Here is a 72,089-nt window from a genome sequence, read left to right on the forward strand (position 1 = left end):
AGTTGTGAGATTTTGACAGTCTATCTCAGACGGCCAGTGAATGAGATAAGGCCAGGCATAGAATTGGGGGACGTTCCCTTGGTGGAAGCCACAGAATATGAGAGACCAGTTTGTTAGTTGCCTCCAACTGCATCCAAATAGTAGGGGAGTGGGTAGAGTGAAACTTTGTCAATTAGGCCAATTGTGCAGCGTAGTAATATTTAAACAGATCTGGTACTCCCAGGCCGCCCCATCTTCTAGGTGCATACAGCGTACATCTATTCACCCTAGGCCTCTTTTTCCCCAAATAAAAAATAACATTTTACCTTGAAACATCTTTACTTCAGATCTACACAGTGCTATTGGTAGTGTGCGAAACAAATACAACACTTGGGAGAATATTCAGTGCAGTCTGCCAAACCACGAGGGAGGATGAAGCAACCATCTATCCATGTCAGCCAGTAGAAGAGTAAAAAGGGGCGGGTAGTTTCTGGAATATAGCGTGTGTAATGACGGTGTCAAGTGTATGCCTAAGTAAGGTAATGCCTCTGTTTGCCAAATGAAATTGTAGGATTGTTTCAGAGTAGAGACCGTTGCCTCCTCAAGAGATATATTCATAGCTTGTGACTTAGTTTGGTTCATTTTCAAGCCGATAACTTTGCAAACTTTTCAAGTAGTGCAAAAAGATTAGGGAGGGTCGTGATCGGCGAGGAGACCAGTGCCAAAATATCATCCGCAAATTGGACGCACTTATGCTCCCTCTCCCCACAGACCACGCCCTGGACATCAATGGATGCACGGATTTTGATCGCCAAGGGCTCTAATGCTAGGACAAAAAGAAGGGGAGACAAGGGGCAGCCCTGACGGGTGCCTCTGCGCATGGGTATGGGGCCTGAGGTGTATATTTTCAGTATAAGTGTGGCCATAGGGGAGCTATACAGAGCCCTAAGTAGGGTGAGAAACTGGGGGCCGAATCCATATCTCGTTAATACATCAAATAAATAATCCCACGATAAGGAATCATAGGCCTTATGTATATTTAAGTACAGGAGCATACCCCTATGGTGGCCCCCACCATCCCAGTCAGAGTGGATCGCTGAAAAAACATCTATCACCCTTCTAGTTTTATCCGAAGTCTGGCGCCCGCCTGATCAGGGTGAATATAGCGCACCAAAAATGAGCTCAATCTGGCTGCCATAATCTTGGCCAAAATCTTAAGATCAGAGTTGATCAGAGAGATCGGGCGATAATTATCGCAACTGCTGTGATCTTTACCAGGCTTCGGGAGGACATGTATAAATGCCGCATTTTCCTGAATTGGGAGATCTCCACCCTGGCGGATCGCATTAAAAAAAGCGCAAAGGTTAGGGGATAAAACTTCCTGAAATTTTCTATAGTATAGGCCCGTAAATCCATCAGGTTCAGGTGCTTTGGAGGGGTGTATATTTTAAATTGCCTGTTTAATCTCTAATTCAGTCATTTCATCATTCATAAGATCTACGTGGGGTTTCGCCAACGTGGGTAAAGAAATATCTTCAAAAAATTTGTCGGTCAAGTCCTTATCGTACTGGGTTGGGGCACGGTAAAGTTTAGTATAGAAGTCAGTGAATTCTGCCTTGATCAATTCTGGATTGTGGGACAAGTAACTATTACGCAAGCGTAGTTTGGGCAGCGCCGGGGTGTAGGGACGATGGGTCAGCTTCCTGGCCAATAACGTGGTAGGTTTATCCCCCATAGTGTAGTACCTATGCCGTGACCAAAGTATACGTTTTTCTGCTTGTGTCGTAAGACTCAAATTTAAGCTTAGTCTGGCCGCGTCAATCCTAGCCTGATATCCATTTGAGGTCAAGTCTGTTGTTCGGCCAGCAGATCCTTCAACTCCTTCTCCTGTTGTTTTATCGTGCTGTCTCTGCTAAGTTTAGGCCTAGCAGCTACCTGCATAGGCTTGCCACGAATTGTGGCTTTATGGGCCTCTCAATTTATAATTGGGGATGTATCGGCCAAACGATTTTCTTGAAAAAATGTTTTGATTTCCATTTCCAGCTCCTAAAGGATCACTGGGTCATTCAAAAGAGTAGCATTAAGCCGCCACCGGGACGGGCGCGGTTTTGTCCACAGAGCCGAGAGATTAACTTGGACCAGGGAATAGTCAGACCACGGGGTCACTAGAATTTTTGCCTAGGACACGTAGGGGGAAAGCGCTGAGCTCGCAAAAACGTTATCTATGCGAGAATATGTGCCGTGGGCATGAGAAAAGTAGGTATAATCCCTTTGAGAAGGGTTAACTTCCCTCCAAATATTCAATAAATCCCATTCATGTAGGAGACGGGCCAGTTTAAGGTCCTTCTTGGGTATATGTTTAAACCTGGGTTTATCCGTGATGGATTTATTCAGCATCTGTTCTAAGGGAAGGTTGCTATCTCCACCCAGTATCAACCATCCCTGTGTCTTAGGGAGCAACGTGGACAGCATATTATAGAAACATTTTAATTGTCCCGAATTAAGGGTATAATACGATATAAGTCAAATCAACTTATCATTAATGAGGCCTGCCACCATGAGATATCGGCCCTCCCTATCCTTGACTATTGTGACCGGCGTAAAAGGCACCTTGTGGGAGAAGCATATGGCCACGCCCTGTTTCTTCTCACCACCCGAAGACAAATAGAACTGAGGATAACAAGCCGAGAGATACCGACGTTTTGGAAAAATGGGTTTCCTGTAACATTAAGATATATGCTTTTTGTTTGTTAAAATAAAGAAGGATCTTAGTCCTTTTAGAGGGGGAGTTGAAGCCCTGCACATCATGTGAAATGATAGAATAGTTAGTAGAGCCAACTGTTAAAATGGGGGTTTGGCAGAGTACGCTCACCTGAATATTTACAACAATGTCTCAGCAGCCTGAGACGAGGAATCCAGCCATACGCAGGATCCAGGAACAACAAGGTGGGGCCAGAGCGCAGGGCCAGGGTCCAAGAGAAGAAAAGAGAGAAGAAAAAGTTGGACAGAAATTGTACAGAAGCAAGAGAATGGATACCTCTCGTAATTATGACATCAAGTAACATTAAGTAACAACAGAGCAGGGATTTGGTTTTCTCCAGTTCCCATATCTGGGGTCTCCATCATGAGGTTGCCCCCAACTCTGGATAAGGGCAAGGTCACTAGAGTGGTATGCGGTTATACCTGGGCCATCAGCTAGAACTGCATGGACAGGCAGAAGGTCGGGGAACAGACACCCAGTGGAACCGTGTATAACCCAAATCAGCCACCAGTGGGCCCCAGCCAAGCCCACCGCCCAAAACTGCAGACGAAAGAACACGGCCAGGCCCCCCAGGGTACATAAACACTTCTGAAACCCAATAACACTAAAACGTGGAGGTTTAGAAACTTTAGAGAATTATACAGTATGTATATAAAAAAAGAATAATAAATCCACTTTTTCCCTGCAAAAATATAAAAAAGGTGAACTTAACCTTTAAAATATGCAGCTCAGACACTGTATTCACAGAATTTGAAATAACAATAAATTGACGGCAAACACAATATTTTTCAGCCTCCATCCCTGTGCACCTTATTCTAGAATTGACAGTTAACATGCATCATCGGGAACCTCCATTTTAAAAGGAAATATTCTGCTGTTGTTCAAAATAGCATCCCACCAGGTTAGGTATTGGCTGAAACTAGCACATGCAACCAGTATGTGAAAGTGTTAAACTGAAAAGCTAAAAGGAATCCATTTCAGACAATGATGGCAAAAAATGGCTTAAGTTCAAGGAAATAAACCCAGCACCAGACTAAATGTGTTTATACTATGTCAGACCAGCCACAGCAAGGTACATGACGTGCTGAGCTGGTCTTGAGATGACTATATGGACTATTACAGGCACAGTCTTTCATCATTACCCATGAATGTTGATCCAGCAGAAAGGCTGAACTCTGAGAAAGAAGGAAAGAAGATTAAAAAAAAAAAAAAAAAACACATTTGGAACCTTTTGAGTCTATGATGTCAGAAAGCCAAGCTGTCCATGAGAAGTCTAGGCAATAATTACCCTGAGTTTAATGGGCCACTAGCATACAGCTTGCAGCAATAATCTTTCCAACAGAAGATGTTCGTGCTTTGTTTATTGTACAATGTAAAGCAAACTGCTGCAAGAAGTAAATAAACTGAGCGGTTACTAATATTCTGCTTTCTATCCAATAAACAACAAAGTCCCAAAGATACGATGGTTCATAGTAACTGCTTCACAGGGATTTATAGAGACACTGCACAGGAATGGTTCTCAAATTTTGTCATTAGTCTATGTGCAACCTTTTCTTTTGTATTATTACAGCAGGGATAGGTAAAACCTCAGACTTTTATTGCTTTCTTTTCTCCTTTTAGGGACAATTTTCTTTGCCTTCCTTTCCTTCTTTTCTGTGATAACAGGTCAGAGCACACATTTAAGGCCCATTTTATTTGTCACCCCAAAAGCAGGATAGCACCTACAGGGGACATGGGAGGGCTAGCATGAACACTAAGAAGGATATTGGGCGCCCGCCACTTTTGTTTTTTCAAGGTTTTATTACAGAACAGTTAAAGCGGAGTTCTGACCTCGGAAACGTTTTTTCAATAAAAATACCCCCGGGACAGTCAGGGCTAGTACATTTCATAATGGATAGCCTCTGAACTGTCCCAGGTCACACTTACCTTTTAGAAGAAATACTTACCTTGAAAATTTCTTGTCCAGCGCTGCCATCTCAGGTGTGGGCAGCTGAAGCCAGGGTGTCCTCTTCGGTTTCCTCTTCAGTGTTCTCTTCGTCCCAGAATGCCCTGCACCGGCCCCGCTCGTCACTTCCGGGGCATGCCCAGAAGCTGTTTAGCAGGGAATGACGCGCCTGCACCGGAACTGACGAGCGGGCCGGTGCAGGTGCATTGACTCCTGGGAGCGATGACGTTCAGCTCCCAGGAGTCAATGCAAGCAGGAAGTGACGGCGCGGGCCGCGGCAGCAGAGGGAGGTAGTAGAAGTAGAAGGAAGTTAAGTATACGTTCTTCAAAAACAAGGTAAGTAAAGAAAAAAAAATCCGGACTATCCATTTCTTTTGCAGGTGAATGTCAGCAAGCAGATGGCCCAAAGCCGTTTTTGAGGCCGGAACTCCACTTTAAAGAGGTAAGGGTCATGGGTCTCAGAGACCGTAACAGAACACTTTTAGATCTTCTAGATTGTAAGCTCTAATGAGCAGGGCCCTCTAATTCCTCCTGTGTTGAATTGTATTGTAAATGTATTGTCTTCCCTCATATTGTAAAACGCTGCGCAAATTGTTGGCGCTATACAAATCCGGCATAATAATAATAATAATCACTTACAAACTCTCCAGATTCAGATCAATGTCCAGCTTCACAGTGTCAGAACCTTTAAACCGACCCAGCAACACTGTAAGAACATTCCCTAAATTTCAGTGCTTCCTCCAAGTGAGTCACCAGGCCCTTCTGAGAGCCCATTCTGTGCGCTCTCCAGCAAGGGGCCTCCCCTGGGTCTTCTCCTTGGCACAGTTTCCTCCAGACCAAGCAGGACAGCTTCAGGACCACTTCAGCACACATTAGGCCCCAAAGCAGGATATTGGGCCTAACAGCGGAGCTCCATCCAGCAGCATTTCCCTAGGCCTCAGCTCAGGGGAAGAGAGCGCACACGGCCACCAGTTGCATAAACCTCCTACTTGATTGGCTGAAGGAAATATAGGTATTCTTTTGCAGCCCTACTCTCTCAAGGGCTGCTGACAACTGTCTCCTGTATTACTGCACAGCCAGGCAACAAGCATTTTTCAGTCTCGTTTTTTTTTTTTTTTAAATTAGGGGTAATAACTTGGGGTAGAGGAATTATGGAATACCCAACTTGAGAGAAACACTGAAAAGGACAACTTCCTTCCTCTGCACAAAGTAAGAATCCTAGATTGCTCTTCCTCCTAGACACCTTCAGTCCTTCAGGATCAGTGGAAAAAAATCCCTTGAGGACTAGGAGCTCCCTAGTGGTAAACGTACATTTCGTGGTCAATTGGAGTTCACCCTTGCTCTTTTTTGGTGGCTCGGATTTTGACCTTTCTTCAATAAGTTGTTGAGCAGAAATTGGCCTTGAGTACCTTAAAGGGCCAGGTGTCAGCCTTGGCGGTCTTCTTTCAGCGGTCTCTGGCCACGCATTCCCTGGTGTGTCCCCTTATTCAAGGAGTTTGACACCTGACTCCTTTACCGCTGTCAAGGTCTTACCTTGCTCCTCTGTTGGCAGTCATCTTGGACATGTGCAGATTGATGCCTCTTATAAACTCTGATTGTATCATTACTATTCTGCTGCTTGGATGTCGCACAGTAATGATGCTGCACGCCTGACTATATCAATCACCTGATGGGTTGCAGTCCTTGCCCTTGCGTTTGTGCTCCAAGGTGCATTACTGCTAGCAGTCTTCTGTACTCCACGTTCCTCTGTGTCTGACCAGGCTTGGCCGACGACTCTCCTGGCTCTCGACCCCGCATCGGCAGACTACCTGCTTCTGGACTCGACCCCGGCTTGGATGACTACCCATTTCTGGACTTGACCCCGACTTGGATGACTACTCACTTCTGGACTTGACTTCGGCTTGGATGACCCCCAGCTTCTGGACTTGACCCCGGCTGTTCCTGTCCCTCATTTCCCAGGTTACTCAGGGGCTGGTAGACTCCAGTGCTGGCAGTTATTTTATTGACAGTACGTTTGCTGCTGCGAATTCCATACCCTTTCAGTTTTGTGTTTCTCCACTGGTTATCGAGGCGATTGATGGCAGACCGGTTGATATGGTGATAGGGGCTGTTCACTGGGAGTCAACCTGTTTCCAGGTTATTTCGTCCCAGCACTACTCCGTTGTTTTGGGGAACCCTTGGCTTCAGAAACACAATCAGACCTTTGATTGGCAGTCAGGCAAGATCCTCTCTTGGTGTCCACGGTGTGGCTCTGTTTGTATCCGTGGGCCTGTTAAGGTGCTTTGTACCTCCTCGGATTCAGCCTACTGAATATCGTGAGTATCAAGATGTATTTGACACAGTGCACGCTGGTACTCTTCCTCCTCACCGTCCGTACAATTGTACAATAGACTTGCAAACTGGTGCAATTCCCCCTCGTGGCAGGGTTTATCCTCTTTCGGTTGCAGAGAACAAGGCCATAGAGGAGTACGTTGCGTATGCACTTGCCTGGGGGCACATTCGCAAGACCTCTTCTCCAGCAGGTGCTGATTTTTTCTTCATAAAGAAAAAGGGGGTGGGTTGAGACCTTGCATTGATTGAAAGGCCCTTAATCGCATTACGGTCAAGAATGCATACTCTATTCCATTGATTATTGAGTTGTTTAACTGCCTCAAGGGAGCCACGGTCTTTACCAAGCTTGACCTAAGGTCTGCATATAAGCTTGTAAAGATCAAGGAGGGCGACGAGTGGAAGACCATCTTATCTAATACCAGAACTGGTCATAAAAAATCTCTGGTTTTGCCCTTTGGCTTGTGCAATGCACCCGCTGTCTTCCCGGAGTTCATCAATGATGTCTTTTGTGATATTTTGCAGCAATGCATGATAGTCTATTTGGACGACATCTTGATTTACTCAGACTCCATTGAATCTCACTACCTAGATGTCAGACGGGTGCTGCAACGGTTACGTGAGAATGGACTTTTTTGTAAGCTTGAGAAATGTGAATGCCACCTGTCTCAGGTTGCCTTCTTTGCCTACATAATTTCTGCTGAAGGGTTCTCCATGGACCCTCAGAAGGTTTCAGCTGTTCTACAATGGCCTCGCCCAGTGGTCTCCATTCCATTCAGCGTTTCCCTGGGTTTTCTAACTACTATCAGAATCATATCAGGACCTTTTCCTCTTTGGCCAAACCTATTTCTGATCTGACCAAGATGGGCAGCGATTCCCACAATTGGACGCCTACTGCCTTCCAAGCTTTCAAGGTCCTCAAGTCTGCTTTCGCTTTGGCTCCTATTCTTTCTCATCCCAATCCTGGTTTGCCTTTTGTCCTAGAGGTGGATGCATCTGAGACGGGAGTAGGCACCCTCCTGTCTCAGCATCGGATACCTGATGGACCCTTACTTCCTTGTGGGATCTACTCCAAGAAGCTGTCTCCAGCTGAATGAAATTATGAGAATTGAGACAGAGAGCTCTTGGCCATTATCCTGGCTCTCTAAGAGTGGAGACACTTGCTTGAAGGTTCGGTGGTTCCAGTTCTCCTTCTCACTGATCATAAGAATCTGACGTATCTTTTGGAGGCCAAAAGGCTCACCCAGATGGCCCTTATTCTTGTCTCGTTTTAACTATGTGGTCTCCTATTTGCCCTGCTCCAAGAATGTTATGGCTGATGCCTTATCTCGCCAGTATTCTGAGTTTTCCAGGGAGGACTCCGCACCGACACCAGTTATACCTTCAGATCATATCCTGGCTGCCATCAGCACCGACTTATCCTCTCATCTTGGGGAGCAGATCTTGGCCGCTCAACCTGATACTCCAACAGAGAGACCTGCTGGCAAATGTTTTGTATCTGAGGGGTTGTGCCTCAGACTGCTGTGCACGTACCACAATTCCAAGACTACAGGTCATCCTGGTAAGAACCAAATGTCCTGAGCCATTTCCCGTCGGTTCTAGTGGCCATCTCTCCGCACTGATGTTGCTACATATGTGTCTGCTTGTTCAGTCTGTGCCCAGAACAAATCTCCTCGGCACCTTCCCCTGGGCCTACTGCATCCCATTCCCAATGGGGAGTGACCCTGATCTCACCTGGCCATGGATTTTATTGTGGAACTTCCCGGGCTTCAAGGTTACATGGTTATCCTCATGATGGTCGACGGTGTCACTGTGTTCCGTTTTAGGGCTCTTTCACACGGGCGGTCCGATCAGATCTGCCTGTCAGTTTTTTAGGCGGATCTGATCGGATCCCCCATGCAGCTCTATGGGGCAGCGGATGTCAGCGGAGACACCTCCGCTGACACCCGCTGCCATCCGCATCCGATCCTGTGCTTGAAATCTGGACGGATGGAAACCCTATTTTTCCATCCGTTCAGTAATCGGATCGGATCGGATCTGATGAGAGCGGACAAGCGAGCAGCAGGTGCTGAGACCTGCGGATCGATCCCCGCTGAGCAACACGGATCCGCCTACGGAGCGGACCGTGTGAAAGAGCCCTTAGAGGCTGCCTACCGCTCAGGAGCTTGCCTTGGTGTTTGCCAGGGAAGTCTTCCATTTACACGGGTTGCCTAAGGAGATTGTCTCAGATCGTGGGAACCAGTTTGTCTCTAGGTTCTTGCACGCCTTTTGCTCCCAGTTGGGTATTCCACTCTCCTTCTTCTCGGCCTACCATCTGCAGTCCAATGGTGCAGCTGAGCATTCCAACCAACCCCGGAGCAATTTCTCTGCTGCTATATCTCCGACCATCAGGACAATTGGGTTGATCCGCTACCCTGGACGGAGTTTGCCAGGAACTCTGCCATCAACTCCTCTTCTGGAATGTCTCCATTCATTGCTAATTATGGGTTCCAAGCTGCTGTGTTGCCCGAGTCGTTCTCGCCACAGGACATCTCGGCTGTGGAGGATCATCTTCATGCCCTCTGTTCTTCTCGAAAGCAGATTGAAGAGTCTTTACGGGTCCCAGACAGACTGGACACATTTATTTGCTCCTTTGTACCAGGTCGGGAAGAGGGTGTGGTTGTAGACCCGTAATCTCAACCGCAGGGTGCCCACTCCAAAACTGGCACCCCGTTTTGTTGGGCCTTTTCACATCCTCTGTAAGGTGAACCCGTGCCCTATGCCCTTGGTCTTCCCCCTGGCATGCGTATCTCCAATGTCTTTCACGTGTCACTTATGAAGCCACTGGTTTGCAATCGCTATACTTCCTCGCTTCCTCGCTCTCGTCCCATTCCTGAGGGCAATCATGAGGAGTATGAGGTTAGCAGTATCTTGGATTCTTGTCTGTTCCGAGGTCAGGTTCAATACCTGGTGCACTGGAAGGGTCCTGAGAGCGCTCCTGGGCTCCCTCCACTGATGTTCATGCTCCCGCCCTTCTCCATGCTTTCTAAGCTTGCTTTCCTCAGTTTTTTGCTCCACAGAGGAGGGGCCATTGAGGGGAGTGTACTGTCAAGGTCTTACCTTGCCCTTTCTTTGGCAGCCATCCTGGACATGTCAGACTGCCGCCTCTTATAAACTCTGATTGAATCATTACTTGTCTGCTGCTTGGGCGTCGCACAGTGATGATGCTGCACGCCTGACTATATCTATCGCCTGATGGATTGCAGCCTTTGCCCTTGCTTTTGTGCTCCAAGGTGTATTACTGGTAGCAGTCTTCTGTTCACAGTGTTCCTCTGTGTCTGACCAGGCTTGGCTGATGACTCTCCTGGCTCTCGACCCCGCATCAGCAGACAACCTGTTTCTGGACTTGAACCTGGCTTAGATGACTACCCGCTTCTGGACTGGAACCCTGACTTGGGTGACTACCCGCTTCTGGACTCGACCCCGACTTGGATGACCACCCGCTTCTGGGCTTGACCCCGGCTGTTCCTGATCTCTTTCCTTTCTCGTGCTGTGCGTTTATTGTTGTTTGCTCCAATGAACTGCCTTATTTTACCTGCATCTCCCTGTGGTCTGGTTTCCTGGCACCCTAACAACTGCCTTGGGATCTGAACTTGGTGCTTTCAGTTTTCCAGAAAATATTCTGGAGATTCCCCTGCTTACGCTATCTCAGAAGGTAGCCTTTTTGTTGACACTGATCACTTCTGCTTGCAGGGTGTCGTAGCTGGTGGTGTTATCTTGTTGTACCCCCTATGGTGGTCCACAAAGAAGTAAGTTGGTAAGTTGGTTCTTCGTCCTTGTCCATTGTTCCTTCCTAAGGTAGTCTCTGATTTTCATTTGAATGAAGACATTATGTTGCCTTCCTTGTGTCCCAGGCCCAAACATCCTGAGGACTTGCATGCCTTGGATGTGGTTCAGGCAATTAGGGTGTATTTGGCAGCCACGGAGTCTTTCTGAGGTCAGACTCACTGTTTGTGATCATGGGCGGGCCAAGAAAGGGGTTGTCCGCATCTTCTGCGACCATTTCCAGATGGATCAGACAGACAGTGACTCAGGCCTAATCTATCAAGGGTCAGGTTCTTCCTTTCCCTGTAACGGCGCACTCTACTCAGGCCTTAGAGTTTTTTGGGCCTTTTGTCATCAGGTGTCAGTGGCACAGGTTTGCAAGGCAGCCATTTGGTTGTTGGTGCACACTTTCACTAAATTCTACTAAGTGTGTTGGCATCTGCAGATGCTTCCTTTGGCCGCAAAGTTTTGCAGGCTGCTGTTTAAAGGTCTGTTCCCTCTTTAGGGGTGTATTGTTCAGATTGGGCTCCTTTATATCTGGTTGGCTAATGTGTTCAACATTGGGATATTTTTTTTTTTGTCCCACCCCTCATGTTTGGCACTGATTGGGGATGTCCCTATGGTTCTGAATAATGAAGAGCTGTGTCCATCAATGAACGAAAGAGAAAATGGGATTTTTGTATTTACCGTAAACTCCATTTCTCTGAGTTCTTTGACGGACACCGCCACCCACCCCTCTATGAAGTTATAATACTTATGACACTGCTTGTTACTAAACTGGAGACCTATTGCCTAGTGTCATAACCCTGTAGGGGGCAGTATAACCTATGAATCTGAATAATGGAAAGCTGTATCCAGAAAATGGATTTTACGGTAAATACAAAAATCCCATTTTTTTGCTTGCACATGTTTAGATGATGTAAATCAGCTGACATTTACCAAATTTACTAAGCTCTTGTGAAAATGAGTGCAGCTGCACTTGCAAGGTGCCCTGTCTATTTGCCCTTAGTAAATCCACCCTATTGTTTCACTATCAAATGTTCACAGCAGAAATGGAAACCACGTTAATTGGTTGCTTTTGGAAACAAGACATTTTCTAATTAACACAATTTTCATACATAGGACCACCGGGCATTTGCTCAGCAGGTCGGGAAAGCCTGACCACATGTCAGGGGTGGACTAGGCGGGGGCGGGTTGGCCATTGCCCCCCAGGCCACTCTGATGCTACAAAAAAAGGCCATTGCTTCACCCACAGTGCTTGTCCCATCTGAGACCTATTTCCTCTGGTTCCACCGCTGTCTGCCACCACCCACTGTCTGGTTGCTAGCACAGTCTGGTGTCTAGCAATCAGTGACTTCATGTAATGCAGAGAAAGGTCCCAGCATACAGAGGAGAATGTAACTTCCTCCTCCTCCTAGTGCTCAGCTCCACCCACCGCCTCATCGGCAGCTCCCCTCTGCTCAGAAAGGAAAGAGAAGTGGATTTAAAAGTCAGAGGTGAGGCCAGGGATGGAACCTGTTGGGCTGACATGATGGAGTCAGGCTGGATGACAGAGGACACCCTCAGAGGGATAGAAAGGGGAGGAGGAGGTCACATCCCTAGATCTCAGGGGTTCATGCTGGAACTTGTAGTCCTTCACTTCTGAGGGATGTGACCCCCCCCCCAAATGTGAGGGATTATGAGTCCCAGCATGATCCCCTCAGAGTTGAGGATGTGACAGCCCCCCCAACTAGTGATGGACTACATGTCCCAGCATGAACCTCTGAGATTTAAGGGGTCACATCCTTAGATCTTAGGGGTTCATGCCATTACCTATAGTCTTTCACTTTTGGGGAGTCATATCCAGGGGTCAAGTCCTGGGAAAAAAGTGTGGGAACTCACCCAAGATCCCCCACCTCAAAAATAAAAAAGTGGGGCCACTTTAGGGACTTGGTAACCAGTCGTGGGCCACAATGAGCAGAGCGGGCAGATGACTGGTCTGTGTCCACTCAGCATATGCAGAGCAGACACGAACACAGCCCTCTCTACTCCTTGGGCCCTCCGATCTGATCTGCCCAGACAGAAGGGGTCGGATCCCCTTCTGTTTTTTTAAGTGGATCAAATTGAAGATAGGTGGGTGTAAACGAACACAAGTCCATTTACATCTGCCACTCGATAGAGGTGAATGGAGGGTTTGAATGGGTCCACCTGAAAAACAGACAGGCAGACCCAATTGGACCTATCATGTCAAAGGGGCCTAAGGCTGCTTTCACACAGATGCACTGCAGTTTACCTACACCTCCACTGATCTCAATCTTTACTTCTTCCTCAGTATTACTGCAGGTATCATTGGCTGATGCTGTCCTGCAGGCGGGTATGGCTGGTGGCTACTGCTGGCGGTTTTCCAGGGCTGGTACTGCTGGCTGGTACTGCTGGTGGGAGAACTGCTGGCTGGTACTGCTGGATGGTACTGCTGGCTGGCACTGCTGGTGAGTACTGCTGGCTGGTACTGCTGGTGGGTACTACTGACTGGTACTGCTGGTGCTAATTGCTGGTGGGTACTGTTGGCTTGTACTGCTAGTGGGTACTGTTGGTGGGTACTGCTGGCTGGTACTGCTGGTGGGTATTGTTGGTGGGTACTGCTGGTGGGTATTGTTGGCTGGTACTGCTGGTGGGTACTGTTGGCTGCTACTGTTGGAGGGTGGCTGCTGGTGGGTACTGCTGGCGGGTACTGCTGGCAGGTACTGTTGGTGGGTACTGCTGGTGTGAATTGCTGTCGGGTACTGCTGTTGGGAACTGTTGGTGGGTACTGTTGGCTTGTACTGCTAGTGGGTACTGTCGGTGGGTACTGCTGCCTGGTACTGCTGGTAGGTACTGCAAGTGGGTACTGCTGGTGGGTACTGTTGGCTGCTACTGCTGGTGGGTACTGCTGGGTGGTACTGCTGGTGGGTACTGTTGGTGGGTACTGTTGGTGGGTACTGCTGGTGGGAATTGCTGGCTGCTACTGCTGGTGGGTACTGTTGGTGGGTACTGCTGGTGGGTACTATTGATGGGTACTACTGGCTGGTACTGCTGGTGGGTACTGGGAGCTGGTACTGCTGGTGGGTACTGTTGGTGGGTACTACTGGCTGTTACTGCTGGTGGGTTTTGGGGGCTGGTACTGCTGGTGGGTACTGTTGGCTGTTACTGCTGGTGGGTACTGCTGGTGGGTACTGTTGTTGGGTACTACTGGCGGGTACTGCTGGTGGGTACTGTTGGTGGGTACTGCTGGCTGGTAATGCTGGCGGGTACTGCTTGCATGTATTGTTGTATTGCTACTGCTGGCTGGTACTGCAGGCTTGTATTGCTAGCGGGTACTGCTGGTGGGCATTGCTGGCTGGTTCTGCTGGCTTGTATTGCTGCCGGGCACTGCTGGCTTGTTTTGCTGGTGGGTACTGCTGGTGGGTACTACTGGCTGGTTCCTGACCATCAGTGTGACAGGAGCCACGCTGGAGAAAGCATGCGGCTGCAGTAGAGAGCAGAGCCGCTGCTTCCTGTATCGCTCCTGTGCCCTGTCCCAGGTGGAGTACATTTGGTATCACTCCGTCTGTGACAGGAGCCGGCGCTGTACAGGAAGCATCGGGGCTTACCGACCCACCATCCCAGAGCAGAAGGTGGCGCCGGGATCCTGCTGGGGGGCACCAGGACACGGCTGCTAATGGGGACGATCACAGGCACCCCGCAAAAGATGCAGGGCAATTGCCCCAGGTGCCCAAGCTAGTGCCCTTCTGCCAGGCATGTTAGTGGAGCTAACTTCCAGCACTGGGCTCCAGGACATAGGGCTGGTTCACACCATGTTCAAGGAGGGACAGTAGGCTGGTAGCCTAGGCAACCCATCAGAGGAGGAATAATGATATATCAGTCTACACACATCACTTAAGATACACAACTTCCTTAGGATACACTGTGGAGCTTATTTACTAAAAGCAAATCCACTGTGCACTACAAGTGCACTTGGAAGTGCAGTTGCTGTAGATCTGAGGGGGACATGCAAGGAAAAAAAAAAACAGCATTTTTGCTTGCACATGATTGGATGATAAAAATGAGCAGAGCTTCCCCTCATTTCAGATCTTCCTCCAGCGACAGCACTTCCAAGTGCACAGTGGATTTGCCTTTAGTAAATCAACCCCTATGGGTGTAGCCAGATACTGTCTTTATTAGTCTTGTCTGATGCTGTGCTGGTTTGCCACCCTCCAAAAAGCCTGTAGGGGGTCTTGATCCTCCTCTTGTTGTAAGATTTTAGTTTAAATTAAAAAAAAAGGGCTGCTCAATCTAAATTGCCATGCTATTTTTTGTCCCAGTCTAGGTCTGCATAGGACTCACAGTATCTGAGGTACTTAGCTCATACTGGTCTCCTAAGGTGCAGTTTTGTACCCACATACCGGTATACTGTATTCACTGGAATACATGTCACAGGCACTTACCTAGTTCAAGTAGAAATGGAGGACTGAGTTTGTGCAATAATGGTTCATTATCTCACGTATTTACCATCTGCACTGGTTCTGAACAGGTTGAAATATGGTCCTAATAATATAATAATAATAACAAGCAAATAAAAAGGTTAAAGAAAAAAAAAAGATTCAGGAGGACCTAATATCAATAATAATAACATAATAAAAGGCTTCAAAACTACAGTTTACCTGTGAAGGCTTAGACGGAGACCTTAAGTATGTGCAAGTGTTAAAACAGGGAATATTATACTCTTCGACCTTTGCTCTATGTAGAAGTCTCTTGGCAGTTTAGGCTGGGGTAACATATTACTCAGTAATGACAACGAAACACCCCTGGACTGCTTCAATAAACATAAAAAGAGTAATAAATAAATAAATAAATAAATAAATGTACACTGAGTTTAGGTGAAAAGGATATTTGTAGAAGCCTCAGTTACTGGTGAACCACATATGATAGGATATCTAAAATATGAAATTTAAATGAAACTCCCCTCTCTTACAATTACCTACAATTAAAAGATTTTAATACAGATTGTTAAAGAGTTATACAATATATGCTTCTGATAATTGATATAAACTTTGTCAGTACTTTCGATAATTGACTACTAAGTGGGAGAATCTGACTTCACTATGATCACCTAATTAGGCTCAGAGCTTTAACCACTTTCAGACCGGAGGATTTTGCTGCTCAATAACCAGGCCCTATTTTGCGATACTGCGTGACTTTAACGGACAATTGCGCGGTCGTGCGATATTGTACCCAAATGAAATTGATGTCCTTTTTTCCCCACAAATATAGCTTTCTTTTGGTGGTATTTGATCAACTGTGCCATTTTTATTTTTTTGCGCTATAAACAGAAAAAGAGCGACAATTTTGAAAAAAAAAACAAAAAAAAAAAAACAATATTTTTCACATTCTATATGAAATTCTCCACAATTTTTTAACATTTTAGGCCAATTTGTTTTCTGCTACATATTTTTGGTTAAAAAAATTGCAATAAGCGTATTTTGATTGGTTTGCGCAAAAGCTATTGTGATTACTAACTACGGGAAAGATTTATGTCATTTTTATTGTTTTTTTTTTACTATTAACGGCAGCGATCTGTGATTTTTTGCGGGACTGCGACATTGCGGCGGAGAGATCGGACCCCTAACTGACATTTTTGACACTTTTGAGGGTACCAGTGACATAACTACAGCAATCAGTGCTAAAAATATGCACTCTTACTGTAATAATGACACTGGCAGGGAAGGGGTTAACAGAATTGGTGATCAAGGGGTTAAATGTGACCCTACAGGCGTGATTCTAACTGTAGGGGGGCATAGCTTGTGAAGTCATCACAGAGACATGCAATCCTATATAGCAGGATCACATGACATCTGTGATCACTTCAGGGACAAGTACAGATGGCTGTGTTTACATCAGCCGTCCGTCCTTCTCTGTCAGCGGCAGGAGATCGCAGGTGGCCGGCGGCCATCGGAGCCGCCTGACACCCGCACTGGCTTCCCCGCTGACGAATGGGGGTGGGAGTGCGCCGCCGGCGGCACACGATCGCCCTCTAGCTGCTCCCAGGCGAGCACTGTACATGTACAGGACTTTGCCTAGGAGAGCTAGCCTGCCGCAATACATCTGCAGCGGCTGGACGTAAAGTGGTTAAAGTGGAAAACCGCATGCATGTAAGGAATTCACTGTGCTAAAGGTTTAACCAATCCAATAAGGTAAGCTGCCAGCAATCAAAATTCAGTTACTTGAATTTAGAAATACATTTAAAAATAAAAGTGCAGCGCTAAACCATTAAAGTGGTATTAAACTCTCATTTGTTATTTTTACCTACAGGTTGGCTTATAATAAAGCCTACCTGTGGTTAAACATGCGCTGGTGACGTCACCGGCGCATGCGCTCTGAAGGAACCGCATACCAATGCCATCCCTTCAGAGCTGTGTGCCGTGACCAAATCTTCCGCACACATGCGCATCATCAAGACATCAAGGCAGCTCGGCCATTCAAGCTGCGGCAGCCCGCGGACCTGGAACGAAGACCGGGTGAAGATGGAAGCGCGGCACTCGAGGACCTTGTTATAAGGTAAGTTTCTCATAGTGCACTAGTATGCGGTGCTTACTAGCACATTAAGATATTGATATTTTATATGATATTTTTTCTTTTTTTCACAAGACTTTACTATCTATTGCTTCAACTAATATATATATCAATAAATATAACAAAACAAAAATATATATTATTAAAATTTATAGCATATGTCAATCCAGTTTCCAAAAATGATTGGACAGACAAGCAAAAGAGTACCTTCAAACTCCGTGATAGGAAAACACCTTTGTGAACAGTCCGTGATCCACAGGAACTGTTTGTTGTTACAGTATTTAATACACCAACATAACTAATGGACCACTATAAAATAGATGGCCATAGAGCTCCAAGGAGATTAAGGCCCCCTTTCAAACCACAAGCCTCCTCTACTACAATCACCAAAAGTTGCATCGCCAGGTATCATTCTCAAGTAGAATATGAAAATCACTTCCATAGTGTAAAACTGCATACCAAGCATTTATTAAAATTTAGAAGATGAGCACCGTATTACTCTTGTACTGTGGTCTTCATACCCCAAAGTAGCTCTAAACTGTGGAATGGTGCCCGTTACTTGCATTACACCCCCTAAACTTTAGATCAGGCGGAAACAAGGTTTCTAAAGCTTTACTTGAAAAGTGTAGCATATTACAGAGTCTAACATACGAGAAAATGATTTCTTTCTACATCCCTATCTCAGGCTGTGTGCTGACCTGGCATACCTGCAAAAGGTAAAGCCCATGTATGATATATATGATCGATTAGTGGTATTCCCCAGGACAGGAAGAATATGGAAATACCCCCAAGGGGCACAGAAATAACATTAGCTGATGGGGTTTAACCCTTCCCTATTAATAAAAATATGGTTTGGCTATACATGCGTGTTTATTTTTTATATGGAATAATTAAAGGTTGCAGTCTATTGTAAAATAAATCTAGCACTGATAACTTTTTGTGTTACTGCCTGAAGCAACCCGTAGCTATGTCCTGCTTTATTTTATTTGTATAAAATAAAAAAAAATAAAAAATTTGCGATAATGATACTGAATGAAGTAAACTTTTTTTTTTTTTACTTTCTTTTTTTATTTTGTTCAGCATCAGAGAAATGGTAACAAATAATGAAACAAAAATCATCATCAAGGCCCTTGACCAAATTAGGCTGAATTATAGAATATTTTATAGTAATTCTCACATCTACATAATTTACCCTAAAACTGTGACAGGTAAGTAAATTCAATGTATGTATGAGAAACATCATTTTCTGAATGGTAAATTTGTGGTTAATTTTCAATCTGCTGACACTAAGCCAGTACAGAGAGCCATGCTTAGCACACACGCCTGTATCAATCTTCTTCCAGTTTAAGTTGCTGGCAGTCAGGAGATATTTTAAGCCTTTTTTTTTTGCACAAAAGCTGCATATCTAACATCTCAACTATCTCCTGGAATGAGAAGCAGCTCAGGACAGCTAAGTCTGACCTCCCCCATCCCATTCCCCTGTCTGAACAATAAGGAATAGGGGCTCTTCTTCAGATTCCTCAGCTATTCTAGCGAAACCTCTGTTTATCCAGAGCAAATACAGAAAAACAAAACCTAGATGGGACAGAATGACAGTGTACCAGTGTTACAACCGCCACTCTGGCAGGGTGGCCTGCAATTAAAAAGGGTCAACTTTCATGCCAGCATTCAAAAGGAATTCAATCACAATTTAACCCTTGCTGTACTGGCGCCAAGCGCAAAAATTGCAAGGAATTAGTGACACCTGGCAACTAGTGAATAAATCACTACTGCAAACAAGCTGGCTGTAAAAGATGACCCTTCTTCTACGTGCATGACCTCAGGGATGCTGAGCACGCCTGTTACTGACAACACATTGATTGACAGACAAATCAGTCAACCATAGAAGACAATAGCACCAAAACCAAACTATGTTAGAGCTGAAACTTTTCATAAATATATATACTGATACATATTAACCACTTAAGCCCCGGAGGATTTTCCTGCTAAACGAGCAGGGGGTATTTTGCGATTCGGCACTGCGTGACTTTAACGGACAATTGCGCGGTCGTGCAACGCTGTACCTAAACGAATTTGACGTCCTTATTTTCCCACAAACAGAGCTTTCTTTTGGTGGTATTTGATCACCTGTGCGATTTTTACTTTTTGCGCTATAAACAAAAAAAGAGCGTAAATTTTGCAAAAATAACAATATTTTTCAAATTTTTTTATATGAAATTCCCCCCCCAAAAAAATGTAAAAATCAAAATTTTTTAACATTTTCGGCCAATTTGTTTTATCCTACCTATGTTTGGTAAAAAAAATCGCAAAAAGCGTATTTTTATTGGTTTGCGCAAAAGTTATCGCGTTTACTAACAAAGAGAAAGATTTTTGTCATTTTTGTTGTTTTTTTTTAACACGTAATGGCGGCGATCTGCGATTTTTTTTGCGGTACTGCGACATTGCGGCGGACAGATCAGACCCTTGACTGACATTTTTGACACTTTTGGGGTTACCAGTGACATTTCTACAGTAATCAGTGCTATATATATGCACTGTTACTGTAAAAATACACTGGTAGTGAAGGGGTTAACTTTATTTGGGAGGGAGGGGCTGTGTGTGTCCCTAGGGGCGTGCTTTCTACTGTGATTGGCTGTGGCTTGAGGTGTAAGGACACTGATCAACGGATCTACATAGTAGATCCGTCTGATCAGTGTTTTTACACCGAGGAGAATGACAGGTGGCTTGTTTACACAAGCCGCCTGACTTTCTCCCTCTCCCCCGACGATCGCCGAGTGACCGGCGGACATCGGGTCCGCCAGTCACACGCGTGGGGGGGTCCGTGACCGCGCGGGAGCGCGCCTCCGCGGGCACGCGCTCGCTCCCCAGACCCTCCCAGGCTAGTGACGTTAATTAACGTCACTCTGCCTGGCAGGGGCTGACCGCCGCAGTAAATTTACTTGCGGCGGTCGGCAAGCGGTTAAAGAAAATTTATTTATTTCAGGTACTTATATAGCGCTGTCAATTTACGCAGCGTTTTCATATACATTGTACATTCACATCAGTCCCTACCCTCAAGGAGCTTACAATTTAAGGTCCCTAACTCATATTCACACCTACACATACTGGAGCCAATTTAGACAGGAACCAATTAACCTAACAGCATGTCTTTGGAGTGTGGGAGGAAACCTGAGTACCCGGAGGAAACCCATGCAGGCATAGGGAGAACGTTCAAACTCCAGACAGGTAGTTTCGTGGTTAGGATTCAAACCTGAGAGCCTTTTGCTGCTAGGCGAAAGTGCTGATCACTACACCACTGTGCCGCCCAAAATAACATCTAATGGCACAGCGGATTAGATGCTTAGGTATGTATAGGGATCTGAAAAACTGAGAGTTGTTGTTTCCCTGAAATATAGTTGAAAATCAGATTTTGTCAAAATGTTGAAGAAATTCATTGGAGTCCATAAGGAATGGGAAATTAAGGTGATTTTTAACCACTTCAGCTCTGGAAGATTTTCCCCTATTTATGACCAAGCCCTTTTCTTTTCTATTCGGTACTGCGCTACTTTAGCCGGTGATTGTGCGGTCATGCAAAGCTGTACCCAAACCAAATTTGTATAATTTTTTTTTTACTCAAATAGAGCCTTCTTTTGGTGGTACAGTAAACCCCCCTCCATTGCGGGGGTTACGTTCTGGACCCAGCCGTGAAAAGTGAAATTCCGCGAAATAGAAAAACCCTATTAAAATGCATTGTAGGCATGTTTTTTTACTGTCACTGTACGTGTAAAAGCATTTTAAGGTCTTTAAACACACTTTTAAAACAATAGAAACTCATTTAAACACATAAAAGATACTGAGAGACAGAGCAAGAGCTATGGAAAACTCAAAAATATTTCATTTTTAATGATTTATATAGTAAAATAACATTACAAAAAAAACGCGAATTACCGGGACCGCAAAAACTGAACCGCGATGGAGCGGGGGATTACTGTATTTAATCACCACTGGGGTTTTTGTTTTTTGTTTTTTGCGATGTAAATGAAAAAAAGACTGCAAATTTAGAAAAAACTATATTTTTTACTTTCTGACAAAAAAACATAACCAATTAAAAACAAAAAAAAATCCAATTTCTTCTCAAATTTTGGCCAAAATGTATTCTGTGAATTTTTTTTATACTAGTAATGGCAGAGATTAATAACTTATAATGGGACTGCAAAATTGCGGCGGACAATCTGACACTGACGCTGGGGGAACTAATTGCCACTGATATCACCAGTGCTATTAATACAGTGATCAGTGCTAAAAATATACACTGTCACTGTACTAATGACACTGGCTGGGAAGGGGTTAACATCTAGGGTGCTCAAGGGGTTAAACATTAATGTGCATAACTTTGTGTAATGTGTGTAAAGTGTTTTCCTATTTTTTTACTAATGGTCTCTCAGTGTCTCATCCTTGCTTTGCAGGGATAAAACAATTGACAGATTGCTCCGTGTGTACAGAGCTCTGTGTTGAATGTCAACACAGAGCTCTCTGCTGTAAATGTACACAGCTGATCAGCAGGTCCTGGCCATGAACCATTGGCTCTTGAGGGTTACAGAAGCTCTTTTCCACTATGCGGTACCTGTTCTCGTGCCAAACATCATTATTAGCCTTTTTATGGTTTGCTTCAGAGAAGGAAAAACAGCAAAAAATAGGCAAATTAAAAATTTAGGCAAGATTACATAAGTATCAATTAAAAAAAAAAAACACAAAGCACACTAAAGGAAATAAACTACCTTACATACACCGAGAACAAAAATATACCATTTACAGTAAATAAATAAAAAAGCTAAAGCCACTCAATGAGCTAAATTGAGTTTCAATGTGAGCAATGTTTTCTGAGATACTGAACTACTTGAAGACCCCCTTTCTGCCATGGCCATTTTTCAGATTTCAGCTCTGTCACACACTTAATGACAATTACATCATGAAACACTGCACCCAAATTCATTTTAAATAATTTATTTGGGACAAATATAACCTTTTTGGTGGTATTAAATCACCGCAGTTTTTTTTCCCGCTATATTAAAGGAAAAAAGACCAAAAAATCTTGAAAAAAAAACCTCCTAATTTCTCTTATAAAACTTTGAAAATTAATAATCTCTTTGTTCAGAAATGTGTGCCAAAATGTATACTTCTACATTTATTTGGTGGAAATAAAAACAAATCTGTGTATATTATTTAGTCTGTGTCAAAGTTAGAGTCTACTACCTACAGTATATGTTTTTGAAATCAATAGAACCTGATGTATTGATTGCCTATCTCATTTCTTGAAGCCCCAAAATGCCAGGTCAGTACAAATACCCCCAAACTGACCAATTTTGGGAAAGCAGACAGTCCAAGGTATTTGCTAAGAGTCATAGTGAGTTTTTTTAAATTGTTATGTTTTTTCTCCCAATTTTTTGGAACATGATGAAAGCAAATAATATGTGTTTTTTTTCCCCACAAAGTTGTTATTTTTATTTATCACACACAGCATGGACATAGTTACAATTACACCCAAAAACACAATCCAGTACTCCTCCTGAGAGTAGTCCAAAGTCTGGAGAGCACCTTTAGGCTTTCAGGGGGCATGAATCTCATTCCTAATTTCCTAGCTACCTATCACTTTTCTTGAGGCCCTGAAGGGCCAGGACAGGAAAAACACCCCCCCCCCCAAAAAAAAAAGCAGTTCCTCCAATGTATTTACTGAGAGGCATGGTGAGTTTTTTAAAGATCATTTTTTTTGCCACAAGTTTTTGGAAAATGCAGAAAGAAAATTAAAATGTATTTTTTACACAAAGTTGTCAATTATTAAAATATCTCTCTTTTTCACAGCCTAGCCGCATAATGGGTCCCAAAATCCAAAAAGCACCTTCAGACTTTCAAGGGGCATAAATTAGGCATCTAATTTCATGACTACCTATCACATTTCTTGAGGCCCTAAAATGCCAGGTGAGGAGAAACACCCCAAAAATGACCCCTTTATAGAAAGTAGACAGTCCAAGGTATTTAGGCATAATGAATTTTTTGAAGTTGTAATTTTTTGCCACAATTCTTTGGAAAATGCAAACGGTAAATAAGATGTGTTTTTTTTCACAAAGTCATCATTGAACAAGTTATTTCTCTCACACAGCATAGGCCTACTTGCAGTTACACCCAAAAACACATTAGGCTATTTCTTCTGAGTCTGGGGTTACAAAATCTAGCTGCATAGAGGGGCCCAAAATCCAAGGAGCACCTTCAGGCTTTCTATGGGCATAAATTAGGCATCTAATTTCCTGACTACTGTACCTGTCAAATTTTTTAAGGTCCTTGAGCACCAGGACAGTAGAAACACCCATGTGTGTCAGAAATGGGTTCACCTGCTGGGGGCAATGTGGCTTCCAAACATATAGGTTGTAGTTATAGTGTCCACCAATGGGTGTCTCTCCATTGTGCCTTGGTGTTTTGCCCATATGCCTCTGACCTGCGTATCCTGCATCCTGCTCCTATTCTTGATTCCTCACCCACCTGCCTGTTTCTCCTCCCGTGTACCCTCTCCCTGTTCTGGCTTGTTCCCTGCTCCTTCTGCCTAATCTTTTGTTCATGACCCTAGCTCTGAAACTGACTACACTTCTCAGCCATATGCTTCTGCCTGTACATATTTATTTGGTTGTCTTAGGTAGTTGTAAGCACTGTCACTCATTAGATTCAATGAGGGGTTTTGGTGTACTGAATGTGTGTTTTTATTGTTGTTTTATTTACTTTATCTTTAATAAATTACTTTATTTATACCATACTTGTGCCTGGTGTTCTCTGTGCAAGTCCACACATTTCTGGTCACACCTGTTTTACAGGATACTAGCACTTGACAATCCCTGACAATATAAACAGAACTGCCTGCATGGGAATGCAGAGAATACTTGTATCACCATCTGAGTAAGCATGGTCAAGCATGGGGTACGCATTAATATAACCTCTGTGAATGAGGTCCAATAGTACAGCCAGTCACAACGTCCCCGAATACCTCCACACCAGTTTAAATGTCAACACAAGGCTTCATTCGCACAAGGAGTATCAGTGCATACCCAGTGTGAGGTCCAGCTTTACCGGCACGGGGATGCACAGGTGTTCCGTGCATCCCCATGCAGGCACTTCTACTGATGTCTATTGGGATGCAGCAGCTACATGGATAGAGCTACTGCTCCCAATTTGATGTGTGGGTGCAGGTGTATGGCCCAGAACGCAGACAATGTGAGTTTGGGGACATGCATGGATTTCAGATTGGGAGCAGCGACTATGTCCATGCAGCCACAGCGTCCCAATAGACATGGGATTTAGAGTGAGATTTGGGGATGCCATCACTATTTTGCTTGCTGGAGAGAAATCGCTACCTAAGTGTTACGGAACCGCGACCCACACTGGGTTTGTGGGCTTCCATCAATATACAGCTTCCTTCAGTCTTGAATATAGATATCAAATATTCCAGCCGCCCCCATACAAAGCTAGCCAACAACTTAGCTTGTACTGGAAGATTCTCTTTTATTGAACAGTCACACAGTTTATATACAGCATGGACATTCCCCTCCTGATCAGATTACCACACACAGGTCAGGGGTTGCCTGATTACATGATCATATACAGATGAAATTGTATACAGAAATAGAATTAACCTGAACCAATTATCTAGCCATCTGGACAGAAACAATATGTGAGTTCATTAACAATTAACAATGGGACAGACAGGCTTAGCAGAATACACATCACACCTCAATACACAGACAATAGGAAGCGACCACCAGTGATAGATTGTCTGTCTCTGACATTGAAGTACAATACACATAATCATAAGTGTAAACACAGAACCCATTTGAAGCAATCCAAACCATATTCTCAGTGTCCAATAAGTATCTGTCTTTCACTCCCAGTGACGGTGAGTGGTGGCTGGCTGGTGACCAGTGCCAACACTTTGGCAGGTGATTTATCATTCATATCATTCTCCGATAAAAAGTAAATTAAATCTGTGTTCCGTGGTTGGGGAATGAAGATGGCTGCTCCCATACCTTTATCCAGCGGCTGAACAGACGCATTCCTCTATCCAAGCTTATCCTCTGCAGAAACAGGTTTGTCAAGTTGAGTCAGCACTTGCTGCATCTGCCATAAGACCTCCACATCCAAAACCGTGGGTGCAGGTGAGCAAAGCCCACTATTACTGTGCCACATTGTCGATTCTTTAGTCAGGATTTCTGGGCTGTCAGCTGGTACTTCTTGATATTCCCAGGCAAGGGGAGCCCAGGCCCGGCATTGAGCTTAGTCTAGCAGCCATCTGTATGCGATCTGAAGCTCCCATTCCTGGTTGGCTAGAAATTCTAAATCTTGCAGTGCCCAGAACACTTCCAAGATGTTCAGGATCTCTTCTCTGTAATCCTAAATTTCCTCTAACCGCCACTCCAAATTGCTCCCAAAGTTGGAGTCCTTGGACAGCCTCTCTAATAACAGCCCCGGGCTGCTGTAGCAAAAGCCTTCCGTTGGGCTGTTGTCTGATGTCCATGGGCACGCTTGGGTTACATACCAGCGGAGGGCTCTGTAGCTCTCATCCAACCGCATCTCCACGTGGACCAGCCTGCTTAACTCAGCTTTCCATTCCTTGTGTGGTTGTCTCCCCAAAAACACAATTCGAACTTAGTACTGCGACCAGTAACTTTCCTGGAAGGAGGAGAGGATTTTTCCCTGGTGTCGCTGCTCACGGGCTAGCGCTTCCTCCCAGAGTTCCAAGCGGACTGAATCATACAATCTTAGCAGGACCTTCTCTGACAACGATCCCCTGTGCTGTATCTACATTTCTCGCAACCTCCCTTCGAATTCCTCTTCCATGGTGGCTGATATCTGTACCTCTCCTCTTCTGCTATCCGGACCTTGGATCCCGGTGGAGGTTTGGATGTCGCAGACTGCAGGAAGCATCCCACCGCTTGCCACCAAGGTTACGGAACCGCGACCCACACTGTGTTTGTGGACTTCCATCAGTGTACGGCTTCCTTCAGTCTTGATTTAAACATAGATATCAAATATTCCAGCCACCCCCCATACAAAGCTAGCCAACAACTTAGCTTGTACTGGAACCTTCTCCTTTATTGAACAGTCACACAGTTTATAAACAGCATGGACTTCCCCCTCCTGATCAGATTACCACACACAGGTCAGGGGTTGCCTGATTACATTATCATATGCAGATGAAATTGTATACAGAAATAGAATTAACCTGAACCAATTATCTAGCCATCTGGACAGAAAAATTATGTGAGTTCATTAACAATTAACAATGGGACAGACAGTCTTAACAGAATACACATCACACCTTAATACACAGACAATAGGAAGCGACCGCCAGTGACAGATTGTCTCTGACATTGAAGTACAATACTCATTATCATAAGTGTAAACACAGAACCCATTTGAAGCAATCCAAACCATATTCTCTGTGTCCATGAAGTATCTGTCTTTCACTTCCAGTGAGGGTGAGTACTAAGCTCCTCCAGCGCGAGAATCTCCCTGCTTCAGTCATTTGATGGTTTGGTGCTTTCTCCACCTCTTCTACTGATTCTTGATCATAAGCCCACCAGTCATGAGTGTAGAACAAGGCATGGTAAGTCAGTACTGGGGAAAAGATCATATAAACATGTAATGCATTCAAATACAACTAGTATAAATACCTATTTTAAATTAATTTCAGCAGGAAAAATCCCAAAAATTTCCCCATCAGACTGGTTGTGCTCCGTCTGTTTAGTCACAGACTGGGGGCAGGAAGGCAATCTTTGCTACATAGCATTGAGAACATTTGGGATGGCTCCACTGGCTATGCTGTCTATCAAAACTGTGTAAATCTCAGGACTGGATGGACAGAAGTACAAGTCATTTTGCAGATAAAACAGTTTCCACTTATGTATACTTCCACTGTGTATTTAGCTGTTTTCCTGGAGTACAACTTTAAAGCGGAACTAAACTCTCCTAACCTTTACAGACATGGAAGCTGCCTCTGTTTGATCTGAGGTGCCATGTTTCTGCACATTTTATCAGCTATGACACCAGTGGCAGTAGTTGCTCTATGGGCCAGGGGGGGCGGCAGATGCACCATACTACCCCCCCTCGGACCACCCCTCGGACCACACCAGGCCGCACACCATACCTAACCGGCTCACTCACCTTGCCTGTATATGTGGAGGGAGGGCAGGCAGCAGGCGGCTTCATCTTCGGCTTCTTCCCCCTGTCTTCTGCGTCTCCTCCCTCCTCCTCCATGGCCAATGGCATGGCTTCTCCTTTTGGCCAATCAGGAAACGAGTCCCAGACCTGCTTCCTGATTGGCCAGGAGGAGGATCCACGTGACAGTAGCGAATATTAATTCACTATTGTCACACAAATGGGTGGGCACGGGGAGCAGTGCTCTGTGCCCCAAGCCCACCCTTTTTTTAACCTATTAGAGCTTCTGGCTCGAATCACATGCAAAAAAAAAAAAGCCCCATTGAACTCCATGCGTCTGGCGCCCTGCATGTAGATAAGGGGGCCGGGCGCATGGATGGGGGGGGTGGCGCCCCCAATGCACCAGCCGCCACTGTATGACACAAGCCATTTGATGGCTTTGCAGTTTGGCTGAGAGCACAGGCACCAGTGACAGTTATCATTCATGGCATGCCTTGATTGTAAAGGTTGTGAGAAACAGTTAAATCGCTGGATTTAGGCCAAATGAGTCTCTGCATTGGTCAAGCTCTGCTTTGTACCAAAGTTTAGTCCAACCTGAGTTGCAAGCTTTTAATCAACATTCACATTAGGTTAGTGAGCAGAAACTACAGATGCTTCCTCTATATGGCCAACATTCCCCTGGCTAGAGAATTCGAACCTGTACAAAAGACATTCCCATGAGAGATACTGGTCAGAGGTTTCTACTCAGGTCTGAAATTGTGGAAAGATCACAAAGGTCATTTTTTTAGTTGTGTCTGACTTTTAAAGACTTATAGGCTCTCTCCTTCCATTCTTTTTAGAGTTTTACAAAATGTGTTTAATCCTTCCAAGTTTTTCTTGAAGATATCAATCAAATATACTCGTTGCTGGTCTCATTTTCGAGTTCCCCCCACCATTCCTAACAAAACTGACTTTTCTAGCGAGTTTGGCATGACCATAATAAATAATTTTGATAATCTTAGCTTCCAGTAATGTTTCTGGCTTTAACATGATCCAGAATCTCTTATTTTTCACTGTCCATGGTATGCACAGCAGCTGTTTCAAAACCCATAATTAAAAAGAATCTAGTCCACATCTATCACCTTTCTTTGCAACTACTTTTCACACGTTTATGGGGAAAAAAAAGAATGGCATTGACTGTAATGCAGTTCTATGACTGATGTTCTTATTTTCAGATATTTTCTACATGCCATTTATTACAATAACACCAAGTGATATTCCATGTTTCATTTTGGATCCAAAATTTCTGTTCCATCCATTTTTTATTAACAAGAAAATTACACTTCTGGACTGATTCAGTTTCCTGACGATTTTTATCGCAATGTTACTGTTCCAAGCTGTTTTCACGACTTTAGCTGCAGATTCCCTTTTTTGCTTTCTGCCTTGACGTTTATAGAAAGCTTTATTATATTTTCTTCAGTGTTGGCCAACAGAGTAGCATTGGTTCTAGGGATGCTTAATGCTACGAGTCAGCAGATGGTCCATTTTGTCTTTATTTTACCACGTTTCTGTCTTTTGTAAGTCTTCAGAGAAAAATAACAGGAAATATTTTACTATAGGCATAAAACATATGAAAAGCTTCCATTTAAAAAAAAAAAAAAAAAAAACTGCACACATAATGATGTGGTCATAAGTGTAGCTTATTAAAAGCAGCCTAGAGGAAATAATTAAAATGAAGCCCTTCTGCTGAGGTTTATAAGAACCCACAGTTGTTCTTGTTGTTGCCTGACCCTGCTTAAATATCTATGGGTAATTGTAGGCCAGCTTTGGACCAGGCAGCTTTCTCAGTTGTAGGAGGCACGACAATATGGCTCAGACCACTCCATAGCTACTCTCAAGACTGGATTAAACTATATGGACAAAGAATACATACATAAGCAGAAGTGAAGTGCACTTAAACTCCCTGTTGGGGCTCCTTTTCCTGGTTTCAGCTCAAATGGCCTTGAAGAGAAATTCCTGTCAAAATACAGACAGCTATTTTCAAGCAGTTAATCTGTTCTGTGAACTCCTTTCTGGTCCTGTCAAACCCTTCATGCAATACAGCTGCTTTTATCCCAAAGTGTGAACTAATTCTCCAAACCCTAAAATTATGCCTATGTCTGAATCCGGTTCCATGTATGATTGCTAGTGAAATGATGTTTCTCCTGTACCCATGTCTCAGTCAATACAGGTTCTTTTTTTTAAATGTAATTTATTACCAAGGAAATAGTGAGAGTTTCATACAAAGAGGACTTACAGGTAATTACTATCTTTTTAATGAATAGTAAAGAGTACAGCAGTTTCTTAAAATATCCATTATCCAATATCATATCCATTCGATTTATCATGACCTGGTGTTGAGAAGCATAACTGAGATCTTAATAGAGGAGTCTTCAGATGTCCTGTAATCAAGGCTTCTATTTTATATTACATTGGTTACTTGAATAAATATAAAACTACTTGGCATTTCACAGCTTAAATCTTTTAAATCAGAAATCAAACCACTGGTACACTGATGCTGTTTAAGGTACCTGTTGTAAGGTAGAGTCCCAGTGGAGATTAGGCTGAGGGTTAAGGCGTAAGTGTAGTCAGGCAGACCGGGTCAGCAACAAATCTGGCGGAAAGGCACAAAATCAGGATCCAGAAGAATAGTCAGGGGTAGGCAGAGGTCATACACAGTCTGGCAGAAGAGTGCACAGTCAAGAAATCAGGCAGAGTGGAAGCATAGTCAAGAAGCCAGGCAGAAGACCAAAAATGATAGTCCAGCAGTTCACACGGGACCGCAGACACCCAGGGAATAAATCAACACAAACAGGCACAGAGTTGAGGAAGTTTTGATATTTAAAAGCTGGGCTGATTACAGAGTATCTGCAGCTGGACAAAGAGTCCAAGGGGCAAAGCCTCAGATCTTCCTGTGGCAGAGTGAATAGGGCTGCAGGAACAGAACCAGAAGGATCCAGGTTTAAAATCACCCGGATACATGGCCTGCTGAATGATGGTTGTCTCCTTCTGCAAATTATACTTTCCTGGTTGTCATGTTGATCCACTAGCAATCATTTCTGAATAGATCAGGAAAGTTGCCAATGATCTATTGGTCGACTCCTCTTGAATGGGGCTGCTGGTATATTTCCATTTGATCAGCGCTTGGAGCCAATCAGCTGCAATGCTGATCAGTGTATTCTGACAGCAGAGTCCCAGCACAGAGGGGAGGATTCTTCTATCCACCTCGCTTGTGTGGATAGGGAAATCTGTTCATTTTTTTTTTTTTTCGATCAACCAGATATTTAGTGCCAGCTTTATATTAGTGGTCAGTGGGTGTAACGCTCCTGCGTTTTATGTATGATGTGGATTTTCAGCTGCAGAAATATTCCACTTCAGTAGTCATGTAGAGAAATGCTGAGACACCAATCCCAACTCCCAATGACTCATTATGTGTGGATGATCTCAATTCAGCAAGTAAATACACACACTCAATAAGATATTTCCTAGAGTGACTTATGTATATAGTAACACAGTGATGAAAGGCTGAAGAGATAGGTTGGGTAGAGATGGTAGATGACAGACACTTGAAAGGAAATGTTCTTGAAAGTAAGATAGTAGCAGATGGGATGCAGATAGGTTTAGCAATCATGTATGGTAGCAGATGACAGAGTAGCAGGTGGACATACAGGAGAGATCAACCCAGTGCAAGAACAGGTGGTAGTAGGCTCAAGAGCTAGCAATCTTAGATAATGCAGATGTAGTAATAGTCCTTAGTATGCAGAGCTAGATAGTGTAAGCTTTAGTATGAAGATTATAGAGGTTTCCCCTGTGGGGTACTTATCACTAATAGCAATGTAGCAGAGGAGAGGTTCGGCAAGAGCGGATGATCCGGTAGCGGGATACAGGGATCAGCGCAGCGTGGTTCCGACAGCGAGGTATGCTTGCAAGCACGAGAGCTTCAAGACAGGTTAGCATCAAGGCACAAAGCAGTTTGAACTAACACATGTGAGTGAGAGCCGGCGATCTAAATAGCCATCCAGTCCGGCGCTCAGTGATGACAGCATCAGTCTTAAAGGTGTATGCGCACCTTACCAAAAGAGAATGGTGGGGCGCATACACTTATGAAAGAGTAATTAGGGTACCCAAAGGTACCAAAACATTACAGTACCCCCCCCCTTAAGGCCGGCTCCTGAAGCTGGTTTGTCTGGGTACTTCGCATGAAAATTGCGGATTAATCTAGAGGCATGTATGTCAGAGCTGTTTAGCCAGGTGTCGTCTTGGGGCCCATAGTTCTTCCATCGTACCAAGTACTGAAGTCTTCCTCTGTGGATACGAGAATCCAGAATCTCTTTTATCTCATATTCTTCTCCACCTTCAACTTGTACAGGAGGAGGAGGTGGGATAGTAGGCCTTATTCCTTGGTCAGGAACATGGGGCTTCAGTAGCGACACATGGAAAATGGGATGTATTTTGAGGTCTATTGGCAATGTAAGCTGTACTGCAGCTTTTCCAATAAGTTTCTTGATTGGGAAAGGTCCCAAGAACAGAGGTCCAAGCTTTTTGCTAGGGATTTTCAGTCTTAAATTTTTTGTTGAGAGCCAAACGAGGTCCCCGATAGCGTACTGAGGAGAAGGTCTTCTGCGAAGATCATAGTACTTCTTTTGTTGACTATGAGCGTGTGCAATGGTAGTATTAAGCAAACCCAGAGAGTCCTTTATTTGGGTAAGATAGTCTGAAGCTACTGGGTTATTTGAAGGAAGGATGCGTGGTGGAAGAATAGAGGGATGAAACCCATAGTTCAAGTAGAACGGACTCTGCTTGGTCGTACTGTGGGTTGCGTTGTTGTAGGCAAATTCTGCCAGAGGGAGAAGATCCACCCAATCATCCTGTTGGTAAGAAGTGTAACAACGTAAATATTGCTCGATGCATTGGTCGACTCTTTCAGTCTGTCCGTTGGTCTGCGGATGGTAAGGAGAAGTGAGCTTCCGCTCGATCTGTAGTATGTGACATAGTTCTTGCCAGAACTTGGAAATAAATTGTGATCCATGGTCGGACAGAAGAGTTTTTGGGATACCATGTAACTTAAAGACATGTTTCATCAGGAGTTCTGCCGTTTGTTTGGACGAAGGTAGTCTGCGAAGAGCAATGAAATGTGCCAGTTTTGTCAGATGGTCCACTGACACTAAGATGGTATTAAATCCTTTGGAAGGAGGCAATTCCACTATAAAGTCCAAGGACACAACTTCCCATGGAGTTTGGGGTATTGGTAGACTGCATAGTAGACCAGATGGTCTCGTAGTGTCAATTTTGGACCTGGCACAGACATTGCATGAAGAGACGAATTTTTGTATAGATGTTTTCATGTCAGGCCACCAGAATTGCCTGGTAATCAGATTAAGAGTCTTTGTCATACCCATATGTCCTGCCATAGGCACATCATGCGATAATTCCAAGATCTTGGTGCGTATGGTAGGTGGTATGTAAAGTTTGTCGTTGTAGTAGAGGAAGCCTTCTGCATCAGTATTTAGTTGTGGTGGGGGTGAATCCAAACTTATACCATGCAAAACCTCTTCCTTCAAGGAACGGACAACTCCAATAATGCGTTTGTGAGGTATTATAGGAACGGAAGGGATTTCGAAGTAGTTTTCTTCAGTTAGTCGTGATAGTGCATCCGCCTTTTTGTTCTTATCTGCAGGTGTGTAGGTCACTAGGAAGTTAAACCTTAGAAAGAATAGTGACCATCGTACCTGTCGGTGAGAGAGAGTTTTGTTAGTCTGAAGATATTGGAGATTTTTATGGTCCGTGTATATAAGTATTGGTAATTGGGTGCCTTCGAGTAGATGTCGCCAATTCTCCAGAGCCAATTTTATAGCAAGCAGTTCCTTTTCACCCACGGGGTAATTTATCTCTGGACTGCTTAGGGATTTAGAAAAAAAGGCGACTGGATGAAGTGGTGAAGTGTGAGTTGGTCGTTGGGAGAGTATTGCTCCTACTGCCATGTTTGACGCATCTACTTCCAGAATATATTGGAGGGATGGGTCTGGATGGCGTAGTATGGGAGCAGAAGTAAACCTTGTCTTTAACAGGTGAAAAGCTTTATTTGCTTCATCTGACCATTTGAATGTTTTTTTAATGCTAGTGAGCTGTGTGAGGGGTCTCACAATGGCAGAGAAGTTTCTAATGAACTTCCTGTAGAAATTCGAAAATCCAAGGAATCGCTGTAGCGCCTTGCGTGTGGTTGGTGTAGGCCAATCCTGAATGCAGGATATCTTACTCATGTCCATCTCGATTCCTGTTTTGGATATGATGTAGCCTAGAAACAGTACCTCTTCTTTATGAAACAAGCATTTTTTCAGTTTCACATAAAGGTTGTGTGCAAGCAATCTCGATAATACTAGTCTTACATGTCTTATGTGTTCAGATAGGGATCGTGAATATATAAGTATATCGTCCAGATATACCACAACACAGACATCTAGTAAGTCTCTGAAAATATCGTTTATAAATCGTTGAAAAACTGCAGGGGCGTTGCATAGCCCGAATGGCATTACAAGATATTCGAACAATCCGTATCTGGTTCTGAATGCAGTCTTCCACTCGTGTCCATCACGGATTCGAATGAGATTGTATGCTCCTTTCAGGTCCAATTTTGAAAAATAGGTAGCTCCACGCACCTGCTCAATGAGCTCAGGGATAAGCGGTAGAGGATAGCGATCTTTTATTGTAATAGCATTCAATTGCCTATAGTCGATGATAGGCCTGAGACTTGAGTCCTTATTGAGGACAAAAAAGAGTCCTGCTGCTGTGGAAGAAGTGGAAGGTCTAATAAAACCTTTTTCCAAATTCTCATCCAAATAGTCTTTGAGATGGGAAAGTTCATCCTGTGAAAGAGGATAAACATGACCGAACGGCAATTTGCTATTTGGGAGTAGATCAATGCTACAATCATAGTCTCGATGGGGAGGTAGTGCTTGAGCATTTTTCTCAAGAAAAACTTCAGAGAGATCCTGATAACATAGTGGTGCAATCTCATCTGTCACCACAGACAGGATCTTCCCGAAAGACGGGAGGTTACACGTACCCTCGCAATAGCAAGAGAGGAAGGTCAGGGTCCGTTCCTTCCAATCTATGGTTGGTTGATGTGTGTGCAACCAGGGAAGTCCCAAAACAATGGGAAAGTGGGGTGAAGGTATTAGATCGAAGGTAGTGGTCTCCATATGAGACCCGTTAGTAGTGACTAGGAGTGCCTGTGTCTGATCAGTGATCGGACCAGAGGGTAAAGGAACACCGTTAATAAGACTCACTGAGACAGGTTTAAGTTTAGAAATAATAGGAACTTTATTTAAAGCAGCAAAACGTATGTCAATATAATTTCCACAAGATCCTGTGTCAATCATGGCCTTAGTAGTAATCCTGTTCTGGTCCCACTGTAATGTTAAGCAAACAGAAAGGTAAGGGTTAGTGATTGAAGTTGTCAATCCCCCTAGGAGGACATGTGAACACTCACCCTTCTTTTTGTAGACTAGGGGACAGACGTTTATCTTGTGATCCGGGGATGCACAGTACAAGCAGAGATTACCAGATCGTCTTCTGGCTCTTTCCATAGTTGATAGAGGTGGGCGTATGGTTCCTACCTCCATAGGAACGGGGTCAACGGCCGAAATCCGAGAAGAACTGGATAATGGCATTCCCATTTTCTCAGCCTTTCTTTCTCGTAGTCTTCTATCTATGGTGATACTGAGTTGTATCAATGCATCCAGGGTTTTTGGCAGATCCGCTCGGGCGAGCTCGTCTTTAACGGCCTCTGATAGGCCAAGCCTAAATTGGGTTTTCAGAGATGCATCATTCCATTCTGAATCAAGGGTCCATCTCTTGAATTCTGCGACAAAGTCTTCTACAGGTCTCCCACCTTGTTTCAAGGATCTTAATTGAAGATCGGCAGTACTCTGCCTATTGGGATCATCATATAGGCTAGTGAGTTCTGCTAGGAACAAGGCATAGGAGTTGAGAAGCTGATCGCTTTTCTCAAAAAGAGAGTCTGCCCAGGCCCGAGGATTGCCTGTTAGGTAAGAAATAATAGTACAAACCTTAATGTGATCAGTAAGGTAGGTACGGGGTTTTAACAAGAAAAGTAACTCACATGCGTTTTTAAATTCGCGAAATTTTTTGCGATCGCCTGTAAATACCAAAGGAGGATTTATTTTGGGTTCAGGGCACTGAGCAGTGGTAAGTTGTGTCAGTCTAATTACCTGCTGCGACAGAGCCTGATTGTCTTCTTTTAATTCAGCAAGTGCGTGTATTAACGCAGTTACTTGCTGTTTTAATTGTGTCATCTGAGTGGTTATTTCTGCTGAATCCATTTGTGGTTCGTTCAATCTGTAACGCTCCTGCGTTTTATGTATGATGTGGATTTTCAGCTGCAGAAATATTCCACTTCAGTAGTCATGTAGAGAAACGCTGAGACACCAATCCCAACTCCCAATGACTCATCATGTGTGGATGATCTCAATTCAGCAAGTAAATACACACACTCAATAAGATGTTTCCTAGAGTGACTTATGTATATAGTAACACAGTGATGAAAGGCTGAAGAGATAGGTTGGGTAGAGATGGTAGATGACAGACACTTGAAAGGAAATGTTCTTGAAAGTAAGATAGTAGCAGATGGGATGCAGATAGGTTTAGCAATCATGTATGGTAGCAGATGACAGAGTAGCAGGTGGACATACAGGAGAGATCAACCCAGTGCAAGAACAGGTGGTAGTAGGCTCAAGAGCTAGCAATCTTAGATAATGCAGATGTAGTAATAGTCCTTAGTATGCAGAGCTAGATAGTGTAAGCTTTAGTATGAAGGTTATAGAGGTTTCCCCTGTGGGGTACTTATCACTAATAGCAATGTAGCAGAGGAGAGGTTCGGCAAGAGCGGATGATCCGGTAGCGGGATACAGGGATCAGCTCAGCGTGGTTCCGACAGCGAGGTATGCTTGCAAGCATGAGAGCTTCAAGACAGGTTAGCATCAAGGCACAAAGCAGTTTGAACGAACACATGTGAGTGAGAGCCGGCGATCTAAATAGCCATCCAGTCCGGCGCTCAGTGATGACAGCATCAGTCTTAAAGGTGTATGCGCACCTTACCAAAAGAGAATGGTGGGGCGCATACACTTATGAAAGAGTAATTAGGGTACCCAAAGTTACCAGAACATTACAGTGGGACAGGTTCCCTATTTGCATTGGTGCTCACTAAAAGAGGAGAAACTTGAACTGGTGAAGGGTGGAAAGAATGCTCTGGTAAAAATATGAGTAAAAATGTAAGTGGGCACTTCCGTGGGATGGAGGCCTGGATCTGGTCTGATGAGAAGATGTCGGGACTCTGCTTCCTGTGCGGGCGTATACTATGCGGCGTGAGGACTTCTACCAACTGCGCAGAGATGCCATCCACCTGCACTAGTGGATACTAGCCGGTATCCACTAGTGCAGGTGGATGGCAGGTTACATGTTTCGGAGCATGCGCAGCTCCTTCGTCAGACCTCACTATGACAAAGGAGCTGCGCATGCTCTGAAACACGTATCATGGATTCGCCCCAACTCCTCCTTTTATCTGTCATGGCTTACATCTTGTAAGTGATTTTAATCTTCTATCCCTCAATAAAACGTTAGATACTGCACTTAGAGGCGCATTGTTTTTCCTTAAAAAATATATGAGTGCCAGTAGGTACTCACCTGATGGACCTCAGGAGAAGTTCTGATGCTCCCACACCACAATTGGTCCTGGTACTATGCAAGTACCATCAGGCAGAAATGAAATCAACCACTGCTCACAGATACCTCAGCAACCCTAGGGTTCCACGTAAACCTGTTTAAAAAAAGGCTGCACAAAAGCGGATTGTTATAGAGCACGTTAAAATTATACAGAAAAAAACGTTCATACTGTTATGTAACCAGAACAGCTCTCTACACTTTAGAAGGCCTGATCACCACTGTTTGAATACATTTGCCACTAATGCAGCTAAAATGGTGCTCTTAATCCTAAATTACCATTATAATATAAAAAAAAGATTCTGGACCTTGAAAGATTCAGCAGTAACCTTTTTTTAATTTAAAGTGCATCTAAAACCATTTTCCTAATGCCAACATGGCGGCATACCAGTAACAGAACTCCACCTCTAACGCCTCCCTTAGGTCCAGTGATCAGTATAAAAAAAGTCAAGGACCCCTGGCATTCTTCTTTTGTTTCTCAAACCTGGTAAGAGCACACTCCACAAGAGCAGTTATTGCATCCTGGATGGCACATTCCAGATTATCCTTTGAGACAATCTGCAGAATACAGAATGGCTACTTGGTCTTTGTATCATACCTTTCTAGGACATTACAGAATTGATATCGGCACCTTAATGATGGGTGGGATTCCACAGATGGGCCATGCAAGCTTCTACAATAAGGGAAGAAAAAAAAAAAACACCGCACAAACCAGCATAGTGTAGTATTAATGAAATTCCTACAGTTTGTGACATGGCACTCATGGGGATTACCAACGAGGGGATAGAAAGACCATACTCTGTCCACAGGCTCTAGCCAGGGGCATGGATGTAAACTAAGGAAGCAGTTTCCTGGAAGCCTGCACTGAGAGGCTGTGCTTGGCAATGCAGAAACCTTGTTGTAATTGATCTTGTCCCGGAGCCCAGCCCTCTGTGTTTTCGAGGTGGCTATCTCTTCATCAGCTGCATACCTACTGGTCTACCCACATAAAATTAAATACTGATTGGTACTGGGAAGTTCAAAGGGGCTATTGACCTAATTGATCTGCCACAGGTGGGGCAAATACAATGCAGCCCTGCCCCCTGGGGAGTGGCTAAGTGTACACAAATCCTCCTCACTTCGGTTGCCCTGAGTATTGGACAATCCTAGCATATATTGGCATATACTGTACTAGAGGATTATTATCTGGAAAATCTGTAAATACACTCTTTCTCAAGTGTAATGCGAGAGTGACCACAAGCAATACTTACCAGTAATAAAGAGTAGCTCCAACTATGAATAACTTCTCAGTAGATCCAATATCCTAGCACTAAGCTAGCTATCAGAGTGCACCCTGTATCCTAAAGGGGGCCCCCTTTACATTAGATTGCAAGAGTCTCCTGGATGAGCAAGGCCTTGCTAGTCTTCGCCGGCAAAGGTTTCCTCGACCAATCCAGAGAAAGTATTTGTAATCCACAGCAAAGGTGACTAATAACTGGACAGGAATAACCATTAATTGTAATCCAACATAAGGGGAGAAGATACGTTTCTGCACTCCACAGCTGAAAGTCAATCTAGAACTGAAAAGGAGGGGCAAGGTCTTCTGATCCGCCATGCACTATCCAAGACAACAGTGTCCTGTGGCAACCGTTTTAGAACTGATATAGCCTTCCGCTAGAACTGCTCCTCAGACCCACCCTAGCTCAGTCTAGTAGTACAGCAGATACTTTAAATCGGATCTCTCTCACCCAGTGTGATGAGCTCTGTGTTCCGCAGTCCACTCCAGCAATTTCCCTCTCTCCTCAGCGACATTAAAAGGCCTCTGGGGGCGTCCCTCCGCTTGGTCGACTACTGAGATCCTTCAGCACACCGCTCACCCTGTCTCTGGTGTCTATCCACTAGGCCTCTAGCGTAGCCTTTTCTGCGCTCCGCAGCAGCTCCTTCCCTCCTAATAGCGCGCTGTCCTCAAGGCAAGAGCCCGAATCGTCATCCCGCCCCCTTTATAAAGACACTCCCAGCGGGCTCTGCGAATCCCATTGCTCCCTGGGAGAAGAGTTCAACCACACAGGCAGTCCATGATCCTCACTCCTCCCAGAACTACATCTCCCATAATTCAACAAATCAGTACTTTGTAGAAACTTTAATAACAGAACAACAGTCTGAACAACACCTTGCGACCAGGCTACATCCTCCCCCTTACTTGAACATCTTTGGTCCCCAAAGATAATAAAGTCTTAGGGAAAAGAGTTACTCCATGGCAAGAGTTTCAATTAACAATCTAATGTAGCATTTATAGCAACTGAAAACTGGCTAATTAAAGCACTGTCTAATAACTTGTTATACATGTCATCTGACAAACTTGGGTCACTCTCGCAAAAGGCCAACAGAAAATCAGTGGCCAACCTGATAGTGTCAGTGGGTGGAATAGAATTTTCTTCACTAGAGTTTTCAACAAGATAGACAACTGTCGACACCGGTCATTGTGCTGTTGTAATCTGTTCTTCAGAACTCTCTCCTAATGTACTATAAGTCAGTCTTTTAGGAGGATGTACCTCCCGTCGCAGTCTAGAGGATATTCCACTGTCACTCTCAGAGATGTCCTCTGTTATTCGTAAATCCGAACTTATGGGGGATCCTTGAATATTTTCAGAAAGGCTTGCTTCCTCTAAAGAATTGGACGTCTCCAAACTTTGACTTTCAATCTAATCCTCCGTTACTTCAACTGGGGAAGAACTTATTCCTCCAGAGAAGGGGGATCAACAGAGGCATCTCAATTATGTGGCTGACTTTCAGGAATCAAGACTGTCTCCTCTTCTAGGGGTTTCAACCCCACTTCAGTTGTGGGTGTGCTGGGCCCCTGACTGGATTTCCATTCAGGAAGAGGGGCAGAAGGCCAATCGGTGACTGGTGGAGACAGCTCACAAAAATAATCTTTTTCAAAGGATGGCCACCACCAATCAAAGATAGCTCCTTCATCCTCACTATCATCCTCTTCTTCTACCAAACTAGAAGTTCAAGGATCCTGTGAAGGCCGAGGCCGCAACCTAGGGGCTCTAGGAATATCTTCCTCTTCTGTCCACTCTGTAGATTTTCTAACTGCTTCAGTGATAGGCAACAAGTGGTTTCTATGCCACGCTTTAAGAGGTCCCACTTTACCCTCTGGATGAATTTGATAGACCGGTAGTCCATGGAGCTTCTTATGAACAATGAAAGGTTGTGGACGCCAACGATCAGCTAGCTTATGTTTTGAAGGCACCCCCAGATTCCTTATGAGTACTTTATCTCCTGGCTGTAGGTCTTGCGCCTTCACCTTTAAGTCAAAACTTTTTTTATTTCGTTGTTCCTGACTAGCAGAAGCTTCCATAGCTTTCTCATGAGCTAACTTCAAATCCCGCCTAAGTCGATCAACATAACTCTTGTAGGAAGCATGTGAGGTATGATCTATTGAAGTTCCAAAAGCTAAGTATATTTGTAGACGGGCCTCTCTTCCAAACATTAATAAGTAAGGTGAGAATCCCGTGGAATCGTTGACAGTACTATTGAAGGCATGAACCAACACTGGAACATATTCACTCCACTTTTGCTTTTTCAGGAGGCAACGTCCCCAACATGTTTAATAAAGTTTGATTGAACCTCTCTGGCTGAGGGTCTCCCTGAGGATGATAGGGAGTAGTCCTAGACTTTTGTATGTCCAGCAATTTACACAGTCTCTTAATCAAGTTGCTCTCAAAATCTCGACCTTGGTCAGAATGTAGCTGTTGAGGCAGGGCATAATGAACAAAGAACTTCTCGACTAACACCTTGGCTACAGTGCTAGCCTTCTGGTCCTGAGTAGGGAAAGCCTGAGCATATCTGGTAAAATGGTCGGTCACAACTAGGATGTTACTATGCCCATCCAAATCAAGTTCGAGACACAGGAAGTCAATACACACCAGCTCCATGGGACTGTGACTCTGCAGATGACCTATGGCAGCAGCTCTGTGAGGCAATGTCTTCCTTTGGATGCATCGAATACAAGAGTGGCAATAAGCCTCCACTTCTTTCCTCATGAATGGCCAATAGAATCTGTCTATGACTAACTGGAAAGTTCGATCAGGTCCCAAATGACCATGGGAATCATGTAGAGCAGCCAGAGCAGTCAATCTGTACTTTTCTGGCAACAACAACTGGCACACTCCATCCAGATCTTCCACAGAGTTCATCCGATAGACAAACCTATCCTTCAACTTCATCATCTCCCAGTCCCGATGGACCACTTTGGCTGCCACCACAGAACTCTCCATCAGGATCGTGGGATTATTTGCCTTCAAGGCCCTCTGTACTACGGATCCCAGAGGAGCTTCTCCTTGAGGTCTCCTCATGTCCTCTTTTGACAGCTGAGGAAGTTCTTCACTCCTTACTTGAGTTAGATCACAATAGCATCGGGGCACCCCTGAAGGAGAAACCCCTGCTACCTCAGCTCCCATGGCTCCCCTCAGACGATAATCTATCCCTTGACAGGTGGCTTGCACTCCTTCTGAGGTTAGATGCACCCATTCACGTTCTTTTCTGTCAGCAGGATGCGGGCGTCTGGATAATGCATCAGCATCTAGATTTCCCTTCCCAGGCCGGTACTTCAAACTGAATTGAAACTCAGAAAGTGCAGCTAACCATCTATGTCCAGTAGCATCCAACTTGGCCGTGGTTAGTAGATAAGTCCATGGGTTATTGTCAGACTTGACCATGAAGTACGCTCCATAGAGATAGTCTCTCAACTTGTCTATGACAGCCCACTTAAGGGCCAGAAATCCCAGTTTGTGGATGGGGTATTTTTTCTCCGAAGGAGACAGGCTGCGACTAATGTAAGCAATGGGGCGCAGCCTCCCTTCAGCTTGCTGATACAACACTCCCCCCAGTCCATCTCTACTTGCATCCACTTGTAACTCATATGGCTTAGCCGGGTCTGCATAGGCCAAAACAGGAGCTTTGGTAAGGTTCTCCTTCAGCTTCCAGAAGGCCTGTTCACATTTGGTATTCCACTGAGCTTGAATAGACTCTTTGGACCCTTTAGGCCCTTTCTTGGACATCTCAACCTTCTGAGAAGGCAGACCCTCTTCCTCAGTTTCTTTCTTCAACAACTCACTCAAGGGCCTGGCTATTTGTGAGAAATTCTTCACAAACCTTCTGTAATAGGAGCAGAATCCCAAAAAGGGTCTCAATTCAGCCACATTCGTAGGCCTTGGCCAGGTGGTGACAGCTTCCAATTTCTTTGGGTCAGTGGACACTTCTGCTGCAGACACCACATGACCCAGGTAAGTGACTGACGTCTGGTAAAACTGACATTTTTCTAAAGATAACTTCAGCCCTTCTTCATAGAGCCTTTGGAACACCTTCTCCAGACAACCCTCATGTTCTTCTAAAGTATTCCCAAAGACAATAATGTCGTCTAAATATACGAGAACTTCAATCAGATGCATGTCTCCTACAGTGTTCTCCATGAGCCTCTGAAAGGTCGCTGGCGCTCCGGCCAACCTTTGCGGCATGCGGTTAAACTCGAAGAACCCCAGTGGGCTTATGAAGGCAGTCTTCTCTCTATCACCTGGGTGCATTGATAGTACCCACTCTTCAAATCTAGTACACTAAACCATTTAGCTCCAGACAGGCATTGCAGAGCATCTTCTATCCGAGGAGTGGTGTACTGATCAGGAATGGTTCTGCGATTCAGGGTGCGATAATCAATACACATCCTGATAGTCCCATTCTTCTTGCGGACCACCACTATGGGCGAAGCATAAGGGCTGCGAGACTCCCGTATGACACCTGTTCTCTTTAGCTCAGATAACTGTTCTCGAAGATCCTCCAGGTCACTCAGCGATATTCTCTGAGCTCTTTCTCTAAAGGGTTTATCCTCACTGAGGCGGATTCGATGATGGGCACTCCCATCGAGACAGTTGGGTCTTCACCCGCTCCCCCCACTTGAAGGGGACAGCGGCAAGGGGAAGTATCTTCTGACCCCTTCATCTTGTCCTTTTCTTCTTTCAACTTTGATGGAGTTAAGGGGGGAGGCAGCACTTACATGCCCCAACACCATCCTAGGCTTCAGACGGACAGGCTGGGTCGTGATATTCCGGACACTTACAGGAATCTTCCCACCATTCTTCTGGAGGACCTTGGTTGGGACCACTTCAGGGACCAGCTCAATCCCACTGTCTTCTCAAAGCAGATCCCCTTCCACCATCACAAAGGGGCCTGGCTGGTCCCAGGACAGCTTCACCACAGCCTTCATGCAGGCCCTCTCTCCAGGCTGTAACACTCGTTCTCTGGTGTCCAGGCTCCAAAGCTTCACCACTTCTTCAACCGGGGTCTTCTGTTCCTGCAATACACGTTAAAAGGCTTGCCTCAACCTAGCGTGCACCTCTGTCTGTGTTGGTTCCAATAATCAACGAGTTCTGCTTGACACCCGGGGGTTGTGGGCACACCACAGCTAGGGTGTCAAACACTTCCACCTTCGCCCCTACCACCGGCTGGAAAGATATCTTCACAGGAATGTATCCGTCATAAGAGAATTTTTTAGGGCCCAAACCCAAGATTTCTAATTCCTCCAATTTGCACAGAGGGATATGCTTCAGATGCTTCCGATAGAAATCTTGATAGAGTAAGGTTACTTGTGCACCTGTGTCTAGCAAGGCCTTAGTATAGATGCCCTCCACTTGGAGCGGCACCACCGGGGACGGCACCACTAACTTCTTGGACACAGCTTCTTTTGTGGACTGAAATAACTTCGGACGGGTCTTGATGTTGGGGTCTCTCACCCTCCGGGGTTCAGTGTCTTTAGGATTTCTACAGTCTGTACCTTGACCGACATAATTCTCAGGGGTTCTCCATATCTTCTCTTGAACTGGAGTGGAGGTACCAACCCCCTGTGTCTCTCTGCCAAACTCAGGTGGTCCCAACGAGGGTACAGAGGCATGGGGGAGGGATGGGGAAACAATCCCCGCCCTGGAGTGACCGTGACCATTATTGTAACTGCTGAAGCTCAGGCTTCCAAAGGGACTCTTAATTGGCTCCTTCACTGACGTCCCCTGAAGTTTTCTGCCTTCTTGTTGGAAAAGAATTTCTGTATGGCCTTCAATAATTCTTCCATTATCTCAGAGCTGAAACCCCATCCTGGGCACTGGGCCCTGAAATGTCCCTTCTCTCCACAAGCAAAGCATCCTCTATCTTGGGTAGGTAAAAGATTAGACCCTTTGAAAGGTCTCTGTGTCTCAGGGACCTTCCCCTGGGCCTCCATGACTTGCATGAGGGTCTGGCACATCTGGGTCTGTGCTTGAGCTACCTGGAGCATCAAATCTGCAGAGGGTGAACCTTCCTCTGTTTTTTTTCTTCTCCACAGCATTTTCCTGGTGGTTCACCTCCAATTCTGCTTCACTCTCATCTTCTGAGAGGCTGTTTTCCACTCTCACTAGCCGAGCGGTGGCTCTCTCCCTTCTCCCTTCATGGTTTAATGGCTCCTTCACCTCGTGGCTCTTCTCTTCCAGCAAAGCTTCTTCCTCCCTTACCTCCCACATATGTTCAGGGTAGGTGGGGTGTCCTTAACTCCTTTCAGCAGCAGCTTCAGGATAATGGGATGATTGGGTCGAGCCCCTTGTAACACCGGGTCCAATCATACCCGGTCAGCCTCTTTAGGGTCAATGCCTTTCCTCAAAAGAATCTTGTGCAGCATCCTTTCGACCCGGGAGATGTATTATGACAATTTCTCCCCTCTCTGTTGATCGGTATGGTTGAATTTGTACAGCAAATCAGTGGTCTTCTCCACCCGCCCAAACACACCAAAGAGGGCCTCCAAATAGTTGTTGGCCGTGCAGTTCTTATTTCCCATCTGCATATTCCGAATCACTTCACCTGCAGGGCCTCTCAGGCTCTCACTCAGCCTGTCTCTTCACAGATTCAGCAACGCTCCACTCATCCACTGCCTGAGTAGCCTGACTCATCCAACTCTCAAAGTCCTCTTCCCCTGTAGGGGTGGGTGACTGCCCAGAGAAGAAACGCAGCTTGCGGTAATTTTTCCCAGCCCCACTAGCGCCATTTAAAACCCGACTGTCCACCAAGCTACCCATGTCAGCGTAGAATGAGGCAGAGGGCGTGACTACTTTGTCCTCCTCCTTACTCGTGGAGCTTGGTCCGGGGCGAGGGCTGGAGGGGAGGGGGATTCTTCAAGGGAAAGAACACCTTAGCCAGAACCTTCTCATCCAGCATCACTTCTTCAGTCTGGAATACTTCAGGCACATTTTCCCTCCATTCAACAAGTGCTTGGACCGTATCTCGTATCTATGCCATAATCAGCCCGAGCATCCAGGATGTAGACTGCTTGACCTGGGGCTAAGGCCCGCACCCACCGTCTAATTTTGGCTTCTGTGAATTCGTTCCTGGTTACTTCCAGAACCACACTTCAGTCCAAGCTGGCTCCTTGGGATTGTGCCCAGGACCGGGCAAGAGGTAGATCCATGGCTTCTCCCATGACTGGTCCCTTTAGGGCTGAAGTGACACCGAGGATCCCGAACGAGCCCCCAAATGTAGCCCTGCCCCCTGGGGAGCGGCTAAGTGTACACAAATCCTCCTCCCTTTGGTTTCCCTGAGTATTGTCCAACCCACCTGACACTATAGGTTCTGTCATTGCAAATGATAAGAAACTAACAAAATGTGCAGTAAAGAATCAGGTTTACTTGTAATTAACTGGCGTTTGATAAAATGTACAAACAGTTGCAATAAAATGGTCAACACAGGAACATTGATAATAAGTTTGATCCTGAATCCTCAACCTGGAACTAGGTAAGATTCAGCACTCAGGATCAAAAGGACAATCCTAGCATATATTGACATATACTAGAGGATTATTATCTGGAAGATCTGTAAATACACTCTTTCTCAAGTGTAATGCGAGAGTGACCACAAGCAATACTTACCAGTAATAAAGAGTAGCTCCAACTATGAATAACTTCTCAGTAGATCCAATATCCTAGCACTAAGCTAGCTATCAGAGTGGACTCTGTATCCTAAAGGGGGCCCCCTTTGCATTAGATTGCAAGAGTCTCCTGGATGAGCAAGGCCTTGCTAGTCTTCGCCGGCAAAGGTGTCCTCGACCAATCCAGAGTAAGTATTTGTAATCCACAGCAAAGGTGACTAGTAACTGTAATCCAAACAGGAATAACGATTAATTGTAATCCAACAAAAGGGGAGAAGATAAGTTTCTGCATTCCACAGCTGAAAGTAAATCTAGAACTGAAAAGCAGGGGCAAGGACTTCTGATCTGCCACGCACTATCCAAGACAGCAGTGTCCTGTGGTGACCATTTTAGAACTGATATAGTTGCAAAGAAAAACCCACAAATAACTTCCGGTGAAATACAAAACTCTCTGAAAACATGTGGTGTGGCTGTTTCAAGATGCACAATAAGCAGGCACTTGAAGAAAGATGGGCTACATGATCGAGTCGCCAGAAGCCATTACTAGACAAATGCCACAAAGTATCCCGCTTACAATACACTAAACAGCACAGAAACAAGCCTCAAATCTTCTGACACAAAGTTATTTGGAGTGATGAGACCAAAATTGAGTTTTTTAGCCACAACCATAAACGCTACATTTGGAGAGTAGTCAACAAGGCCTATGATGAAAGGTACACCATTCCTACTGTGATACACGGAGGTGGATCGCTGATATTTTTGGGGATGTGTGCGCTACAAAGGCACAGGAAATTTGCTCAGAATTGATGGCAAGATGAATGCAGTATGTTATCAAAAAATACTGGAGGAAAATTTGCATTCATCAGCCCGAAAGCTGCGCATGGGAAGTACTTGGAAATTCCAACATGACAATGATCCTAAACACAAGGCCAAGTCGACCTGCCATTGGCTACAGCAGACTAAAGTGAAGGTTCTGGAGTGGCCATCTCAGTCCCCTGACCTTAATATCATGGAGCCACTCTGGGGAGATTTCAAACGTGCAGTTCATGCAAGACAGCCCAAGAATTTACAGGAACTGGAGGCTTTTTGCCAGGAAGAATGGGCAGCTTTACCATCTGAGAAGATAAAGTGCCTCCTCCACAAATACCACAAAAGAATTCAACCTGTCATTGATGTTAAAGGGTACACGGTATTAGGAATAGTGATGTCGCGAACCTAAAATTCGCCGTTCGCGAGCGGCGAACGCGAACATCGGCAAATGTTCGCGAACCGGCGAACCGGGCGAACCGCCATAGACTTCAATAGGCAGGCGAATTTTAAAACACACAGGGACTCTTTCTGGCCACAATAGTGATGGAAAAGTTGTTTCAAGGGGACTAACACCTGGACTGTGGCATGCCGGAGAGGGATCACGCAAAAAAAAGTTCTTAAAAATTATAATTTTTTGATAGAGAGCCAATTATTGGAAAAATTAAAAAAAGATAAAAATAAAAAATTTCTTTGGATTTAGCATCTGGGGGGTCTAAAAAGTGTACCTGTGAAGTTTCAGCTCTGTAGCATGTCCAGAACCCCTAAAAAACAGCATTTGTCTTATATTTTCAGGAATATGGCTTCTCTGCGGCTGGCTTTTTCTCTTGCAGGCATTTAGCGGGCATTTTTTTAGGCAGGCATGTCATTTTTTGTATTTAGTGTCTGGGGGGTCTAAAAAGTGTACCTGTCAATTTTCAGCTCTGTAGCATGTCCAGAACCCCTAAAAAACAGCATTTTTCTTATATTTTCAGGAATATGGCTTCTCTGCGGCTGGCTTTTTCTCTTGCAGGCATTTAGCGGGCATTTTTTTAGGCAGGCATGTCATTTTTTGTATTTAGTGTCTGGGGGGTCTAAAAAGTGTACCTGTCAAGTTTCAGCTCTGTAGCATGTCCAGAACCCCTAAAAAACAGCATTTTTCTTATATTTTCAGGAATATGGCTTCTCTGCGGCTGGCTTTTTCTCTTGCAGGCATTTAGCGGGCATTTTTTTAGGCAGGCATGTCATTTTTTGTATTTAGTGTCTGGGGGGTCTAAAAAGTGTACCTGTCAATTTTCAGCTCTGTAGCATGTCCAGAACCCCTAAAAAACAGCATTTTTCTTATATTTTCAGTAATACGGCTTCTCTGCGGCTGGCTTTTTCTCTTGCAGGCATTTATCGGGCATTTTTTTAGGCAGGCATGTCATTTTTTGTATTTAGTGTCTGGGGGGTCTAAAAAGTGTACCTGTCAAGTTTCAGCTCTGTAGCATGTCCAGAACCCCTAAAAAACAGCATTTTTCTTATATTTTCAGGAATATGGCTTCTCTGCGGCTGGCTTTTTCTCTTGCAGGCATTTAGCGGGCATTTTTTTAGGCAGGCATGTCATTTTTTGTATTTAGTGTCTGGGGGGTCTAAAAAGTGTACCTGTCAAGTTTCAGCTCTGTAGCATGTCCAGAACCCCTAAAAAACAGCATTTTTCTTATATTTTCAGGAATATGGCTTCTCTGCGGCTGGCTTTTTCTCTTGCAGGCATTTAGCGGGCATTTTTTTAGGCAGGCATGTCATTTTTTGTATTTAGTGTCTGGGGGGTCTAAAAAGTGTACCTGTCAATTTTCAGCTCTGTAGCATGTCCAGAACCCCTAAAAAACAGCATTTTTCTTATATTTTCAGGAATATGGCTTCTCTGCGGCTGGCTTTTTCTCTTGCAGGCATTTAGCGGGCATTTTTTTAGGCAGGCATGTCATATTTTTTATTTCGTGTCTGGGGGTCTAAAAAGTGTACCTGTCAAGTTTCAGCTCTGTAGCATGTCCAGAACCCCTAAAAAACAGCATTTTTCTTATATTTTCAGTAATACGGCTTCTCTGCGGCTGGCTTTTTCTCTTGCAGGCATTTATCGGGCATTTTTTTAGGCAGGCATGTCATTTTTTGTATTTAGTGTCTGGGGGGTCTAAAAAGTGTACCTGTCAAGTTTCAGCTCTGTAGCATGTCCAGAACCCCTAAAAAACAGCATTTTTCTTATATTTTCAGGAATACGGCTTCTCTGCGGCTGGCTTTTTCTCTTGCAGGCATTTATCGGGCATTTTTTTAGGCAGGCATGTCATTTTTTGTATTTAGTGTCTGGGGGGTCTAAAAAGTGTACCTGTCAAGTTTCAGCTCTGTAGTATGTCAACAACCCAAAAAAAACAGCATTTTTCTTATGATTTTTAGTAGAAAACTAATGCAGTGTCTTTCCAGCTGTCTTTTTTTCTTTCTGGCAAGCTGAAATATGATATGCCAAGGCAAACATGCCTATCAGTTGAGCTATGACACAGACAACACTGCACACATGGGGAAATATGTAAAACAAAAAACAGGAAAAGGAAATTAGGTGACGGTCACAAAACATGATATTGTGATTGGCCAAATAAAAAGTCACCTCGCGATGAGGTCGCGCCAAAGTCGCGCTAAGTCGCGCCAAAGTCGCACGGGAAGCGACGCTACTTTAGTGGTAGCGGCAGTGTAAACCAGCACTAAAACATCCAGTGTGTGAATACGATCAGGTATGATGTTTTATCGGTCAAGTAGTGTAAGGGTTACGCCCGTCGCCCGCTTCACAGTGACAGACCAAACTCTGACAGACCAAACTCCCCGTTTAACAGTCAGTCAGTCCATTTGCACAACCGCAAACTCCCAATTTGCACAAGGTTGGATACCAAGCTAGCCATGTCCCGTTCCTTGTCCTCACTGACATCATTGAAGGTCTCTTCCTCCACCCAGCCACATACAACACCAAGGGTCCCCGAAAGGTGAGAACAAGCCCCCTGGGACGCCTGCTGTGGCTGGTATTCCACCTCCTCAAAGCCACCTTCCTCCTCTGACTTCTCTTCTTCAGACTCCTCTCTCTGCGTTGCCACAGGTCCAGCAATTGACAACGGCAAGGCTGCTTCTGGTGGTGATGAGGACCACAACTCTTCCTCTTCATGCTCATCTACAGCCTGATCCAGTACTCTTCGCAGGGCACGCTCCAGAAAAAACGCATATGGGATGAGGTCGATGATGTTGCCTTGGGTTCGACTGACCACCAGGGTTGTCATCTCCGCAAAAGGACGCATGAGCCTACAGCCATTGTTCATGAGCATTCAGTAACGCGGCCAAAAAATACCCAGCTCCGCAGAAAGAATGAAAGAAAATGAATGTTTTTTTTTATGAAAAATTATCCTGCGGATCGCTTTTGGTCTGTACACAATGAAGCAACGACCTTATCATCTGGGGTGTGCCAACACAATCCTAGAGGTGATCGCTTCATTGTGATACGCAAGCCCCTTCACCACGACAAGGTAACGATCACGAAGGGGAATTGACACATGTATGTGCCTTTTTTTTGTTTTTTGTTTTTTTGCAGCCACAGTGTAGCACCAGAGGCCAGAAAAATTAGGCATGTACACATGCATGAAAAAGTAGGTATTGTTGCAGCCGCTGCTGTAGCAGCGGCCTGAAAAATTGAGGTTTTAAGGCAGAAAGTGCACTAAAACATTGCGGCTTGAACCGTAGTTGGTGGCGGAGACGTCACGTAAGTCATCCGGCATGCAGAGAATGATTATATACAGCAGCGTGTGGACCATTTTTAGGCCAAGGCATCTCAGCCATCACCAGGCCTTTTTTAGTCAAATGCATCCCCCACTGTCAGTCCCTTCGGGATCCATGCCTCATTCATCTTAATAAACGTGAGGTAATCAAGACTTTTTTGACCTAGGCGACTTCTCTTCTCAGTGACAATACCTCCTGCTGCGCTGAAGGTCCTTTCTGACAGCACACTTGAAGCGGGGCAGGCCAGAAGTTCAATGGCAAACTGGGATAGCTCAGGCCACAGGTCAAGCCTGCACACCCAGTAGTCAAGGGGTTCATCGCTCCTCAGAGTGTCGATATCTGCAGTTAAGGCAAGGTAGTCTGCTACCTGTCGGTCGAGTCGTTCTCTGAGGGTGGACCCCGAAGGGCTGTGGCGATGCATAGGACTAAAGAAGCTCCGCATGTCCTCCATCAACAAGACGTCTGTAAAGCGTCCTGTCCTTGCCGGCGTGGTTGTGGTGGTAGGAGGAGGATTACTTTCACCTCTTCCCCTGTTGGATTCCCGTTGTGCTGTGACATCACCCTTATACGCTGTGTAGAGCATAGTTTTTAACTTATTTTGTAGCTGCTGCATCCTTTGCGACTGCCGGTAATTGGGTAACATATCACAGACTTTCTGCTTATACCGGGGGTCTAGTAGCGTGGCCACCCAGTACAGGTCGTTCTCCTTCAGCCTTTTTATACGAGGGTCTCTCAACAGGCATGACAGCATGAAAGACCCCATTTGCACAAGGTTGGATGCCGAGCTACTCATGTCCAATTCCTCGTCCTCACTGATGTCATTGAAGGTGTGTTCTTCCCCCCAGCCACGTACAACACCACGGGTACCAGATAGGTGACAACGAGCACCCTGGGATGCCTGCTGTGGTTGGTGTTCCTCCTCCTCAAAGCCACATTCCTCCTCTGACTCCTCTTCCTCACACTCCTCTTCCAGTGTTGCCGCAGGTCCAGCAATCGATGGTAAGGCTGTTTCTGGTGGTGGTGATGGTGACCACAACTCTTCCTCTTCCTCTTCACGCTCATCTACGGCCTGATCCAGCACTCTTCGCAGGGCACGCTCCAGGAAAAAAACATATGGGATTATGTCGCTGATGGTGCCTTCAGTGCGACTCACTAGGTTTGTCACCTCCTCAAAAGGACGCATGAGCCTACAGGCATTGCGCATGAGCGTCCAGTAGCGTGGCAAAAAAATACCCAGCTCCGCAGAGGCTGTCCTAGCACCCCGGTCATACAAATACTCGTTGACCGCTTTTTCTTGTTGGAGCAGGCGGTCGAACATTAGCAGTGTTGAATTCCAACGTGTCGGGCTGTCGCAAATCAAGCGCCTCACTGGCATGTTGTTTCGCCGCTGAATATCTGCAAAGTGCGCCATGGCCGTGTAGGAACGCCTGAAATGGCCACACACCTTCCTGGCCTGCTTGAGGACGTCCTGTAAGCCTGGGTACTTCTGCACAAAACGTTGCACAATCAGATTCAACACATGTGCCATGCACGGCACATGTGTCAACTTGCCCAAATTCAATGCCGCCAACAAATTGCTCCCGTTGTCACACACCACTTTGCCGATCTCCAGTTGGTGCGGGGTCAGCCACTGATCCACCTGTGCATTCAGGGCGGACAGTAGTGCTGGTCCGGTGTGACTCTCTGCTTTCAGGCAAGTCAACCCCAAGACAGCGTGACACTGTCGTATCCGGGATGTGGAATAGCCCCTGGGGAGCTGGGGGGGTGCAGTTGGTGTGGAGCAAGACGCAACAGCAGAAGAGGACTCAGCCGAGGAGGTTAGCAAAGAGGATGGAGTAGGAGGAGTAGAGGAGGTGGCAGCAGGCCTGCCTGCAAGTCGTGGCGGTGTCACCAACTCCTCTGCAGCAGAGCCACGCATTCCATGCTTGGCAGCCGCCAGCAGGTTTACCCAATGCGCAGTGTACGTTATATACCTGCCCTGACCGTGCTTTGCAGACCAGCTATCAGTGGTCAGATGGACCCTTGCCCCAACACTGTGTGCCAGACGTGACATGATTTCCTTTTCCACAATAGAGTACAGGTTGGGGATTGCCTTTTGTGAAAAATAATTTTGGCCGGGTACCTTCCACTGCGGTGTCCCAATAGCGACAAATTTTTTGAAGGCCTCAGACTCCACCAGCTTGTATGGTAAAAGCTGGCGGGCTAAGAGTTCCGACAAGCCAGCTGTCAGACGCCGGGCAAGGGGGTGACTCTGCGAGATTGGCTTTTTACGCTCAAACATTTCCTTCACAGACACCTGACTGTGGGCAGGTGACGAGCAGGAACTGCTGAAGGTGAGAGGCGGAGGGGCGGGTTGTTGACAGGGGGCATGGAGGACAGCAGTGGTTGACGTGGCTGAAGATGCTGGACCAGGAGGAGGATGGTGGCTTTCAGTTTGTGTGCTGCTTTTACTCATGTGTTGATCCCATAGGCGTTTGTGATGTGAGATCATGTGCCTTCGCAAAGCAGTTGTACCTAGGTGGGTGTTGGACTTCCCACGACTCAGTTTCTTTTGGCACAGGTTACAAATGGCATCGCTGATATCAGAGGCAGACACACAAAAAAAATGCCACACTGCTGAGCTTTGCAAGGACGGCATTCTGGTGGTGGCAACAGCTTGCGTTGATTGGCGTGCTGTCTGGCTGACCCCGGGTGCCGAATCTACATGCTGTCTGACTGCGCCACTAGCTCCTTGCGATGACCTCCTCCCCCTGCTTCCAACTCGTCTCCTCCTCCTCTCTGTCTCCCCATCTGAACTTTCCCCCTCTTCTTCTGCTCTTCGAGCAGGCACCCAGGTGACATCCACAGACACATCGTCATCATCAGCCGCTTCACTTGACAACTCAGCAAAGGCAGCAGCAGCAGGTACAACATCATCATCATCACAATGTACGTCCATGTGTATAATGCTGCCTGACTGAGACATATCCCCGTTATCTACATCCTCTGGCACTAATAGTTGCGCATCACTTATTTCTTCAAACTGATGTGAAAATAACTCCTCTGACGGATCAAGTGAAGCGGCTGTGGTGCTAGTGTTGGTGGTGGTGCCGGCGGGCTGGCGAGTGGTAAATTGAGAGGTGCCCGAAGCTGAGCTGGAGGAGGATGGTGCATTAGGGTTCCGAGCGGAAGCTGTAGACGATTGGGTGTCTTGTGTAAGCCAGTCAACTATGGCCTCAGAATTTTTTGAGTTCAGGGTCTGTGGTGGCCTCTGAACACTGGGCATTATTCTAGGGCCTAAGGAAATCACAGCACCACGACCACGACGGCCCTTGCGGGGTGGCCTGCCTCTGCCTGTCATTTTCTTTTTTAATGTGTTGTGTACTATGAGTGCAAGGTGCTGTGCCACCCTATAGGAGTGTTGGGCAGTGGGTACAGTACACTCTGTGGACCTGACAGTCACTGGCACTCAGGCAACTGCAATTAAAAAATATATATATTTTTTTTACTTGGCAAGCTGCTGTGCCACCTTATATATCAGTGGTGGGTGGGCAGTGGCACAGTACACTCTCTGTGGACCTGACAGCAGTCACTGGCACCCAGGCAACTGCAATTTTAAAAAATATATATTTTATTTTACTTTGCAAGCTGCTGTGCCACCTTATATATCAGTGGTGGGTGGGCAGTGGCACAGTACACTCTCTGTGGACCTGACAGCAGTCACTGGCACCCAGGCAACTGCAATTTTAAAAAAATATATTTTATTTTACTTTGCAAGCTGCTGTGCCACCTTATATATCAGTGGTGGGTGGGCAGTGGCACAGTACACTCTCTGTGGACCTGACAGCAGTCACTGGCACCCAGGCAACTGCAATTTTAAAAAATATATATTTTATTTTACTTTGCAAGCTGCTGTGCCACCTTATATATCAGTGGTGGGTGGGCAGTGGCACAGTACACTCTCTGTGGACCTGACAGCAGTCACTGGCACCCAGGCAACTGCAATTTTAAAAAATATATATTTTATTTTACTTTGCAAGCTGCTGTGCCACCTTATATATCAGTGGTGGGTGGGCAGTGGCACAGTACACTCTCTGTGGACCTGACAGCAGTCACTGGCACCCAGGCAACTGCAATTTTAAAAAAATATATTTTATTTTACTTTGCAAGCTGCTGTGCCACCTTATATATCAGTGGTGGGTGGGCAGTGGCACAGTACACTCTCTGTGGACCTGACAGCAGTCACTGGCACCCAGGCAACTGCAATTAAAAAAAATATATTTTTTTTTTTACTTTGCAAGCTGCTGTGCCACCTTATATATCAGTGGTGGGTGGGCACACAGTGGCACTGCAGTGGGCACAGTACACTCTGTGGACCTGACAGTAACTGGCAGCCCAGGCAACTGCAATAATAAAAAATATTTTTTTTTTCAATTTATTGCAACAAGATGCTGTGCCACCGTATATATATCAGTGGTGGGCAGTGCACTGCAGTGGGTACAGTGCACTCTGTGGACCTGACACAGCACTCACTGCAATTATGACAGAGGAAAAAAAAAATATTTTTTAAAATGCCAGGTACTGTGCCTGTGCCACCCGAAATGAGTGTGGTGTGCACACAGTACAGTCTGTGGTGGGTCTGTGGCCTCTCACACACAGCGGGCAGGCAACTGCAGTGTACAATAGATATATATAGATATATATATAAAGAAAAAAAATCTATTACCTTACCAGCCCTTAAAAGGGCTTTTGGGGACACTATATATATATATATGTATATATATATATATATATGTATATATATAAATAAAAAAAATCCTCAATTACCAGCCCTTAAAAGGGCTTTTGGGGACACTAGATAGATATAGATATATATATATATATATGAAGAAACAACTCAGTTACCAGCCCTTAAAAGGGCTTTTGGGGACGCTAGGTATATATATATATATATATATATATATATATATATAAAAAAAAAAAAAACACAAATACCAGCCCTTAGAAGGGCTTTTTGGGGTGCTGATATTACAGCAGTAGTGGACCAAGAACACTGCAAGACCAGGAACACTGACTAACTGTCCCTAGCTTAACAGCAGCAGCAGCAGCAGCAGCAGCAGCAGCAGCTCTCTCCCTACTCTCACTACACACACTGCTTCAGAATGATCTAAGATGGATGCTGCCCTTGCTTATTTATAGGAGGTGGGAGGGTGTGGGAGGGAGGTACGCTGATTGGCTGGAAATGTGTCTGCTGACTGTAAAGTTCAGGGTCAAAGTTTGCCTCAATGATGTCTTATGGGGGGCGGACCGAACATCGCATATGTTCGCCGGCAGCGGCGAACGCGAACATGCTAAGTTCGCCGGGAACTGTTCGCCGGCGAACAGTTCTATACATCTCTAATTAGGAACTGGGGTATGTAAACTTTTGATCAAGGTCATTTGGGTAGTTTCTGTTGTCATTATGATTTAAAAAGAGTAAACACAATTGATTGGTCATAAATGGCTTCAGCCAAACACTAACCATGAGTGAAAGAAAAGTTTTTGTATTATCATTCATATTCTTGAAAAAATGGCCAAGAAATCATAAATTCTGCCAGGGTATGTAAACTTATGATCACAACTGTAAATATACAGTATATTATAATATATAATTTATGTATTATCACTTGGAGGAAATAAAAAGAGAAATAAATACCCAAGACCAGAAACAGGGCTCTGTCACTGTGAAGCCAACAAAAAATATAAAGAAAAATATTAATAAATAAAAAAAATGTACTTGGTTCATTTACCCACTTGCTGACCACCTAACTGGGTAAACTACGCCATTACTTTGACATTAAATACCAGGGTTATGGCTGCAGCTAGATGCCATATCCCCGGTATTATTTTTTCCCTCAGGCACCTATCTTTCACATAAAAGTGCAGAGGGGCAGATTCCCCACTGGGTCACTTTTAGAAGCGGCTGGAGGGGTCTTCTCCTCCCCCCCTCCTCTGCTTTCCGGTGGTTTTTGGGCTTACCTGGTGGATCGTGAAGCCCTAAAACTCTTCCGACGCTGGCGGTGGCTGGTGGTGGCTGGGTACAGAGATGAGCGGAGGAAAGATGGCCTCTGCTCATCTCTATGCCCTAGGAGGACTGGAGCAATGTCATGATGTCACTTCTAGTTCTGGCCACATGTAAACAAGTCCATTTTATTATTTTTTTTTTTTTTTAATTCTTTTTATTTGGTTTTCAGAAAATAAGAAAGAAAAAAAAACACAAAATACATACAAGTACGAAGTAGCAAAGCATTTGTACATATCACAACTACGCAAACAATAGAGAGGAAAATACAATGTTTTGAACAAACAAGTAAGATATGGTGCCGTCTAATAACCATACGGGTAAAGCCCACAGCCTCCCAATGGATACATTCATCGGCAGTAAATTAGTGAACAAACCTCGTTAGCCAATATCTTAATACATGTTTCTACAATGACCTGATCGGGCGGGGAGTAGGCGGAGGGGCTTATGACCCATTTCTACATTGATTTAGTAAATGGAAATTTTACATTTCTAGGAGGGTGCCCCATCCAGGGAACATGCTGCCACCCCCCAGTTCGGGTCTAGCTACCCTCCGCCCCGGCCCCCCCGAATCCATCACCCACAGATAATTGGGCTCAACTTGAACTATGTTTGGGAAAATAATCATTCCAGATCGACCATTTGGCCTGAAATTGTTTTACCTTAAGTTCAGTTAGGGCTAGGGTTTTTTCGTAGATACAAGATTCTCCTACAAGTTGAATGACCTCCCTCTGAGAGGGAACATCTACACATTTCCACTTGCGTGCTATGGACAATCTAGCAGCAAAAAGAATGTTTTGGACGACAGTCCTAAATTGGGGGGGATACCTGTCTACATTAATACCTAAGATGGCCTGTTCAACCGTCACTCTGTTTAAGATTCCCGTAATGGAAGCAATAAGTTTTGATACAGAGGTCCAGAAACTTCTTAGAGAGATACAGGACCACATCACATGTATTAGGGTGCCCACCTGACCGCACCCTCTCCAACATAAATTAGATGTCTCTGGGGAATACTTGGCAATAGTGTATGGTGTTTTGTACCACCTGAGATGTAGTTTTTGAAGCCCTTCCCTGAAGTTGGAGCATCTGGTATGTGTTCGAGTAAGCTTATAGGAGTTTAGCCATTGCTTAGTGGTGAATTCCTGGTTAAGTTCGCTTTCCCATTTGAGATGATGGGTGTGTTTGATAAATGACCCTTTATCCTGTAGAGCTGTGTAGAATGTGCCTATGCCTTTGAGCTGTTTGCTGGATCCAAAACATAGGGAGTGAACCTGTGCTGGCATGGAGATACTAGTCGCTTCTAGGCTAGATATCAATTGAGTCACCCTACAGAACGTGAGAAACTCCCCGGCAAACGAGGGGAACCTCACACACCTGGTGGCAAAGGAGGAGCTACCCTGATTATTTTTAAAGTCTTGGATTGTATGTATGCCAAAAGATGGCCAGTGGTTTACTTTCAGGTTTGGGGAAAGGAAGGAGAGGGCCGTCAGAGGGACAGGGATATCCACTCTGCGGCCTACCGAGTTATTATGGGTAAAAAAATACTGCCAGGCCTGTATTGTGGCACTTATAGTCGGGTGTACCACAGAAAATGCACGTTTAGATAGAGGGATGCTGAGCATCAAGTCCGCCAAGGACCCCTGTGGCACCACCGACTTTTCTAACCTGGTCCAGCCGGGAGCCTGATCTGGTTTTAACCAATGTAGAGATTGTGTGAGGATAGCTGCCATATGATAGTCCTTCATATCTGGAACCCCCATGCCTCCCACCAGGGGATGTCTGATCAAAAGCTTATGAGAGCAGCGGGGTTTTTTCCCGGCCCACAGGAACCCAGAGACCACGGACTGCACTTTGCGGTAGAATGCTTGGGGAATCTTAATGGGAAGCGCCCTGAAAAGGTACAGGAGCTTCGGGAATGTTAACATTTTAAATGCCGCATTCCTGCCCGACCATGAAAGGAAATGTTTACCATATCTGTCGATGTCACCTGTCAAGGTGTCCATAAATGGGTTGAAGTTATACTTAAATAAATCCTTCGTATTACTTGTCAGCTTGATGCCCAAGTAATCAATAGGACCCTGACTCCACTGGAAGGGTACTAACTGTTCAATCTCAGTGTGTGTGTCGTCATCTATTCCCACCCCTAGCATGTGTGACTTAGTGTCATTGATTTTGTAGTATGAGATGGAGTGAAATTCCTGAAGAACTTCCTGAGCTGCAGCAAGGGAGGCTTTTGGGGCTGTCATGGATAGGATAACATCGTCCGCGAACAATGAAATCTTATTTGGAAAACCGTGGATGTCTAGACCCCTGATACCCGGGTGGTTTCTAATCCTTTCCGCCAGAGGCTCCATCAGGAGAACGAAGACCAATGGGGAAAGTGGACACCCTTGCCTGGTCCCATTTGTGATATCAAATTTCGTAGAGAACATACCCTCTGTGTAGACATAGGCCGAAGGTTGAGTATATAAAGTCATAATCGCGTCCAAAATCTCACCCCCCATGCCGAAACGTTGCAAAACTTTATGTAGATATCCCCAGTGAATCCTGTCAAAGGCCTTTTCGGCGTCAAGGGACAGGAACACTGTGGGCGTATTTGTGGATTCGGCATGGTGGATGAGATTCAGGAGGCGCCTTGTAGCGTCAGTAGCCTGACGGCCCAGTATAAAACCCACCTGGTCCTGGTTAATAAGGTCAGGTAGGAACTTAGCTAGCCGGTTAGCCAAAATTTTGGCGTAGACCTTCAGATCCACGTTCAATAATGATATGGGTCTGAAATTCTTCGCACAGTCCGGGGGTTTCCCCGGTTTAGGAAGCGTTATAACAGTAGCCTCCAACATTTCTGGAGGAAAGGAGGCAGACGAGGCAGCCCTGTGGAACACATCCTGAAGTCTTGGGGCCAAAATCTGTACAAATTGTCTATAGTATTCTGATGAAAATCCATCAGGGCCAGGAGCTTTTTTTAAGGGTAGTGATAGTATTGCGGTGGAGATTTCCGCCGCGGAGATAGGGAGGTTCAAGTCTGACAATGCTGATGGAGTCAGTTTGGGCAGGGAGACTGACGCTAGAAAATTATCTATGTCCTCCGGGGACGGTTGGGGAGTGGACACATCGTCCTTCAAATTATAAAGGGAGCCATAGTATTGACTGAAGGCGTCCGCAATATCTTTGGGGTTGGTCAAGGTCTGTCCAGTCGAATGGTGAGTCAGTTTAGAGATGCGTTGTCGGGTACGTTCGTCTTTTAGATGGTTGGCTAGAAGTTTGCCAGCCTTGTTTCCGTGAGCAAAAAAGTTAGCTTTCATCTTGCGGATTTGAGTTTGATGCTGTCCTAGTAGCAGTAAGCGCAACTCATTTTTGGCCTGCGTCAGCTGGTCAGTGATGTGTGGAAGCGGGTTTAGCTTGTTAAGGGATTCTAATTGTTGGATTTTTTGTAACATGTCCTCCAACTGCTGCCTCCTCTGCCTCCGTTTAGCTGCGCTTTTAGACATAAGGAAACCTCGCATAAATGCCTTATGGGCGTTCCAGACCATAAATGGGCAAGTTTCCCCATTAGCATTGTTGCGGAAGAATTCCTCCAGGGCCACTTGGACCTCGGAGGAAGTCTTTGGGTCACAAAAGATAGTAATGTCGTTTTTCCACCTGTTGGCTCTCGTGGAGCAGACCTGAGGGCCTATAGTCACTGAAACTGGTGCGTGGTCCGACCAAGTGATTTGGCCTATGGTAGATTCAACTACTTTTTGCAACAAAAACTTATCAGAGAGGATCATATCAATCCTGGAATACGAGGAATGAACTTTAGAAAAAAAGGAAAAGTCCCTCTCCGAGGAGTGATGACATCTCCAGATGTCCTGTAGGTCCGAGGCAATCAGAAATTTGGATAAGTCCGCTCTGCGGGGGTGCATTGGCTGGTCCCTGGAGATGTCCTGGCGACAATTGGCCACTAAATTCAAGTCTCCCCCCAGCAGTACAAATCCGGAAAGATCCGGTTTAATGTTTTTCCACATCTTCTTCAAAAAAGAATTTTGGTTAGCATTGGGGGCATAGACGTTGAGGAGGGAGTACTTGACGTTGTTAATTTCACATTTCAACAAGAGGAAGCGGCCCTCAGGGTCAGAGTGGTGCGAAATGTACTTATAATCCACAGAGTCTTTAATGAGGATGGCCACTCCCCCTTTTTTCTTAGGGCCATTGGCATAGTAAACATGGGGGAATTGCTTGAACTTAAGCATGGGGTGCGTTGCGGCACAGAAATGGGTTTCCTGAATGAGCATGACATCACATTTTTGTGTGTTAAGTTCTCTGTACAGCATATGGCGTTTAAACGGACTGTTAAGACCCCGAACGTTCAATGATGTCAGTTTGAAAGACATGGTGGTATGAAGCGGTGTGAGCTCTGCAGGGTACAGGCGTCAAAAAATAGCCAAAAGAAAAAGCAAAACTAAAGTGTGAAAAAGATACAACAGAAGAAAAAAAGAAAAACACATACAACACAAGGCGCTAGGAACAGGTGGCGCCTGTAAGTAAAAATTGACGATATCCGGGTGGAAATCTGGGCCGAATGAAAATCTGCTAACTTGGGGCAATTAGTACAAGATACTATAAGCAGCCGAACAGAACTGCCGGATATCTGAAACTAGGCGATCTAGTGAATGGAGGGTCAACTCCCACATGAAGCAAATAGACACTTGCATGAAGAATTCCTCCGTCAGGTGGACGGGGAACAGTCAGGACCCCTAGATTGGTGCTCCGTGTCTGAGTCATCAGAGTCCAGTATACCCCACTGACGGAGCAGGTTAATGCCATATTCCAGGGTTGTTATTTTAAATTCCTTGTCCCCCTTAGTGACTAGGAGTGTTGCCGGATAGTTCCAGCGATACTGGATATGATGGTTTCTCAGGGGTTTCGTCACTGTCAACAAGTTCCTCCTCCTGTTCATGGTGTGGGCGGATAGGTCCGCATAAAATGACAGGCCTTGCACGCTGACCGGGAGGTCTACGGCCTTCCTCATCCGTGCCATGACCCTCTCTTTCACAGTATAGAAATGGATCCTGACAATAGCATCTCTGGGGTACTTATCAGGAATATGTTTAGGTTTTGGTAGCCTGTGGATCCTATCTATTGCCAGGTCATTGGGAGTCACATTCGGCAACAAGTCCTGCATAATAGAAGTGAAGTAGTCAGACAGGTCTTGAGGTTTAACCGATTCGGGTATGCCTCTTATTTTGATATTGTTCCGTCTGAAACGATCCTCAAGGTCTGCCACCTTAGACTTAAGCCATATTATTTCGTCATCGTGATCGTTATGTGCATCCACCATATCGTTGAATGTATTGGCAAACTCCCCCATCTTGTCTTCAATTTTTGTCACTCTGTCAGTCACAGCGACCACCGCAGTGTTGCACTGAGACATTAATTGCAGCATGTCAGAATGTATAGCAGAGCGTAGTGAAAGCATCATGTCTCTTAACATAGAGGCCATCACAGGCTGGTCCCCTGCAGGTAAAGCTGCCATAGTCTCCTGGAATTCCAGGGTGTCATTGATGGTAATGCCTTGTGATGGGGCTGCGGCGGCATGGTCCGTCTTTTGTTTGGATTTCACCGGGCTATTGGACTGTGGTAGGTAGCCCACCTCGTTGTTCTGCGTGCCCGAGGGGTTCCCACTGTCTTTGGAGTCCGGGGAAGACAAGTGCTGGGGCTGTGAGGAGCGTGGCGGGCCGGCGCCATCTTGGCTGCGCGGCCTAATATTCGGGGTGAAGAAGTTTAACATCTTACCCGGCTTTCCACGATCTTTCCGTTTGTGGGACATGTCCGGTAGGTGCTCGCAGGTGTCCGGAGTGTAGTTGCGGTGCTTTGGAGTGACCCTCTCCGTTGTAGTTTGCTCCGGTCTGTCTGCGTGGCGAGGAGCTGCAGGCTCAAGCTGCCATTCACCTCGCTAGCCGGCTCCGCCCCCAGTCCATTTTATTTTTGAAAGCAAAAAATCAAATCAAAAATATATATTTTTAAATCTTTTGCTTTAATGGGTAGAGAAGAAATTTGGGGTTTAGACCCCAGATCTCTCCCTAAAGAGGACCTATCATGCTGTATTGTTATCGCAAGGGATGTTTACACTCCTTGTGATAGCAATAAGACTGCGTTCACATAGGGGCGACGCTACTTGCTGGGGCGACCTGTGACCTCGGCGCGACATGCACGGACTTCATATCATTGAAGTCTATGCAGGTCGCCTCCAGGTCGCCCCAAAGTAGTACAGGACCCTTTTTCTAAGTCGGAGTGACTTGTGTCGCTCCTATTAGAACGGGCCCTGTGCTAATCTATGGCAGGCGACCCACCGCGACTTGTCAGGCGACCAGGTCGCCTGACAAGTCGCGCTAGTGTGAACCGGGTCTAACAGTGATTAGAAAATGTTTTTTTAAAGGGACAGTGTAAAAAAGTAATAAAATAAATAAAAATGTTTTTTTTAAAGAGCCCTGTCCTCGCGTGCTTGCGCACGCCCACACATGTAAACGGTGTTCGCACCACACATGTGAGATATCGCAACAAACATCCGAGTGAGAGCAAAAATTCTAGCACTGGGCCTCCTCTGTATCTCTAAACTGCTAACCTATAGAAATTTCTAAAATGTCGCTAATGGAGATTTATAAGTACCGTGGTTTGACACCATTCCCCAAGTGCTCGTAATTTTAAAGCATGACATGTTAGGTATCTATTTACTTGGTGTAACATCATCTTTCATATTACACAAATAAATTGAGGTATATATTATGTTTTCTTTAATTCATTAAAGTGTATTTTTTCCCCCAAAAAAATTAAGTTTGAAAAATCACTGCGCAAAAACATAACATAGGCATAAAAAATTGCAATGACCACCACTTTATTCTCTAGGGTCTCTGCAAAAAAAAAAATATATATATATATATATTGTATATATATAATGTTTGGGGGTTTTAAGTAATTTTCTGGCAAAAAATACTGATTTTTATTTGTAAACAACAAGTGTCAGAAAGAGGCCTGGTCAGCAAGTGATTAAAGTCCAACCCTATTCATGTGACAAGTAGCATAACTTGCCTTATAATTCACCTGGTGTGTTTCACCCGGCTGGAAGTATGGCATCAAGAATGAACTGCAAGATGCAAGTTACTTAACCTGTGTCCTGCAGTCCATTCCTGATGCCATCTTTCCAGCTGGGTGGAATGCACAAGGTGAAATATGACCAGTTATGTGACTTCTCACAGGACCAAGGTTAGACTTTAGATATATATTTTAAAAGAATCAAGCAAATATACAGTATATTTATTATATATTAGTATTTTTCTTGATGATATTGCTTTTCCAGAGCCTTGTTTCTGGTCTTGAGTATTTCCCATTCATGTATCAGATATCTCTTTCATTTCCTTCTCAATCCTATTAAATTTCGCCTGATACTGCTTAATAATCTAAATGTTAAAACATAATAAATGACATAACAAATCAGGTACTAATTTTGATTGAATTACTTTATTAAAATAGGATGCATATAGAAAATTTCCTTAACCCAAAAAGCAATTTTAAAAAGGTTACATAATCTGAAAATGATATATTATAAGGCAGGTATTTAAATATTTATTTTAATTAAATGCTCTACCCATATTAGCAATGTGAGATTTCTTAAGCCGAAGCTTAAAAAAAAAAAAAAAATGAACCAAAAACCTATAATGTTCTTAGAATCCAGTGCCCTGGCGTGACCTGTATTAAATTATGTACAGGTAAATACAGGTATTATGTTATATATGTGTTTATTTTTAACCACTTTAGCTCCAGGCCTTTTTCTGACACTTTTGTTTACATGTCAAAATCTGTATGTTTTTCTAGAAAACCCCCCAAACATTATATATATATTTCTAAACCAGAGGCCCTAGAGCAGTGGTGTATTTAGGTTTTGTGCTGCCCTAGGCCTGACTAAACTTGTGCACCCCCTAATTGAAATACGACCCATCCCTTCCTGTAAAGGCCACACTCCTTCCTGTTTATGACCTGCCCTTTTATCTGTAATCCACAGACCACAACTACAGTCTATCAGAGCCCATCAGTGCCGCCTTATCAGTGCCCATCAGTGCAGCTTCAGTACTGCCCAGCAGTGCAGCCTCATCAGTGCAGCATATCAGTACAGCCCCATCAGTGGCCATCAGTACAGCCCCATCAGTGGCCATCATTACAGCCCCATTAGTGGCCACCAGTGCAGCCTATCAGTGCATCATATCAGTGCCCATCAGTACAGCTTATCTGTGCCGCCTCATCAGTGGCCATCAGCACAGCCTCATCAGTGGCCATCAGTGCAGCCCATTAGTGCCCATCTGTGCAACATATCAGTGCCCATCAGGGCACCATATCAGTGCAGCCCCATCAGTGAAGCTTATCAGTGCCGCCTCATGCCCATCAGTGCACCCTCACCAGTACCCATCAGTGCAGCATATCAGTGCTGCCTTATCAATGCAGCCGCATTAGTGCCCATCAGTGCAGTTTAACCACTTAAGCCCCAGCCCTATTTCGGACACTTTTTGTTCACAAGTTAAAATCAGTATTTTTTCCTAGAAAACTACTTAGAACCCCCAAACATTATATATATATTTTTAGCAAAGACTCTGGAGAATAAAATGTCGGTCATTGCAATTTTTTTTGTCACGCGGTATGCGCGCAGCGGTCTTTAAAACGCCATTTTTTTGGAAAATTTTTGAAAAATCACATTTCACTGCATTTAAAAAACAGTAAAGTTAGCACATTTTTTTGTATATTGTGAAAGATGATGTCACGCCGAGTAAATAGATACCCAACATGTTACGGTTTAAAATTGCGCACACCCGTGGGATGGCGACAAACTACAGTCAATAGAGATCTCAATAGGCGACGCTTTAAATTTTTTTAATGGTTACCAGTTTAGAGTTAGAGTGTAGCTCTTTTTTTAAAATTATTGCTCACGCTCTGGCAATCGCGGCGATACCTCACTTGTGTGGTTTGAACAGCGATTTCATTCGCGGCTCGACTTCCGTATACGTTTTTTTTCGTGCGCGAGCTAACGGTGACGGGGGCGGCTAAATTTTTTTTTCCTATTTATTTTATTTTTTTTTTAACTTTATTACAGGTTTTAAAAAAAAATCTGATCACTTTCATTGCTGTCACAAGCAATGTAAACATCCCTTGTGACACCAATATGCAGGTACTCTTTATGGAGGGATTGAGGGTCTAAAAGACCCTAGACCCCTCCACTACACTTTCATGTATGCAAAACGCCAAAAACTTAATTTTTGCATACAACCGTTTTTTAAATCTGCCGCCTTTTGCAGCAGAGTAACCCGGAAGTGACGTCATGGACGCCGCCTCCGGGTTACGTCACCGGAGACCCGATCGAAGCCGTCTCCGGCTTTGATCGGGACTCCATCCAGCCGGCGGACGTGCCGGCTGGGTGCTCGGGGCTCCCGGTGGGACAGGAGCCCCGAGCAAAGTCGCAGAAGGCGGCGGGAGGGGGGGACGTCCCCTCCCGCTCACCCGGGTAACGATCGAGCGGCTCCCGAGCTGCATCGGTCGTTGCCGACGGAAAGCCAACCATCGGCTGTTAACCACGGTACCGGGATGGTGCCTCTAGCTAGAGGCATCATCCCGGTATACCCCCGCAAAGTCTGCTGACGTAAATATACGTCAGTTTGCGGTAAGTGGTTAACAGTACCCACCATTGGCAACACATTAGTGGCCATCAGAGCAGCATATTAGTGCCCATCAGTGCAGCAAATTAGCGACCATCAGTGCAGCATATCAGAGCATATCAGTGCCCATCAGTGCAGCATATCAGTGTTGCCATATCAGTGCAGCCCCATCAGTTCTTTTAAGATATTTGGACTTGTGTTTGCTGCCACTGATTGTAATAATAGGATTATGTCACTTATTTGAATAATAATTATAAAGTCCAGAGTCATTATACAAATAAGTGAAATAATCAGTGATAGCAAACACAAGTCTACATTTTTTGATGCCCCCTCTACAAAGTGCTGCCCTAGGCCTGGGCCTTGTTGGCCTAGGCCAAGATACAGCACTGCCCTAGAGAATAAAATGGTGGGTTTTGCAATTTTTCGCTTTGCTTGGTTTAGTGCAAAAATACATTACCCAATGTTTAGTAAAATATAAGAGATGATATTACGCTGAGTAAATAGATACCAAACATGTCAGGCTTTAAATTTGCACACGCCCCTGCAATGGTGACAAACTATGCAATTTTTTCTATCCATAGGTGATGCTTTAAAGCCCTTAAAGGTTACCACTTTAGATTTGCAAAGGAGGTCTGGTGTTAGAATTACTGCCCATGATCTGACGTTTACGGCGTTACCTCACATATGTGGCACGATTGCTGTTTGCGTGCGTGCATACTGACCCCAAATCACTTCTCGGCCCTTAAAACCATTTGATCACACCAAGATCAATGTGTTCGAATGCTTTTGATTTTTGAAAATGCCGCTGCTGACATCCAGGTAAACTGAAAGTGATTAGAAAGGGTTAGAAAGGCTGGATTCATCTCTTTTTCATGGATAGTGTAGGACCCAATGATAATGGGGTACTTTGACGCAGTAGTGGGCTTGAGCACGATATGGCCATATGGTGGGACCAAACCCCCATTTTTATTTATGGATTCTCTTCAGATTTGGTAGTAATTTCTTTTGCATTTGCGCGCTATTCTTTTTTAATATACATGTCTTTTGGTTCATAGCTGCAGCAGCTTTGGAAATACATGGGTATGCTCCCCCAAATTTTTTGCCTGTTTATTATGTATTTGGTCTGACCAGACTATCGAGGTTGAGCAGCCCTCCCCACCCCCCACATACACCTGTACTCAATCAGTGTCCACCATCAAGTGGATATAGGAGGAGTCCCCTGTAGTGCATTTGCACATTTTTCCCAGCAAGGAGTATTATCTCCAAGGGTTAGAAAGGCTGGATTCATCTCTTTTTCATGGATAGTGTAGGACCCACTGATAATGGGGTACTTTGACGCAGTAGTGGGCTTGAGCACGATATGGCCATATGGTGGGACCAAACCCCCATTTTTATTTATGGATTCTCTTCAGATTTGGTAGTAATTTCTTTTGCATTTGCGCGCTATTCTTTTTTTAATATACATGTCTTTTGGTTCATAGCTGCAGCAGCTTTGGAAATACATGGGTATGCTCCCCCAAATTTTTTGCCTGTTTATTATGTATTCGGTCTGACCAGACTATCGAGGTTGAGCAGCCCTCCCCACCCCCCACATACACCTGTACTCAATCAGTGTCCACCATCAAGTGGATATAGGAGGAGTCCCCTGTAGTGCATTTGCACATTTTTCCCAGCAAGGAGTATTATCTCCAAGGGTTAGAAAGGCTGGATTCATCTCTTTTTCATGGATAGTGTAGGACCCACTCATAATGGGGTACTTTGACGTAGTAGTGGGCTTGAGCACGATATGGCCATATGGTGGGACCAAACCCCCATTTTTATTTATGGATTCTCTTCAGATTTGGTAGTAATTTCTTTTGCATTTGCGCGCTATTCTTTTTTAATATACATGTCTTTTGGTTCATAGCTGCAGCAGCTTTGGAAATACATGGGTATGCTCCCCCAAATTTTTTGCCTGTTTATTATGTATTCGGTCTGACCAGACTATCGAGGTTGAGCAGCCCTCCCCACCACCCACATACACCTGTACTCAATCAGTGTCCACCATCAAGTGGATATAGGAGGAGTCCCCTGTAGTGCATTTGCACATTTTTCCCAGCAAGGAGTATTATCTCCAAGGGTTAGAAAGGCTGGATTCATCTCTTTTTCATGGATAGTGTAGGACCCACTGATAATGGGGTACTTTGACGCAGTAGTGGGCTTGAGCACGATATGGCCATATGGTGGGACCAAACCCCCATTTTTATTTATGGATTCTCTTCAGATTTGGTAGTAATTTCTTTTGCATTTGCGCGCTATTCTTTTTTAATATACATGTCTTTTGGTTCATAGCTGCAGCAGCTTTGGAAATACATGGGTATGCTCCCCCAAATTTTTTGCCTGTTTATTATGTATTCGGTCTGACCAGACTATCGAGGTTGAGCAGCCCTCCCCACCCCCCACATACACCTGTACTCAATCAGTGTCCACCATCAAGTGGATATAGGAGGAGTCCCCTGTAGTGCATTTGCACATTTTTCCCAGCAAGGAGTATTATCTCCAAGGGTTAGAAAGGCTGGATTCATCTCTTTTTCATGGATAGTGTAGGACCCACTGATAATGGGGTACTTTGACGCAGTAGTGGGCTTGAGCACGATATGGCCATATGGTGGGACCAAACCCCCATTTTTATTTATGGATTCTCTTCAGATTTGGTAGTAATTTCTTTTGCATTTGCGCGCTATTCTTTTTTAATATACATGTCTTTTGGTTCATAGCTGCAGCAGCTTTGGAAATACATGGGTATGCTCCCCCAAATTTTTTGCCTGTTTATTATGTTTATTCGGTCTGACCAGACTATCGAGGTTGAGCAGCCCTCCCCACCCCCCACATACACCTGTACTCAATCAGTGTCCACCATCAAGTGGATATAGGAGGAGTCCCCTGTAGTGCATTTGCACATTTTTCCCAGCAAGGAGTATTATCTCCAAGGGTTAGAAAGGCTGGATTCATCTCTTTTTCATGGATAGTGTAGGACCCACTGATAATGGGGTACTTTGACGCAGTAGTGGGCTTGAGCACGATATGGCCATATGGTGGGACCAAACCCCCATTTTTATTTATGGATTCTCTTCAGATTTGGTAGTAATTTCTTTTGCATTTGCGCGCTATTCTTTTTTAATATACATGTCTTTTGGTTCATAGCTGCAGCAGCTTTGGAAATACATGGGTATGCTCCCCCAAATTTTTTGCCTGTTTATTATGTTTATTCGGTCTGACCAGACTATCGAGGTTGAGCAGCCCTCCCCACCCCCCACATACACCTGTACTCAATCAGTGTCCACCATCAAGTGGATATAGGAGGAGTCCCCTGTAGTGCATTTGCACATTTTTCCCAGCAAGGAGTATTATCTCCAAGGGTTAGAAAGGCTGGATTCATCTCTTTTTCATGGATAGTGTAGGACCCACTGATAATGGGGTACTTTGACGCAGTAGTGGGCTTGAGCACGATATGGCCATATGGTGGGACCAAACCCCCATTTTTATTTATGGATTCTCTTCAGATTTGGTAGTAATTTCTTTTGCATTTGCGCACTATTCTTTTTTAATATACATGTCTTTTGGTTCATAGCTGCAGCAGCTTTGGAAATACATGGGTATGCTCCCCCAAATTTTTTGCCTGTTTATTATGTATTCGGTCTGACCAGACTATCGAGGTTGAGCAGCCCTCCCCACCCCCCACATACACCTGTACTCAATCAGTGTCCACCATCAAGTGGATATAGGAGGAGTCCCCTGTAGTGCATTTGCACATTTTTCCCAGCAAGGAGTATTATCTCCAAGGGTTAGAAAGGCTAGATTCATCTCTTTTTCATGGATAGTGTAGGACCCACTGATAATGGGGTACTTTGACGCAGTAGTGGGCTTGAGCACGATATGGCCATATGGTGGGACCAAACCCCCATTTTTATTTATGGATTCTCTTCAGATTTGGTAGTAATTTCTTTTGCATTTGCGCGCTATTCTTTTTTAATATACATGTCTTTTGGTTCATAGCTGCAGCAGCTTTGGAAATACATGGGTATGCTCCCCCAAATTTTTTGCCTGTTTATTATGTTTATTCGGTCTGACCAGACTATCGAGGTTGAGCAGCCCTCCCCACCCCCCACATACACCTGTACTCAATCAGTGTCCACCATCAAGTGGATATAGGAGGAGTCCCCTGTAGTGCATTTGCACATTTTTCCCAGCAAGGAGTATTATCTCCAAGGGTTAGAAAGGCTGGATTCATCTCTTTTTCATGGATAGTGTAGGACCCACTGATAATGGGGTACTTTGACGCAGTAGTGGGCTTGAGCACGAAATGGCCATATGGTGGGACCAAACCCCCATTTTTTTTATGGATTCTCTTCAGATTTGGTAGTAATTTCTTTTGCATTTGCGCGCTATTCTTTTTTAATATACATGTCTTTTGGTTCATAGCTGCAGCAGCTTTGGAAATACATGGGTATGCTCCCCCAAATTTTTTGCCTGTTTATTATGTTTATTCGGTCTGACCAGACTATCGAGGTTGAGCAGCCCTCCCCACCCCCCACATACACCTGTACTCAATCAGTGTCCACCATCAAGTGGATATAGGAGGAGTCCCCTGTAGTGCATTTGCACATTTTTCCCAGCAAGGAGTATTATCTCCAAGGGTTAGAAAGGCTGGATTCATCTCTTTTTCATGGATAGTGTAGGACCCACTGATAATGGGGTACTTTGACGCAGTAGTGGGCTTGAGCACGATATGGCCATATGGTGGGACCAAACCCCCATTTTTATTTATGGATTCTCTTCAGATTTGGTAGTAATTTCTTTTGCATTTGCGCGCTATTCTTTTTTAATAAACTGAAAGTGATGTCAGGTCTTTGTTTCCGGGTTAAAAAAGAAAATTTCAGCACTTACAAAACATAAAACAACATAAGGATATTACACCTGTGCACAAATAATATATCCAACTATGTAAAGTAAATGAAAATAAATAAAATCAAATAGAGGTATAAATGTCCTGTGATATGAAGATCATGAGAATATTGTAACAATCCTTCACCGAAATAGTGGATCCACCGTGTGTTGCCTCCAATGAAATAGAACAGTAAAATGTGCTCTCTACTGGATTGTTGCCTTTTTCAGGGAATAGATTGGTCCATCCATCAAACATCCAATCAATTAAGCCAATATACTTCTCTCCTTTATAACTATGCCTTGTCCCAAGGAATACAACACTCCCCAGCAAAGCGAATCACCAGCCACAAATAAAAAGATCTTATGTGTCGCATTTACTGGTGCTAGAAAAGATTATTTTAAAACAATAACAAAAAAACCATGAAAAGACTCTAAAGGACAAATGTCCCTGTTATCACTTACATCCAATGCCACCAATCTGGAACAGAATAGCGGCAGGACCTTAGGCATCGAACAAATACACTCTATAGCTGTTTCACGCCACACGCGTCTTCAGGAGTATGTATTATGAATAGAAAAGCGGCCTCTCTTATGTAACCCCCTCACAGGAAATCATGTTTACCATAGCCAAGAGCCAA

Source organism: Pelophylax lessonae, assembly GCF_965119305.1.
Source record: "Pelophylax lessonae genome assembly, chromosome: 1".
NCBI classification, from domain to species: domain Eukaryota; kingdom Metazoa; phylum Chordata; class Amphibia; order Anura; family Ranidae; genus Pelophylax; species Pelophylax lessonae.